A 71,802-nucleotide genomic window follows, 5' to 3' on the forward strand; every position below is an offset into this window, starting at 1 on the left:
AAGGTTGAAATGAGAACAAAGAGGCTGGCTGAGATCTCCCTTGGATTTGACCATGGGTCTCTTCTGAAGTAAAGATGTTAGGAAATTGACTGGGCCAGTTTCTCTCCTTTAAAGATAAACTATGCATAAAGGGCATGGTTGCTCTTGTGATTGACTGGGCAGTTCTATGGGGAAAAGAGGAAATGCAGCACTGGTATTTCACATGGACACACATGAACACATGAAGCTGCCTTATACTGAATCAGACCCTGGTCCATCAAAGTCAGTCTTGTCTACTCAGACCGGCAGCGATCTAGATGATCCTAAAGAATGATCTAACCCACAAACAAAGGCTTTTGGTCCTCAACAGGCTGTCACACTTTACAATGGAGAAGGAGCTCACCAGTTGCAGCAGGTTTAGCAACAGGTTCGGCATGTGGGGTGGCTCACTGTTCATAAGACAATATGGAAACATAAGAACTCTGCTGAATCTGAGCAAATGTTCATCAATTCCAGTATTGTTTCTCACAGTGGCCAATCAGACAAATGAGGGACACGGCTTTTCCAGTCTGGATCCCAGAAAACAGGGACCGTCCACGGTAAAAAGAGCGTGAAAGCAGAATCAGATTGAGTAGCATTAAAACCATCAACACATCATTACTTACGCAGTAAATTCAGTCGAGGGAGGCTTGGAGTAAACATGTGGCTTAAGCAAAGCCTTTGCTGCTGAAGTGATGCCATTGATGGCCAAGTCACCCAACCTGAAATAATTCAGTGGGCTTTTTTGATCACTGATCAAAGTGAAGGGGCACTTTGCCTTCCAAACCCTGCAGAAGAGATGGGGCAGCAGCCCAGAGAGCAGCAGCTGCAGCAGCAGGGTCATCTTAGGCGTGCCTGCTAAAGAAATTCCCCAAATTCATCAAACTAGAAGAAGCCCAAACCCTCTTACTACACCCAGCAGTGCCGAGTCTGCACTTATACCAAGGGAACCCAGTGCTGGATTCTGATGCAAGTGGATGATACTGAATCACACGACAGCACAGCTCCCTCCGCCCCGCCCAGCCCAGCTGCCCCAAATCTCAGCCCAGGTCCTCAGGAGATACTTATGCACCTGCTGTTTCAAACAATGTTCAACAAATTACCATGTGTTATTCTTGATTCTGATGTTTATACAATTATTTTCAAAGGTGATGTTAGGAATGGGCTCTGGAGTGTCGGTAAGAAGAACGAATTACCATGATTTTCATTATTGTCAGGGCAAGGGCCACCTCTGCAGCATCCTTGTGTACTGGTATACCGAAGGTCTCCAGGTGATGAAGTGTGGGCTGAGACATCAAGAACGAGTTTGATGTCTAACTTGTGATGAGGCTGCAAGAACATCTTCTAGGACGTTTATGAAGGTCTATGAGACACTTCCTTTATTGACTCAATAAAGGAAGCCACAGCCTTCAATTTGCAAGATCTGAGCAAGGCTGTCAAAGACAGGACATTTTGTAGGACTTTCATTCATAGGGTCGCCATGAGTTGGAAGCGACTTGACGGCACTTAACGCACACACACATGAGATACTTATCTCACCTGTGTGATCCCTCTCAATGTAGAGTTATTTCTCTGACTAGATTTAATGTTTTGCCATCTGCACTACATGAAGGCAGATTTCGGGAAACCCCTCTGTCTGCCAGGCTTTGCCCCTTTGACAACAATTGTAATGGAATAGTCGCTCATGTCTTATTTTATTGTAGTTTCTATACAGAATCTCACAATGAATTATTAAGCCCCCTGTTGATTGATAGACAGAATGTCCCAGATTCTTTTAATGTCCCCTATTTATTGGGCCCCTTGCCCATCTTCTGGTCCATTCTTGAACCATTTCAGCCAGTTTATGTCTGGTATAAAAAAAAAACCTGCAGTTTAAATCTGCAGGAAAATATGCTGGACATAAATGGGTGTAATATTGAATTGACCACAAGAGGGAGCAAAACACATATGGTAAGACCCCCCCCCCGCTGCCCAAAAAGAAAGAAAGAAAGAAAGAAAGAAAGAAAGAAAAAGAAAAGAAATAGGAAGTTTCCCAACCCATATAGAGCTTGGAAGTTCAAGACCAGCACCTTCCATAGTTTGGAAACTTTTGTAGGTAGGACAAGACTGGAGTGATATGTAGGGTTGGGAAATATCTGGAAATTTTTGGGGCAGAGCCTGAGGAGGCGCAGTTTGTGGAGGGACTTCAATGCCATAGAGTCCAATAGCCAAAGTGGCCATTTTCTTCAGCTGAACTGATCTCTATCAGCTGGAGATCAGTTGTATTAGCGGGAGATCTCCAATAAGCTAATTTCCCCCATCTAAATATTGGAGACCCCCAGCATTCCCTGTAACACAGTGGCCAAATCTTTTCTGCCCAGGAATGGCCACAGCTGGCTGATCAATTGAAGCTGGTAAAAGGCACTCTTGGCCTCAGCTGCCACCTGCTTATCCAGCAGTAGGACTGGGTCGAAGAGCACCCCCAGGCTACGAACCTGCATATTCATGTCTACATTATCGTGCTCATCCAGTGCCCTTGAAAAGACTGGGTGGGGGGCTGTTTAGTCTTGTTCAAGAGTTCCAAAAGCTCTTGTGAAATCTCATGCCAGTTCCAAACAGAAGAGGGCTTTTGGCATTGTCCCTGTAGCAAAACCTTTATCCGTTTTGTTAAACTTGGAAAATTACAAGAATTTCCTTTGTTTGTTTATTTAAAACATTTTAATGCCGCCTTTTGATCCTATCAGGGTCCCCAAGAGACCAATTGTAACGTTCTCAGTTTGGAAGATAACAGGATAGCAGTTGTAAGTTATTTGGAATCAGTTCCAATGTATGGGTTCTGTGCAGAGGCAATACCATCTAGCTAGGAAGAAGATTGTCGGTATGATTCACAGTTTGAATCTTTTATAAATAGGAAGGGTAACATAGTATATTATGGACACAATTTTCTGTCAAGTCACAGCTGACTTATAGCTACCCCATAGGGTTTTTAAGGAAACATTTAGAAGTGGCTTTCCCCTGTCTGCCTCTGTGTCACAAGGCTAGTATCCCTTGGAGGTCTCCCATCCAAATACTAACCAGGATTGATCCTGCTCAGAATTTTGAGATCTGACAAGGTAAGACTTGCCTGGGATATTCAGGTCAGGGCTATGGAGACACAGAAGAGTTTATTTACATGCTCCCAAACAAATGAACAGAAAAATCCAGGCATTGTGAAACTATTCAATTAAGACTTTTTCAATGACCGTGAAACCGTGAAGGAGACAGCTGCCAGGAAGCCCATGTAGCCGAGGGCAGCATAAAACATGGAGACAGACCCTTCGTTACTTTGCAGGATGATCTGTCCAGGCTGGGAGAGCGACTCTCCCAGCTAGTTCCCAAAATCAAAATCTAACACCGACCCTGCAGAGTAAGAGGCTCTGCCAGGAGAGGGCTACTCTTGCAAAATAACACACACTTGGTAGGTGGTCTAAAACACAAGAAAAGGCACTGTGGATTTAGCCTTGAGATCCCACAAACGTTACAAGACACGCCAATACAGGCTTAAGAATTTATTTAAAGACTGTGCTCGTTACAGAAAGAGAAATGTTCGTGGACAATTAGCAACAAAACAAGAAAACTTAGCATTCTCTAACTTCACAGTAAGTTCTTAGGTTCAGGCAACTGGCAAAGCTTTAAAGTAGGTTGCAAAAGACAAAGATTGCTGTTCACAAAGTTTACCAGAGTTTCCAAAGCATCGTTGCTTTCAGCATGTGGAGATTCAGTCTTGCAGAGTTTCCCCCTAGGGCAAAAGAATCACAAATTGGTGATGAAAGCTTAGGACACGCCAGCGCGTCCCAAACGCCATAGTTTTTGGATCAGCAAAGGTCCATTTTTATCCCCTCACTCTCAGAAGTCAATGGCCAATTAACCAATGAGAGTGCCATGAAATCAATAAACCTGTACATTAATTGTCATGTCATCTCTACCCCCTTGATGTCAGAGAAGATTTTGCATTTCTGCAGCAATGCAAAACACCTGGTCTTTCTCGGGGCTCTAGAGATAACAATTAGCTGACAAAGTTGTCACATTGGAAACAGATAGCCGTTTATGGCCCAACAATCAGGGAGTATGGGTTTGAAGTGGAGACAGCTGGATTTGGGGGGCCTACAGGTCCCATTCCCCAAATCGAAAGTAACTTCTCACTGAGATGAATTGTAGGAGGGCTGGGTTCTATCTTCAGCCCTGAGAGGTTGATATTAAAACATAGAAGGCCTCAGCCTGAACCAGTGTTTTGTAACAAAAGAAAAAGTATGGATACTTTTACTTTACACCCCCCTGTATAATTTTTCTAAACATTTAGATTGTCTGTGGAGCCTTTGCAGTTTCTTCTGACAGATGTGCACTTTCTATCTAATACAGTTGCTCCTGGATAATTCTGTTTTGTCATTTTAAATATTGTGTGAGTTTTCATTTTAGATTTATGTAAGCTGCTCTTTGGAGCCAATGGATTAAAATAAAATGCAGGATATAAATATTTTAAATAAATAAATATGATTGTTCCCAACTCCATTTTCCAGTTGCCAATGCCATAGTCCTCCACTTGGGAAGGGGCCGTGGCTCAGTGGTAGAGCATCTGCTTGGCATGCAGAAGGTCCCAGGTTCTATCCCCGGCATCTCCAGTTAAAGCACTGGTTCCCAACCAGGGGTCCGTGGACCCCCAGGGGTCCGCGAGAACTAAATTAAGGTCCCCGAAACAAAGTTATAAACCCATAATAAATTAATATTTTCAATTAAAAGTTCTCTATTATAAAAATATATATTCAAATATTATTCTAAGTTTAATGTTTAACTAACAGTCATGATTAAAGTTTATTTTCAAATTCTCAGAATTTTTCTTTTGAACCTTGGGGTTCCTGCACCGAACAAAAAAGTCCTAGTGGTCCCTGGTCAAAAAAGGTTGGGAACCACTGAGTTAAAGGGACTAGGCAGGTAGGTGATGTGAAGGACCTCTGCCTGAGACCCTGGAGAGACACTGCCGGTCTGACTTTGATGGACCTCGGGTCTGATTCAGTGTAAGGCAGCTTCATGTGTTCAACGGGCTGTATTAAAGAGAATGAAATGAATATTGAAAAAAGTAGACAAGCAAAATTTTACAAGCTGATTGAGAAGCATGAAAAAGAAATTAAAGCTGATAATGAGTAGCCTAGGAATTTTTTAATAACACACTTCAGGGCGTGTGTGTGTGCGTTGACCTGAAGTCTCTCCGATATTTCCCACAGACTCTACTGTTGATTCAGAAGGAAGCTGTCCAGCGGGGCACTGTCCATCAGCACTATCTGAAAGCACAGAGGGGAGAGAGGAAGGGGGAGAAGAGAGGAGCTGTTCCTCTGTAGAGGGTCATGATGCTGAAGCCCCCTTGTCTACCACTAACCCAGCATCCACCTTCTCCCCCTCCCCCCAGCCTGGTGTGTTTGTAGAACATGTGAAATTGTGGCACCCACTTTCTGTGACTTGTTAGTTTGCGGTTTGTCTAGACGTTCTAGGACTTCCGGCCTTGTTACCACTATTTACCCCTGTTTCTCATTTTCAACTGCCACAGTTGCTGGCGAAACGTCAGGAAAGAAAATTCCAAGACCACGGTTACACAGCCCGGATAACCTACAAGAACCAATATTCAATTAAGACTTTTTCAATGACTGACAAAGCAATACCGTCAACATATTAAACCATATTTAACCAACTCTGTTAAGAATCAGGTAGTGATATAAACATACATGTAAAGCATTAAAGCAAAATGGCCTATAGCTATCTAATGTCATTATACATTGCCATCGTTATGCTTAACTAGTTTCTTTCCTAATGTATGTGAAAGTAGGAAAGGTTTGATCTAATAAACAGTTAGGGGAGTAAATGCTCGAGACAAGAACATCGGATTCATAACGGTGCGGACACAGATTACATATGTTTAAAAGAATGTACTCAAAATCAGATCCCACCTTTCCCTTTCAGCATTAGGTGTTCCTTTGTATTCAGATGAGGCCTCAGTATAGGAATGTAGCATTTGGGAAGAAAGATGCAGCCCAGTAAGCCCAAACGTGAGGCCAAGATGGAGAAGACCAGCACAGCCACCATGTATTTCCCCTTGGTGCTCAGGTAGGTGGGCACAAAGGACACCCAAACACTGCAGAACACCAACATGCTGAAGGTGATCAGCTTGGCTTCATTGGACGCCTCAGGCAGCTTCCTAGCTAGGAAAGCCACCATGAAGGAGACAGCGGCCAGGAAGCCCATGTAGCCGAGGGCAGCATAAAACATGGAGACAGACCCTTCGTTACATTGCAGGACGATCTGTCCAGGCTAGGAGTGCATGTCAGGCTCTGGGAAAGGTGGAGAGATGCCCAGCCAGAGAGTGCAGATGCCCACTTGAATACTGGAAAAAGAATAGACTATGGAGTTGGCCAAGCTCTTCCCCAGACATTTCCTCATCCTGCTGCCTGGCTTTGAGGCCATAGTGATTTTTTTAAACACATCACCAGCCCCACGGTGGGATTCTTTCATTTTCACATAACTGAGTAGCCATTTTAGAACCACAGCGGAGAACCTGATTTCACATGCCTGCTCACACTGACCAGTGATTCCACCCAAAATGACCCAAACGGAAAGCATTCAGCCCTCAAACAAGAAGAGAAACCATACTCTTCTCTAGAAGCATGTATTTATTTAGGTTAATCACCCAGACTATCCCAAAGGCTGGGAGAAAGGGAGAAATTATAAATTTAAAACATCAGCAGTGCTACCCTAAGCCGACTTTCCCCATTGAATAGATTTGAGTCTATGAGCAAATCTGTTAAGGATTGCTCTGAAACTCTTGCTGAGGCACCCCCTGTAGAGGAGACCTGGTCTCGCCACCGCAAGGCCGGTTCTTCTTTTGGGTCACAAGTGCCAAAACAAACCACCCTCTGTGTTTAGGCGTCTTTCCTGAACCCAATGAAAGTAGGCTGCCACCAGCTCTCAGTTCAAAAGGCTAGCTTTCCCTGGGAAGAGTTGAGAGCGACTCTTCCCAGCTAGTTCCCAAAATCAAAAGGTAACACCGACCCTGCAGAGTAAGAGGCTCTGCCAGGGGAGGGCTACTCTTGCAAAAGAACACACACTTGGTAGGTGGCCTAAAACACAAGAAAAGGCACTGTGGATTTAGCCTTGAGATCCCACAAACGTTACAAGACACGCCAATACAGGCTTAAGAATTTATTTAAAGACTGTGCTCGTTACAGAAAGAGAAATGTTCGTGGACAATTAGCAACAAAACAAGAAAACTTAGCATCCTCTAACTTCACAGTAAGTTCTTAGGTTCAGGCAACTGGTAAAGCTTTAAAGTAGGTTGCAAAAGACAAAGATTGCTGTTCACAAAGTTTACCAGAGTTTCCAAAGCATCGTTGCTTTCAGCATGTGGAAATTCAGTCTTGCAGAGTTTCCCCCTAGGGCAAAAGAATCACAAATTGGTGATGAAAGCTTAGGACACGCCAGCGCGTCCCAAACGCCATAGTTTTTGGATCAGCAAAGGTCCATTTTTATCCCCTCACTCTCAGAAGTCAATGGCCAATTAACCAATGAGAGTGCCAGGAAATCAATAAACCTGTAAATTAATTGTCATGTCATCTCTACCCCCTCGATGTCAGAGAAGATTTTGCATTTCTGCAGCAATGCAAAACACCTGGTCTTTCTCGGGGCTCTAGAGATAACAATTAGCTGACAAAGTTGTCACCTTGGAAACAGATAGCCGTTTATGGCCCCACAATTAGGGAGTAGGAGTTTGAAGTGGAGACAGCTGGATTTGGGCGGCCCCCGGTCCCATTCCCCAAATCGAAAGTAACTTCTCACTGAGATGAATTGTAGGAGGCCTGGGTTCTATCTTCAGCCCTGAGAGGTTGATATTAAAACATAGAAGGCCACAGCCCGAACCAGTGTGTTGTAACAAAAGAAAAAGTATGGATACTTTAACTTTACACCCCCCTGTATAATTTTTCTAAACATTTAGATTGTCTGTGGAGCCTTTGCTGTTTCTTCTGGCAGATGTGCACTTTCTATCTAATATAGTTGCTCCTGGATAATTCTATTTTGTCATTTTAAATATTGTGTGAGTTTTCATTTTAGATTTATGTAAGCTGCTCTTTGGAGCCAATGGATTAAAATAAAATCCAGGATATAAATATTTTAAATAAATAAATATGATTGTTCCCAACTCCATTTTCCAGTTGCCAATGCCATAGTCCTCCACTTGGGAAGGGGCCGTGGCTCAGTGGTAGAGCATCTGCTTGGCATGCAGAAGGTCCCAGGTTCTATCCCCGGCATCTCCAGTTAAAGCAGTGGTTCCCAACCAGGGGTCCGTGGACCCCCAGGGGTCCGCGAGAACTAAATTAAGGTCCCCGAAACAAAGTTATAAACCCATAATAAATTAATATTTTCAATTAAAAGTTCTCTATTATAAAAATATATATTCAAATATTATTCTAAGTTTAATGTTTAACTAACAGTCATGATTAAAGTTTATTTTCAAATTCTCAGAATTTTTCTTTTGAACCTTGGGGTCCCTGCACCGAACAAAAAAGTCCTAGTGGTCCCTGGTCAAAAAAGGTTGGGAACCACTGAGTTAAAGGGACTAGGCAGGTAGGTGATGTGAAGGACCTCTGCCTGAGACCCTGGAGAGACACTGCCAGTCTGACTTTGATGGACCTCGGGTCTGATTCAGTATAAGGCAGCTTCATGTGTTCAACGGGCTGTATTAAAGAGAATGAAATGAATATTGAAAAAAGTAGACAAGCAAAATTTTACAAGCTGATTGAGAAGCATGAAAAAGAAATTAAAGCTGATAATCAGTAGCCTAGGAATTTTTTAATAACACACTTCAGGGTGTGTGTGTGTGCGTTGACCTGAAGTCTCTCCGATATTTCTCACAGACTCTACTGTTGATTCAGCAGGAAGCTGTCCAGCGGGGCACTGTCCGTCAGCACAATCTGAAAGCACAGAGGGGAGAGAGGAAGGGGGAGAAGAGAGGAGCTGTTCCTCTGTAGAGGGTCATGATGCTGAAGCCCCCTTGTCTACCACTAACCCAGCATCCACCTTCTCCCCCTCCCCCCAGCCTGGTGTGTTTGTAGAACATGTGAAATTGTGGCACCCACTTTCTGTGACTTGTTAGTTTGCAGTTTGTCTAGACGTTCTAGGACTTCCGGCCTTGTTACCACTATTTACCCCTGTTTCTCATTTTCCCCTCCCCAAAATATCTGTTCAGGAGAAGGAAGCTGCTGTCAGACTCCTCAAGAACAGCCAAGAGATTATGTTGTCCCCTGCAGCTCTAGTTTCAGCTGTGACTTGATGGAGCTTTCCACCACCAGAAGAATACCCATGAATACATATGAACACATGAAGTTGCCTTATCCTGAATCTGACCATTGGTCCATCAGGGTCAGTATTGCTTACTCAGACTGGCAACAAATTTCCATGGTCTGAGGCACAGGTCTTTCCCATTGTCTAGGACCTGATCCGTTAAACTGGAGGTGTTGGGGATTGAACCTGTGACATTCAACATTGCATGCAGATGCTCTACCACTGATCCACACCTCTCCTTAAAATAACAGAGTCTCATATTTGTAGATGTAAATTCACTTCTGCATTCACATGCTCATCCACTCCCTTTAAAGAAGCTATTATGTTTCATCATTAGGTATTCCTTTGTATTCAGATAAGGCCTCAGTATAAGAATGTAGCATTTGGGAAGAAAGATGCACCCCAGTAAGCCCAAACTGGAGGCCAAGATGGAGAAAACCTGCACAGCAACCGTGTATTTCCCCTTGGTGCTCAGGTAGGTGGGCACAAAGGACACCCAAACACTGCAGAACACCAACATGCTGAAGGTGATCAGCTTGGCTTCATTGAAGGCCCCAGGCAACTTTCTGGCCAGAAAAGCCACCGTGAAGGAGACTGCAGCCAGGAAGCCCATGTAGCCGAGGGCAGCATAAAACATGGTGACAGACCCTTCGTTACATTGCAGGATGATCTGTCCGGGCTGGGAGTGCATGTCAGCCTCTGGGAAGGGGGGAGAGATGCCCAGCCAGAAAGTGCAGATGCCCACTTGAATACCGGAACAGGAAAAGACAATGGAGTTTGCCAAGCTCTTCCCCAGCCATTTCCTAATCCTACTGCCTGGCTGTGAGGCCATGAAGGCCACCACCACAGTGACAGTCTTGGCCAACACAGAGGAAACGGCAACGGAGAAGATGATGCTGAAGGCAGTTTGTCGGAGAAGGCAGGTCACCTTCCCAGGCTGACCAATGAAGAGAAAAGAGGAGAGAAATGAAAGCAGGAGGGAGATGAGGAGAACGTAGGAGAGGTCCCGATTGTTGGCTTTGACAATTGGAGTTTCTAAGTATTTAATGAAGATTCCCAAAACAAAACTTGTGATTAGAGTGAAGGAAAGAATAAAGAAATTTAGGACAATCCCCAAAGGTTCTTCATAGGACAGGAAGGTTATGCGCTTGGGGACACATTGATCTCGGATCTTGTTTGGATGCTGATCTTCTGGACATTTATCGCAATGACTTGCATCTGAAAAGAACATATTAATTTCAGTATTATTGCATCTGCTTTACAACCATTAATTGACAATATGTATCTGGAAGTGCATGCTTACATACTTGGAAAGCAGGAGAAGTTGGAGACGAGGGAGAGGTCAGGCAGTAACAGCATGTAATAGGGATGGAGTTGAGCCACTTTCAGAGTCAGATTGCACTCCTTCATTGAGGAAGGTGCTGGGCTTAATGCTTAGCATTACCAGCCAAAACCATCTCAGACCTCTGGTAGAGCCCTCAGATTCTGGCCAATGAATGCCAAGCAAATTGTGGAAAGTTCTGGCCAATGGATTCAAAAGTCTCACTTGGCATAAGGCTCTTTGTACGTGGTCCTGACTGCAGTGAAATGACTGGTCAGGTGAGCCAAAGAGGAGGAAGAAGAAGAGTTGGTTTTTATATGCCGATTTTCTCTACCCTTTAAGGAGAATCAAACCGGCTTAGAATCTCCTTCCCTTCCTTTCCCCACAACAGACACCTTGTGAGGTAGGTGAGGCTGAGAGAGCTCTAAGCGACTTTGACTAGCCCAAGGTTACCCAGCTTGCTTCATGTGGAGGAGTGGGGAATCTAACCCGATTCTCCAGATTAGAGTCCACTGCTCCTAACTACTACACCATGCTGGCTGTAGAAGCTGAGGCTGTTAGGAGGCATCATTTTTGTCCCTCCCCCTCCCTCATATGAGGCTGTCATATATGACCAACCTTCCCAAGTGGAGACTGTCCCTTCCGCACATGGAAGACAATCATAGCAGCAGAGAGGCTCTCCTTCCTTAATCGCCTTGGCGTATCCAGGTGGACAGCTCTTGGTGCACCTAGAACAAGGCAGGGTCTAAGCATAAAGAAAATGAATGTCAAGGAAAATGCTTTGTTATGTGTGTGAGCTCTACAGAAAGGAGTTATCTGGTTGGACATGATTCAACAGGACCACCAGTGTAGTACGTACAACTGTATTGTCGATTCACAGTATCATGGCAGAGACACTTCTTTCCTGCATGTGCTCTGGCTGTTGTGAAGTAGCAGGGCAAAGGGTGGAGGCCTGATCAGAGAGGCCTGAAGGGCAAGATGCCAGAGACGTTAGAAGCAGTGGCTTAAAATGTTCACATTAGGAGCCCGTGCGGAGGGATTCGAGATGGTGTTGGAACACGGTTGGGAGAACCTGACCCCTTGTAGGGGAAGAAATCCTGGCAAAGTGCTGGGAGATGGGTCTGGACCTGCACGATATGCTTGCTTGCTCCTCAGACAGGCTGGGGCACTGGCCAGGGATGACAGACTGCCAACCTGCTCCAAGAAGAGAAGAACGGTGATCAACAGAAGGAAAAAGAGCCAGATGAAATAGATCCCTTTTGAGCTAAGATGCTATAGGACAACTCAGGGAAGCATCCAGGCAAAGATCAAAGTCTAACAAGGATGCGCAAGGGAAGGCTGACTGCACCATCCTGACAATCACCACAAATAAGACCTGCTGTTGACCACCCTCCCAATTTGTATTCCATCATGCTTTGCCCTGCCATTCTTATTCCTTGGGTTATTAGATGGTACACGTTGACAGAAAGAATCTCAATATTTGAGCAAATTTGAAACAGAACAAGAGCATGTTAAAGTATGCATGATTAAATGGATGGAAAATTTTAAGAGAGAGATAACAATGCAGCAATGGGAAAGACTATGGACCAAGTCAATTAAATTTACTGCCAGTAACAATTTGCGAAAAAACTGGTATTAACAATTCTTCAGATGGTATATCACACCAATGGACATTAAAAAGATAGCTAAAACATATGATTGCTGCTGCTGGAAATGTAAAGATAAAGACTTGTGGTGGACTTGTAAAAGGGTTAGGAAATTTTGGATACAGATTCATCAAGAAATGTAAAAAATACTTAAGATCAAATTCCCAATGGAGCCGGAAAATATGTTATTGGGGATAGCATCAGAGAATTTGGAAAACAACCATAGAGAAATTTATGGATATCTGACGACTGAGGAAGGATAGTACTGCAGCATCATGGAAACAAGAGACTGTTCTGGACTTAGAAAAGGGGCAACAAAAAATGGAAGAATTTGCAGTGATGGCTAGACTAACCAACATCCTGAAAGAAAGAATGACCGATGATTCACAGAAGAAATGGGAATGCTATTTCGAATATGCTATTTGGAAAGTGTAAAATAAAAATTCAATAGAGATAGAAAATAATAGATAAATTTTTCTATCAAGTTATAGATAAAGATAAATTTAAAGTATAAACATAGACTCAGTAATTTTTAAATAACTATCATAACAATAGAACAATGTTCATGTAAACTGACTCCTGAAGTAAGTGCAAAATGTAAGAATGGAAGTGTATGTATGTGTTTGTTTGTTATCTTTTCTTTTGAAAATGTCAATAAAATATCTTTTTTTCAAAAAGAAAGAATCTCAATATTGTATCACATGTAGGAACTGACATCTGATTGTGTATGTCTGTGTGTCTAACATGCCGTAAAGTCGCAGCTGACTCATGGCAACCCAGTAGGATTTTCAAGCCAAGAGGCTAACAGAGGGGGTTTGCCATTGCCTTCCTCTGCATAACAACCCTGGTATTCCTTAGTGTTCAATCCGAGTACTAATCAGGGCCGACCATGCTTAGCTTCTGAGATCTGATGAGGCTAGTCTGGGCCCATCCAAATGAGAGCGACAATTGATTGCAGCTATTAATGTCAATGAAATGAAAACCATTTTCTTCCCCACCTCATTAAACCATCTGGGCCACACAATGGCATCCTGATCGACAGTGAACTTGATCTCTGCTGATGTTTGTCTCTCTACTCTGCCAACGTTAATTCGAACAATCGACCGATTGGGTTTCACCATCCAGTTCACAATATCAAAGTTGATGGCCATGTCTCCATTCTTGTCAAAAGAGACGCCTTCCATGGAATGATTAAAAAACTGGAAGTTTCTGAGGAAAGGATGAAGCTAGAATTACATAGAAAACACCAGCATTTAGAAACACAGGAAGCTGTATTGGATATTTCAGCCTTCCTCATTCAGAGCCTCCCGTCTCCTGTGATCCTGGGCCAGTGTTTGGGGCCTCCAGAATCACAGTGGCCTTTTCACACTGACAATGTGAATCTGTAGAAATAGAAACTTGGTTTTGCATCATAAAGAGAATTGTTCAAGCAGGGGCCACTGTTAGCATGGGGCCAGGTGAGGCACAGTGCTTCTAGCCGAAGATTTGGGACAGCAACGAGAGGCAGCAAATAGTCATTTATAATGGTCACTGTAGTTCTACAGCATTTGGGATGGGAGGACCATTTTGAATTGTGTCTGGGAGAAAAATCTGCTGGACGTAGTCATAGCACTATTTTTCCTGGCATAAGTAAATGTGGTTGGGAGGGACGTTATGTGACTCTGGTGACAATGTAGAAGGCATATCGTTCCACAGCCTCCATTATACCCTATATGGATGATCTTGCTATCCTTATGCCTAAAGCACTTGGGTATGGCCTCCGTGCCTTCTTCTAAGGGTACTACCATTCTGAAAACCTCTCTAATCCTTGCAAACAAAGTGGACACATGTGCAGATGTGCCTATGTACTTGTTTATATGAAATATTCCTTGAATCCTAAGATGTTTAGGTCAGGAGCTGCTACCTCTGTATGTTCCCTGCACAGCTACAATTCCAATGCACCTCATCCAGTGGAGGGTGAGTCTCAGGGCATTCCTCAGGCTGAGCTGCATCAGGATCATTTGTGCCTTGGTAATGTGCTAAATTTCATTTTGCCTCTATATGTAAAATCTTCTCAGAGTATGAATATGTAATTGAACACTTGACAGAAAGTCTCAGAGACCACAAGAGATGAAATACCTGCCATGGCTTCAGCTTCTGAAGTCTCAGCCAGCCTCTACTCGACCTCCGATTAGATCTGGACAAGTAGGCCGCATTCAAGGCAAGTGCCACCACCTGGATCGAGTTGTAAATGCTGTAGCTGTCTTGAGACAGGATACTTTCTAGCTCATCCTGGGATGGTGGCTCCCATTCCTCTTTCTCTCTGCATCTTTCCCCACCTTTCACAGACAACCCATGATTTGAATATGAACAATGAAATGTTCCCTCCCCAATTTTATTGAGAGTCAAAAGAAAGGAATTCCAATTGTCATATTTGGTCTTTGTGTTTGCATGGATCAAAAAGGAAAAAGAACCATGGATGTGCTGGAGATCAAAATATTTGAAAAAGCACCTCAAGCTGAGGTCATGCAAGACTACTGTGATCCAAACTTTCCCCACAATGGATTTTTTTGTTCTTTCAGTATATTTGATCATAAATCCAAGCATGATCATGGTGTGGGAGTCCCCATAGTAAACAGCTACATTAGACTTTCTTTGCATGAAAAATGAAGACTTCCAGAAACTTAACATCTTGCATTTGTCATTCAATTCTGGAATGCTTTCCATGAAGGCAATGCAAATCCCATTCCTGATTATCAGAGGGGTCAAAGTCCTCAGGAACTGTTCTCCTTTGTCACTGTCTGGAGCAAGGAGACCGATCCATGTCCACCTGAAATGCAGCAGCATCTTCACAATCCCCATGAAATAGGAGTCATGCTTTCGATCCAACTGGTAGAAAAAAGGCACCTGAGTTTCATCTCTGAGCACATGATTAACAAAACCATAGCTGATCTACCAGGGAAAGGAAGAGACTGGTGTTGTTCTTGTAGTGAGGACAAAACTGACATTTTTGTTAATATACAATCATTAATAATGATCAAAATGCTCACCACTGTGATGTAAATGTGGACGTAGGTTCTGTCTCAGAGGCACATTACGGTTCTTGTGAAGTGTGTGTGTGTGTGTGTGTGTGTAGGAACTAGGCTACCTTATATCTCAAAAGTTAAAGGGGTTGACTTACGAACACTGCTGGAAGGGAGTGAAACCTAATCCACCTTCCCACTCGATCAGTCATAAAAGGCAGGACATGTTCACGGAGGAAAGGGGTATTCATGGCTACTAGTTGAAGTGGATACTAGTCATGATGCATACCTATTCTCTCCAGGATAAGAGGAACATGCCGAATATATTAGGTGCTGTGGAACGCAGGCAGGATAGTGCTGCTGCAGTCGACTCGTCTTGTTTGGGGGCTTCCTAGAGGTACCTGGTTGGCCACCGTGTGAACAGACTGCTGGACTTGATGGGCCTTGGTCTTATCCAGCAGGGCCTTTGTTATGTTCTTATGTTTAGATATGCAGATGGCACCACATTACTGGCAGAAAACAGTGAAGACTTGAAATGACAGATGGCCATCTAGAATCAGCATTGTTGACAGATGGCCATCTAGCCAAAATCATTTTCTGTCTCTAGAATCTCTCTGTGGTACTCAATACCTCTCTGGAGTGGAATTAGACTCACCCCACACATTCCTTTCAATTCATACCTGAGGTATTTTGTAGATGCTTACAATGGTTGAAATCTGGTAGGAGGTTACAGAATCGCCCCTCTCAAGAACAGCCAAGATATTATTTTGTCTTCCGCACCTGTAGTTTGGAACATGCATCTGTCCACCTGAGAGCAGGTCTACCACTCCATTATAAGTCACTCTTGCATTGGAATAGCTCTCATAGATGTTGTACCCCAGAGTGATGTTGGGTAGGAGCCTGGGTTGTTTACTGATTTTCTCAATAGCAAACATGAAGGGCAGAAGGTCTGAATACATCAGCTCCTGTATGCTGCAACATAATATATATAGTTACATTTAATCTGGTGTTCAGTGTTGACGTGCTTAAAACGTGTTTCTATCGCATTAAGGGCCTTTGCAGGGCCTTTACTTACTCTCCTTATGAGTAAGTAAAATAAGAAATAGATTTAACAATGGTTGCAACTTGTGAGGTTTTCTGATTATAGACAGTTTAGTCTTTCTTTGTATCAGTGTTGGAACATAGCAATGTACTTAATTTTTTTTGCTTTCAAGTAACAGCTGATTTAGGATTTACAGCTGACAGGGTTTTTAAGGCAAGGGGTGTTCAGAGGTGGTTTGCCATTACCTGCCTCTGCATCACGCCCCTGGTATTCCTTGGATACCCTCCAGGGGGCCAGTTGCTAAATCTTAGCACAGGAGTTCCAGTTTGCAATAATAATGGGGAGGGGCCATGGCTTAGTGTTAGAGCATCAGGTCCCAGATTCAGTCCCCGTCCTCTCTAGTTTAAAGGGTTCGGTAGTAGTTGGTATGAAAGACTTATGCCTGAGACTCTGGATGGACTAGTGGTCTTATTCGGCAGCTGCATATGTTCATATGAAAATATTATTTCAAACACCCATGGATCCCTGCAGAATAGGAAAGGCTTCCTTTCTGTAAGAGAACAGTGGGAAATATTTTCGGTGATTATTGCCTGAGCGTGCTGAAGGCTCTCCTCTGCCTACTTGACACTATATTCCTTGGATATTTATTTATATATGTATTGCACCAGTCCATCCTCCACTGGCTTCTATCCATGGATCTATCACACTTTTCATCCAGGGATCCCAGAGGGCATACTTTGCAGTCTCCCTCTGAGCTCTGTTTGCTTGGGGCCAACCATAAGGGGAGGCTTTGCTATTAGGTCTTCCAGAGCTTACGGTCAGGCATTGAGGGACACAAAAGGCTGAACCAGAGAAACCATTGGTATGATCCAACAGCACTCTTCTCCTTCTGTTCTTACGGTCCTCCATTTAGTCCTAACAACAAGCCTGTCAAGGGTGAAATGAGAACAAAGAGGCTGGCTGAGATCTCCCTTGGATTTGACTCTTCTGAAGTAAAGATGTTAGGAAATTGACTGGGACAGTTTCTCTCCTTTAAAGTTAAACAATGCATAAAATGATGTTTCTTTTTTTATAAAGGGCATGGTTGCTTTTGTGATTGACTGGGCAGTTCTATGGGGAAAAGAGGAAATGCAGCACTGGTATTTCACATGAACACATGAAGCTGCCTTATACTGAATCAGACCCTGGTCCATCAAAGTCAGTCTTGTCTACTCAGACCGGCAGCGATCTAGATGATCCTAAAGAATGATCTAACCCACAAACAAAGGCTTTTGGTCCTCAACAGGCTGTCACACTTTACAATTGAGAAGGAGCTCACCAGTTGCAGCAGGTTTAGCAACAGGTTCGGCATGTGGGTTGGCTCACTGTTCATAAGACAATATGGAAACATAAGAACTCTGCTGAATCTGACCAAATGTTCATCAATTCCAGTATTGTTTCTCACAGTGGCCAATCAGACAAATGAGGGACACGGTTTTTCCAGGCTGGATCCCAGAAAATAGGGACCGCACACGGTAAAAAGAGCGTGAAAGCAGAATCTGATTGAGTAGCATTAAATCCATCAACACATCATTACTTACACAGTAAATTCAGTCGAGGGAGGCTTGGAGTAAACATGTGGCTTAAGCAAAGCCTTTGCTGCTGAAGTGATGCCATTGATGGCCAAGTCACCCAACCTGAAATAATTCAGTGGGCTTTTTTGATCACTGATCAAAGTGAAGGGGCACTTTGCCTTCCAAACCCTGCAGAAGAGATGGGGCAGCAGCCCAGAGAGCAGCAGCTGCAGCAGCAGGGTCATCTTAGGCATGCCTGCTAAAGAAGTTCCCCAAATTCATCAAACTAGAAGAAGCCCAAACCCTCTTACTACACCCAGCAGTGCCGAGTCTGCACTTATACCAAGGGAACCCAGTGCTGGATTCTGATGCAAGTGGATGATACTGAATCACACGACAGCACAGCTCCCTCCGCCCTGCCCAGCCCAGCTGCCCCAAATCTCAGCCCAGGTCCTCAGGAGATACTTATGCACCCGCTGTTTCAAACAATGTTCAACAAATTACCATGTGTTATTCTTGATTCTGATGTTTATACAATTATTTTCAAAGGTGATGTTAGGAAAGGGCTCTGGAGTGTCGGTAAGAAGAACGAATTACCATGATTTTCATGATTGTCAGGGCAAGGGCCACCTCTGCAGCATCCTTGTGTACTGGTATACCGAAGGTCTCCAGGTGATGAAGTGTGGGCTGAGACATCAAGAACGAGTTTGATGTCTAACTTGTGATGAGGCTGCAAGAACATCTTCTAGGACGTTTATGAAGGTCTATGAGACACTTCCTTTATTGACTCAATAAAGGAAGCCACAGCCTTCAATTTGCAAGATCTGAGCAAGGCTGTCAAAGACAGGACATTTTGTAGGACTTTCATTCATAGGGTCACCATGAGTCGGAAGCGACTTGACAGCACTTAACACACACACACACATGAGATACTTATCTCACCTGTGTGATCCCTCTCAATGTAGAGTTATTTCTCTGACTAGATTTAATGTTTTGCCATCTGCACTACTTGAAGGCAGATTTCGGGAAACCCCTCTGTCTGCCAGGCTTTGCCCCTTTGACAACAATTGTATTGGAATAGTCGCTCATGTCTTATTTTATTGTAGTTTCTATACAGAATCTCACAATGAATTATTAAGCCCCCTGTTGATTGATAGACAGAATATCCCAGATTCTTTTAATTAGGGCTGTTGAATTAAAAAAAATTCGGTATAGTTCGGATTCGGCCGAATTTAGCCCGTTTACATTCGGGATATGCCGCAGTCCGAACTCCCCCACTTCGGATCCGTTCAATTCGGCGGGAATTCAAAGTTCGGAAAAAAATTCGGTTGAATAAAGCCATTAAAAACACAATCGCGCCTTTCTGCGGCTCTGGGGGGGGCATTTTTGGGGTTAGAGGTCCCAAACCTTCGGCAGAGCTTCAAAGGACGTTTATTGAAATACTCCCCAAGTTTTGTAAATATTGGGTCAGGGGGGGCTGAGATATGGGCCCTGAAAGGGGTCCCCCCACCCTTAATGTGCATCTCTCAGCAGAGCTTGCCGCCCACGCACAAAGCTCCCAGCCCCGACAACAGCCGAGAAATTTGCAAAGCAACTGCAAAATAACTGCAAAACAACACAACCTTGTTAAACAACACCTTTGCAACACACAACTGAAACCTCCCCCCTCAAACCAGGGAGCGAGAGACTCGAGGGGGAACATACACCCCAGGCAGAACCGATGAAAGCCCCCTTTGGCTTTCCCCCCACCCACAGAAACTGCTCCCTCCCCACACACACACAGACTCTGCTTCCCCCCCACACACACACACATACACAGGAGACAAATTATAGATTAAAGCCCCCAAAGGGGTCTTACTGTGGCTGTCTTCTGTTCCATCAAGAGGGGCTGAAGAGGACTTCTAATCCAAGATGATTCCAATTAGGCACGGGAGGTTTTTCCTCTGGAGAACATGCACAGGATCGGCTGATCCATTCATCCCAATAGGGAAAAGGGGAAAGGGGAAAGGGAACAGGGGAAAACCCATATCTCAGGACCCCCTGACCCAATGTTCACAAAACTTGGGGGGAATCTTAAGAACACTGGTCTGAAACTTTGCTCAAAGTTTGGGATCTGCACCCCCAAAAATGCGCCCCCTGCAGCCATGGAAAGAGAAAAGGGGGGAGGCGATATTTCTGCCCCCACTGAACCCATCTTTACGAAACTTGGGTAGTATCCTAAGAATAATTGTCTGAAGCTATGCTAAATGTTTGGGGGCTATATCCCCAAAAAAGCGCCCCCTGCAGCCACATAAATGGAAAAGGGGGGGAGGGAAAAGGGGGAGAGCCCATATCTCGAGACCCCCTGACCCAATGTTTACAAAACTTGGGGGGTACCTTAAGAAGCTTCATCTGAAACTCCAGTGAAAGTTTGGGGTCTGTACCCCCAAAAATGCACCCCCTGCAGCCATGGAAAGAAAAAGGGGGGAGCCCATATCTCGGGACCCCCTGACCCAATGTTTACAAAACTTGGGGGGTATCTTAAGAAGCTTCATCTGAAGCTCCAGAGAAAGTTTTGTGTCTGTACCCCCCAAAATACATTCCCTGCAGCCACAGAAAGGAGCGAATGTGCACAAGCACCCCCCCCCACACACACGAGGATTTCGCTCTCTCTCTCTCTCTCCCTGGCCGGGCTGCACATCAGCTGATTCCTCCAGTACTCAATCCTGATTGGCCAGAAGAAGACCCAGCTTGGCCACCGATTGGCCGGGGGAGGAGAATGCTGCTTACTGACGGTTATGCTGCTTACTGACGGCCCGAATTTGCAGAATTTATTCGCGAACTCCCGAACTCGCTAAATTCGCCCCCCCCGGTTGCCCGCCAGTTTTGAGTTTGGTTCCTCCCGAACTAAAAACCACCGAATCAGGGGAAATTCGGCTGATTTTCAGTTCGGGCCGAACCGAATTGACAGCCTTACTTTTAATGTCCCCTATTTATTGGGCCCCTTGCCCATCTTCTGGTCCATTCTTGAACCATTTCAGCCTGTTTATGTCTGGTATAAAAAAAACCCTGCAGTTTAAATATGCAGGAAAATATGCTGGACATAAACGGGTGTAATATTGAATTGACCACAAGAGGGAGCAAAACACAAATGGTAAGACCCCCCCTGCCGCCAAAAAGAAAGAAAGAAAGAAAGAAAGAAAGAAAGAAAGAAAGAAAGAAAGAAAGAAAGAAAGAAAGAAAGAAAAGAAATAGGAAGTTTCCCAACCCATATAGAGCTTGGAAGGTCAAGACCAGCACCTTCCATAGTTTGGAAGCTTTTGTAGGTAGGACAAGACTGGAGTGATATGTAGGGTTGGGAAATATCTGGAAATCTTTGGGGCAGAGCCTGAGGATGCGCAGTTTGTGGAGGGACTTCAATGCCATAGAGTCCAATAGCCAAAGTGGCCATTTTCTTCAGCTGAACTGATCTCTATCAGCTGGAGATCAGTTGTATTAGCGGGAGATCTCCAATAAGCTAATTTCCCCCATCTAAATATTGGAGACCCCCAGCATTCCCTGTAACACAGTGGCCAAATCTTTTCTGCCCAGGAATGGCCACAGCTGGCTGATCAATTGAAGCTGGTAAAAGGCACTCTTGGCCTCAGCTGCCACCTGCTTATCCAGCAGTAGGACTGGGTCGAAGAGCACCCCAGGCTACGAACCTGCATATTCATGTCTACATTATCGTGCTCATCCAGTGCCCTTGAAAAGACTGGGGGGGGGGGCTGTTTAGTCTTGTTCAAGAGTTCCAAAAGCTCTTGTGAAATCTCATGCCAGTTCCAAACAGAAGAGGGCTTATGGCATTGTCCGTGTAGCAAAACCTTTATACGTTTTGTTAAACGTGGAAAGTTACAAGCATTTCCTTTGTTTGTTTATTTAAAACATTTTAATGCCGCCTTTTGATATCCTATCAGGGTTCCCAAGAGACCAATTATAACGTTCTCTGTTTGGAATGTAACAGGATAGCAGTTGTAAGTTATTTGGAATCAGTTCCAATGTATGGGTTCTGTGCAGAGGCAATACCATCTAGCTAGGAAGAAGGTTGTCGGTATGATTCAGAGTTTGCATCTTTTATAAATAGGAAGGGTAACATAGTATATTATGGACACAATTTTCTGTCAAGTCACAGCTGACTTATAGCTACCCCATAGGGTTTTCAAGGAAACATTTAGAAGTGGCTTTCCCCTGTCTGCCTCTGTGTCACAAGGCTAGTATCCCTTGGAGGTCTCCCATCCAAATACTAACCAGGATTGATCCAGCTCAGAATTTTGAGATCTGACAAGGTAAGACTTGCCTGGGATATTCAGGTCAGGGCTATGGAGACACAGAAGAGTTTATTTACATGCTCCCAAACAAATGAACAGAAAAATCCAGGCATTGTGAAACTATTCAATTAAGACTTTTTCAATGACTGACAAAGCAATACCGTCAACATATTAAACCATATTTAACCAACTCTGTTAAGAATCAGGTAGTGATATAAACATACGTGTAAAGCATTAAAGCAAAATGGCCTATAGCTATCTAATGTCATTATACATTGCCATCATTATGCTTAACTAGTTTCTTTCCTAATGTATGTGAAAGTAGGAAGGGTTTGATCTAATAAAAAGTTAGGGGAGTAAATGCTCGAGACAAGAACATCGGATTCATAACGGTGTGGACACAGATTACATATGTTTAAAAGAATGTACTCAAAATCAGATCCCACCTTTCCCTTTCAGCATTAGGTGTTCCTTTGTATTCAGATGAGGCCTCAGTATAGGAATGTAGCATTTGGGAAGAAAGATGCAGCCCAGTAAGCCCAAACCTGAGGCCAAGATGGAGATGACCTGTACAGCCACCATGTATTTCCCCTTGGTGCTCAGGTAGGTGGGCACAAAGGACACCCAAACACTGCAGAACACCAACATGCTGAAGGTGATCAGCTTGGCTTCATTGAAGGTCCCAGGCAACTTCCTGGCTAGGAAAGCCACCATGAAGGAGACAGCGGCCAGGAAGCCCATGTAGCCGAGGGCAGCATAAAACATGGAGACAGACCCTTCGTTATATTGCAGGACGATCTGTCCAGGCTGGGAGTACATGTCAGGCTCTGGGAAAGGTGGAGAGATGCCCAGCCAGAGAGTGCAGATGCCCACTTGAATGCTGGAACAAGAATAGACTATGGAGTTGGCCAAGCTCTTCCCCAGCCATTTCCTCATCCTGCTGCCTGGCTTTGAGGCCATAGTGATTTTTTTAAACACATCACCAGCCCCACAGTGGGATTCTTTCATTTTCACATAACCGAGTAGCCATTTTAGAACCACAGCGGAGAACCTGATTTCACATGCCTGCTCACACTGACCAGTGATTCCACCCAAAATGACCCAAACGGAAAGCATTCAGCCCTCAAACAAGAAGAGAAACCATACTCTTCTCTAGAAGCATGTATTTATTTAGGTTAATCACCCAGACTATCCCAAAGGCTGGGAGAAAGGGAGAAATTATAAATTTAAAACATCAGCAGTGCTACTCTAAGCCGACTTTCCCCATTGAATAGATTTGAGTCTATGAGCAAATCTGTTAAGGATTGCTCTGAAACTCATGCTGAGGCACCCCCTGTAGAGGAGACCTGGTCTCGCCACCGCAAGGCCGGTTCTTCTTTTGGGTCACAAGTGCCAAAACAAACCACCCACTGTGTTTAGGCGTCTCTCCTGAACCCAGTGAAAGTAGGCTGCCACCAGCTCTCAGTTCCAAAGGCTAGCTTTCCCTGGTAAGAGTTGAGAGCGACTCTTCCCAGCTAGTTCCCAAAATCAAAAGGTAACACCGACCCTGCAGAGTAAGAGGCTCTGCCAGGAGAGGGCTACTCTTGCAAAATAACACATACTTGGTAGGTGGTCTAAAACACAAGAAAAGGCACTGTGGATTTAGCCTTGAGATCCCACAAACGTTACAAGACACGCCAATACAGGCTTAAGAATTTATTTAAAGACTGTGCTCGTTACAGAAAGAGAAATGTTCGTGGACAATTAGCAACAAAACAAGAAAACTTAGCATCCTCTAACTTCACAGTAAGTTCTTAGGTTCAGGCAACTGGTAAAGCTTTAAAGTAGGTTGCAAAAGACAAAGATTGCTGTTCACAAAGTTTACCAGAGTTTCCAAAGCATCGTTGCTTTCAGCATGTGGGGATTGTCTTGCAGAGTTTCCCCCTAGGGCAAAAGAATCACAAATTGGTGATGAAAGCTTAGGACACGCCAGCGCGTCCCAAACGCCATAGTTTTTGGATCAGCAAAGGTCCATTTTTATCCCCTCACTCTCAGAAGTCAATGGCCAATTAACCAATGAGAGTGCCAGGAAATCAATAAACCTGTACATTAATTGTCATGTCATCTCTACCCCCTCGATGTCAGAGATGATTTTGCATTTCTGCAGCAATGCAAAACACCTGGTCTTTCTTGGGGCTCTAGAGATAACAATTAGCTGACAAAGTTGTCACCTTGGAAACAGATAGCCGTTTATGGCCCAACAATCAGGGAGTATGGGTTTGAAGTGGAGACAGCTGGATTTGGGGGGCCTACAGGTCACATTCCCCAAATCGAAAGTAACTTCTCACTGAGATGAATTGTAGGAGGGCTGGGTTCTATCTTCAGCCCTGAGAGGTTGATATTAAAACATAGAAGGCCTCAGCCTGAACCAGTGTTTTGTAACAAAAGAAAAAGTATGGATACTTTTACTTTACACCCCCCTGTATAATTTTTCTAAACATTTAGATTGTCTGTGGAGCCTTTGCAGTTTCTTCTGACAGATGTGCACTTTCTATCTAATACAGTTGCTCCTGGATAATTCTGTTTTGTCATTTTAAATATTGTGTGAGTTTTCATTTTAGATTTATGTAAGCTGCTCTTTGGAGCCAATGGATTAAAATAAAATCCAGGATATAAATATTTTAAATAAATAAATATGATTGTTCCCAACTCCATTTTCCAGTTGCCAATGCCATAGTCCTCCACTTGGGAAGGGGCCGTGGCTCAGTGGTAGAGCATCTGCTTGGCATGCAGAAGGTCCCAGGTTCTATCCCCGGCATCTCCAGTTAAAGCACTGGTTCCCAACCAGGGGTCCGTGGACCCCCAGGGGTCCGCGAGAACTAAATTAAGGTCCCCGAAACAAAGTTATAAACCCATAATAAATTAATATTTTCAATTAAAAGTTCTCTATTATAAATATATATATTCAAATATTATTCTAAGTTTAATGTTTAACTAACAGTCATGATTAAAGTTTATTTTCAAATTCTCAGAATTTTTCTTTTGAACCTTGGGGTTCCTGCACCGAACAAAAAAGTCCTAGTGGTCCCTGGTCAAAAAAGGTTGGGAACCACTGAGTTAAAGGGACTAGGCAGGTAGGTGATGTGAAGGACCTCTGCCTGAGACCCTGGAGAGACACTGCCGGTCTGACTTTGATGGACCTCGGGTCTGATTCAGTATAAGGCAGCTTCATGTGTTCAACGGGCTGTATTAAAGAGAATGAAATGAATATTGAAAAAAGTAGACAAGCAAAATTTTACAAGCTGATTGAGAAGCATGAAAAAGAAATTAAAGCTGATAATCAGTAGCCTAGGAATTTTTTAATAACACACTTCAGGGTGTGTGTGTGTGCGTTGATCTGAAGTCTCTCCGATATTTCTCACAGACGCTACTGTTGATTCAGCAGGAAGCTGTCCAGCGGGGAACTGTCCATCAGCACTATCTGAAAGCACAGAGGGGAGAGGGGAAGGGGGAGAAGAGAGGAGCTGTTCCTCTGTAGAGGTTCATGATGCTGAAGCCCCTTTGTCTACCACTAACCCAGCATCCACCTTCTCCCCCTCCCCCCAGCCTGGTGTGTTTGTAGAACATGTGAGATTGTGGCACCCACTTTATGTGACTTGTTAGTTTGCAGTTTGTCTAGGTGTTCTAGGACTTCCGGCCTTGTTACCACTATTTGCCCCTGTTCCTCATTTTCCCCTCCCCAAAACATCTGTTCAGGAGAAGGAATCTGCTATCAGACTCCTCAAGAACAGCCAAGAGATTATGTTGTCCTCTACAGCTCTAGTTTCAGCTGTGACTTGATGGAGCTTTCTACCACCAGAAGAATACCCATGAATACATAAGAACACATGAAGTTGCCTTATCCTGAATCTGACCATTGGTCCATCAGGGTCAGTATTGCTTACTCAGACTGGCAACACATTTCTATGGTCTGAGGCACAGGTCTTTCCCATTGTCTAGGACCTGATCCCTTAAACTGGAGATGTTGGGGATTGAACCTGTGACATTCAACATTGCATGCAGATGCTCTACCACTGAGCCACACCTCCCCTCAAAATATCAGAGTCTCATATTTGTAGATGTAAATTCACTTCTGCATTCACATGCTCATCCACTCTCTTTAAAGAAGCTATTATGTTTCATCATTAGGTGTTCCTTTGTATTCAGATGAGGCCTCAGTATAAGAATGTAGCATTTGGGAAGAAAGATGCACCCCAGTAAGCCCAAACTGGAGGCCAAGATGGAGAAAACCTGCACAGCAACCGTGTATTTCCCCTTGGTGCTCAGGTAGGTGGGCACAAAGGACATCCAAACACTGCAGAACACCAACATGCTGAAGGTGATCAGCTTGGCTTCATTGAAGGCCCCAGGCAGCTTTCTGGCCAGAAAAGCCACCATGAAGGAGACAGCAGCCAGGAAGCCCATGTAGCCGAGGGCAGCGTAAAACATGGTGGCAGACCCTTCGTTACATTGCAGGATGATCTGTCCGAGCTGGGAGTGCATGTCAGCCTCTGGGAAGGGGGGAGAGATACCCAACCAGAAAGTGCAGATGCCCACTTGAATACCGGAACAGGAAAAGACAATGGAGTTTGCCAAGCTCTTCCCCAGCCATTTCCTCATCCTACTGCCTGGCTGTGAGGCCATGAAAGCCACCACCACAGTGACAGTCTTGGCCAACACAGAGGAGATGGCAACGGAGAAGATGATGCTGAAGACAGTTTGTCGGAGAAGGCAGGTCTCCTTCCCAGGCTGACCAATGAAGAGAAAAGAGGAGAGAAATGAAAGCAGGAGGGAGATGAGGAGAACGTAGGAGAGGTCCCGATTGTTGGCTTTGACAATTGGAGTTTCTAAGTATTTAATGAAGATTCCCAAAACAAAACTTGTGATTAGAGTGAAGGAAAGAATAAAGAAATTTAGGATGATCCCCAAAGGTTCTTCATAGGACAGGAAGGTTATGCGCTTGGGGACACATTGATCTCGGATCTTATTTGGATGCTGATCTTCTGGACATTTATCGCAATGACTTGCATCTGAAAAGAACATATTAATTTCAGTATTATTGCATCTGCTTTACAACCATTAATTGAGAATATGTATCTGGAAGTGCATGCTTACATATTTGGAAAGCAGGAGAAGATGGAGAGGAGGGAGAGATCAGGCAGTAACAGCACGGAATAGGGATGGAGTTGGGCCACTTTCAGAGTCAGATTGCACTCCTTCATTGAGGAAGGTGCTGGGCTTAATGCTTAGCATTACCAGCCAAAACTATCTCAGACCTCTGGTAGAGCCCTCAGATTCTGGCCAATGAATGCCCAGCAAATTGTGGAAAGTTCTGGCCAATGGATTCAAAAGTCTCCCTTGGCATAAGGCTCTTTGTACGTGGTCCTGACTGCAGTGAAATGACTGGTAAGGTGAGCCAAAGAGGAGGAAGAAGAAGAGTTGGTTTTTATATGCCGATTTTCTCTACCCTTTAAGGAGAATCAAACCGGCTTAGAATCTCCTTCCCTTCCTTTCCCCACAACAGACACCTTGTGAGGTAGGTGAGGCTGAGAGAGCTCTAAGAGACTTTGACTAGCCCAAGGTTACCCAGCTTGCTTCATGTGGAGGAGTGGGGAAACCAACCCGGTTCTCCAGATTAGAGTCCACTGCTCCTAACTACTACACCATGCTGGCTGTAGAAACTGAGGCTGGTAGGAGGCATCATTTTTTTCCCTCCCCCTCCCTCATATGAGGCTGTCATATATGACAAACCTTCCCGAGTGGAGACTGTCCCTTCCGCACATGGAAGACAATCATAGCAGCAGAGAGGCTCTCCTTCCTTAATCGCCTTGGCGTATCCAGGTGGACAGCTCTTGGTGCACCTAGAACGAGGCAGGGTCTAAGCATAAAGAAAATGAATGTCAAGGAAAATGCTTTGTTATGTGTGTGAGCTCTACAGAAAGGAGTTATCTGGTTGGACATGATTCAACAGGACCACCAGTGTAGTATGTACAACTGTATTGTCGATTCACAGTTTCATGACAGAGATACTCCTTTCCTGCATGTGCTCTGGCTGTTGTTCAGTAGCAGGGAAAAGGGTGGAGGCCTTATCAGAAAGGCCTGAAGGGCAAGATGCCAGAGACATTAGAAGTAGTGGCTTCAAATGTTCACATAAGGAGCCTGTGCGGAGGGATTTGAGATGGTGTTGGTACATGGTTGGGAGAACCTGACCCCTTGTAGGGGAAGAAATCCTGGCAAAGTGCTGGGAGATGGGTCTGGACCTGCACGATATGCTTGCTTGCTCCTCAGATGGGCTGGGGCACTGGCCAGGGATGACAGACTGCCAACCTGCTCCAAGAAGAACTGTGATCAACAGAAGGAAAAAGAGCCAGGTGAAATAGATCCCTTTTGAGCTAAGATGCTATAGGACAACTCAGGGAAGCATCCAGGCAACGACCAAAGTCTAACAAGGATGCGCAAGGGAAGGCTGACTGCACCATCCTGACAATCACCACAAATAAGACCTGCTGTTGACCACCCTCCCAATATGTATTCCATCATGCTTTGCCCTGCCATTCTTATTCCTTGGGTTATTAGATGGTACACGTTGACAGAAAGAATCTCAATATGTGAGCAAATTTGAAACAGAACAAGAGCAAGTTAAAGTATGCATGATTAAATGGATGAAAATTTTTAAGAGAGAGGTAACAATGCAGCAATGGGAAAGACTATGGACCAAGTCAATTAAATTTACTGCCAGTAATAATTTGCGAAAAAACTGGTATTAACAATTCTTCAGATGGTATATCACACCAATGGACATTAAAAAGATAGCTAAAACATATGATTGCTGCTGCTGGAAATGTAAAGATAAAGACAGAACTTAGTTTCATTTGTGGTGGACTTATAGATAAATGTGGTGGACTTATAGATAAAGATAAATTTAAAGTATAAACATAGACTCAGTAATGTTTAAATAACTATCATAACAATAGAACAATGTTCATGTAAACTGACTCCTGAAGTAAGTGCAAAATGTATGAATGGAAGTGTATGTATGTTTTTGTTTGTTATCTTTTCTTTTGAAAATGTCAATAAAATATCTTTAAAAAAGAAAGAATCTCAATAGTGTATCACATGTAGGAACTGACATCTGATTGTGTATGTTTGTGTGTCTAACATGCCATAAAGTCGCAGCTGACTCATGGCAACCCAGTAGGATTTTCAAGCCAAGAGGCTAACAGAGGGGGTTTGCCATTGCCTTCCTCTGCATAACAACCCTGGTATTCCTTAGTATTCAATCCGAGTACTAATCAGGGCCGACCATGCTTAGCTTCTGAGATCTGATGAGGCTAGTCTGGGCCCATCCAAATGAGAGCGACAATTGATTGCAGCTATTAATGTCAATGAAATGAAAACCATTTTCTTCCCCACCTCATTAAACCATCTGGGCCACACAATGACATCTTGATCGATGGTGAACGTGATCTCTGCAGATGTTTGTCTCTCTACTCTGCCAACGTTAATTCGAACAATTGACCGATTGGGTTTCACCATCCAGTTCACAATATCAAAGTTGACGGCCATGTCTCCATTCTTGTCAAAAGAGACTCCTTCCATGGAATGATTAAAAAACTGGAAGTTTCTGAGGAAAGGATGAAGCTAGAATTACATAGAAAACACCAGCATTTAGAAACACAGGAAGCCGTATTGGATATTTCAGCCTTCCTCATTCAGAGCCTCCCGTCTCCTGTGATCCTGGGCCAGTGTTTGGGGCCTCCAGAATCACAGTGGCCTTTTCACACTGACAATGTGAATCTGTAGAAATAGAAACTTGGTTTTGCATCATAAAGAGAATTGTTCAAGCAGGGGCCACTGTTAGCATGGGGCCAAGTGAGGCACAGTGCTTCTAGCCAAAGATTTGGGACAGCAACGAGAGGCAGCAAATAGTCATTTATAATGGTCACTGCAGTTCTACAGCATTTGGGATGGGAGGACCATTTTGAATTTTGTCTGTGAGAAAAATCTGCTGGATGTAGTCATAGTACTATTTGTCCTGGCATAAGTAAATGTGGTTGGGAGGGAAGGTATGTGACTCTGGTGACAATGTAGAACACATATCGTTCCACAGCCTCCATTATACCCTATATGGATGATCTTGCTATCCTTATGCCTAAAGCACTTGGGTATGGCCTCTGTGCCTTCTTCTAAGGGTACTACCATTCTGAAAACCTCTCTAATCCTTTGAAACAAAGTGGACACATGTGCAGATGTGCCTATGTACTTGTTTATATGAAATATTCCTTGAATCCTAAGATGTTTAGGTCAGGAGCTGCTACCTCTGTATGTTCCCTGCACACCTACAATTCCAATACACCTCATCCAGTGGAGGGTGGGTCTCAGGGCATTCCTCAGGCTGAGCTGCATCAGGATCATCTGTGCCTTGGTAATGTGCTAAATTTCATTTTGCCTCTATATGTAAAATCTTCCCAGAGTATGAATATGTAATTGAACACTTGACAGAAAGTCTCAGAGACCACAAGAGATGAAATACCTGCCATGGCTTCATCTTCTGAAGTCTCAGCCAGCCTCTACTCGACCTCCGATTAGATCTGGACAAGTAGGCCGCATTCAAGGCAAGTGCCACCACCTGGATCGAGTTGTAAATGCTGTAGCTGTCTTGAGACAGGATACTTTCTAGCTCATCCTGAGATGGTGGCTCCCATTCCTCTTTCTCTCTGCATCTTTCCCCACCTTTCACAGACAACCCATGATTTGAATATGAACAATGAAATGCTCCCTCCCCAATTTTATTGAGAGTCAAAAGAAAGGAATTCCAATTGTCATATTTGGTCTTTGTGTTTGCATGGATCAAAAAGGAAAAAGAACCATGGATGTGCTGGAGATCAAAATATTTGAAAAAGCCCCTCAAGCTGAGGTCATGCAAGACTACTGTGATCCAAACTTTCCCCACAATGGATTTTTTTGCTCTTTCAGTATATTTGATCATCAATCCCAGCATGATCATGGTGTGGGAGTCCCCATAGTAAACAGCTACATTTGACTTTCTTTGCATGAAAAATGAAGACTTCCGGAAACTTAACACCTTGCGTTTGTCATTCAATTCTGGAATGCTTTCCATGAAGGCAATGCAAATCCCACTCCTGATTATCAGAGGGGTCAAAGTCCTCAGGAATTGTTCTCCTTTGTCACTGTCTGGAGCAAGGAGACCGATCCAAGTCCACCTGAAATGCAGCAGCATCTTCACAATCCCCATGAAATAGGAGTCATGCTTTCGATCCAACTGGTAGAAAAAAGGCACCTGAGTTTCATCTCTGAGCACCTGATTAACAAAACCATAGCTGATCTACCAGGGAAAGGAAGAGACTGGTGTTGTTCTTGTAGTTGAGGACAAAACTGACATTTTTGTTAATATACAATCATTAATAATGATCAAAATGCTCATCACTGTGATGTAAATGTGGACGTTGGTTCTGCCTCAGAGGCACATTACGGTTCCTGTGAAGTGTGTGTGTGTGTGTGTGGGGGAGGAACTAGGCTACCTTATATCTCAAAAGTTAAAGGGGTTGACTTGCGGACACTGCTGGAAGGGAGTGAAACCTAATCCACCTTCCCACTCGATCAGTCATAAAAGGCAGGACATGTTCATGGAGGAAAGGGGTATTCATGGCTACTAGTTGAAGTGGATACTAGTCATGATGCATACCTATTCTCTCCAGGATAAGAGGAACATGTCGAATATATTAGGTGCTGTGGAACGCAGGCAGGATAGTGCTGCTGCAGTCGACTCGTCTTGTTTGGGGGCTTCCTAGAGATACCTGGTTGGCCACTGTGTGAACAGACTGCTGGAGTTGATGGGCCTTGGTCTGATCCAGCAGGGCCTTTGTTATGTTCTTATGTTGAGATATGCAGATGGCACCACATTACTGACAGAAAACAGTGAAGACTTGAAATGACAGATGGCCATCTAGAATCAGCATTGTTGACAGATGGCCATCTAGCCAAAATAATTTTCTGTGTCTAGAATCTCTCTGTGGTACTCAATACCTCTCTGGAATGGAAATAGACTCAGCCCACACATTCCTTTCAATTCATACCTGAGGTATTTTGTAGATGCTTACAATGGTTGAAATCTGGTGGGAGGTTACAGAATCGCCCCTCTCAAGAACAGCCAAGATATTATTTTGTCTTCCGCACCTGTAGTTTGGAACATGCATCTGTCCACCTGAGAGCAGGTCTACCACTCCATCATAAGTCATTTTTGCATTGGAATAGCTCTCATAGATGTTGTACCCCAGAGTGATGTTGGGTAGGAGCCTGGGTTGTTTACTGATTTTCTCAATAGCAAACATGAAGGGCAGAAGGTCTGAATACATCAGCTCCTGTATGCTGCAACATAATATATATAGTTACATTTAATCTGGTGTTCAGTGTTGACGTGCTTAAAACGTGTTTCTTTTGCATTAAGGGCCTTTGCAGGGCCTTTACTTATTCTGCTTATGAGTAAGTAAAATAAGAAATAGATTTAACAATGGTTGCAATTTGTGAGGTTTTCTGATTATAGACAGTTTAGTCTTTCTTTGTATCAATGTTGGAACATAGCAATGTACTTAATTTTTTTTGCTTTCAAGTAACAGCTGATTTAGGATTTACAGCTGACAGGGTTTTTAAGGCAAGGGGTGTTCAGTGGTGGTCTGCCATTACCTGCCTCTGCATCACGCCCCTGGTATTCCTTGGAGGTCTCCCATCCAAATACCGGCCAGGGCCGACCCTGCTTAGTTTCTGAGATTTGACGAGATCAGGCTAGCCTGGGGCTATCCACATCATGTTGGCAGCGTACTACACTGGGCCATATCCAGAGTGCAGCCAACGCATGCACACCTCATCTGGAGCACTGATTTATACCTCCAAAGGTGGTTGTTTTTTTAGGTACTAAATTTTATATCTGTGACACTGAGGCTTTTATTTTGAAAAACGAGAGCATATTTCTCATTAAACAGCAAAAATGTTTCATTAAAAATGGAGGATTGGAAGTTGGTGCCTTCTAAAAATAAAGGTGCCCCAAACGCCATTCATCTGATTTGCTCAGCTCTGCCCGCCCCATATCCCTCTAGCTTTTTCACTCTTTGTTATGGTCAAATTATCATGAGAACAAAACTCCCTTCATCTGCTAAGACAGGCCAGGTACTTCAAGGAGGCTAGAGACAGTTTGAGGAAGAGCTGTTATATTTTAGGAAGCTGCTCATTGTATGCAGACAAACGTTTTGCAAAACAGTATTCAGCTAGACGGTCACATAAAGCAAAATCCACACACACAAAAAGGTGCCTAGCAACTGGATGGAATAAGTTTCCATTTGTAATGAAAAAACCTTGATTTTCCATCTGTTTTAAACCCCACGGGGAAACGAGACAGTCCCACCCAGCAAAGAAGGTTGGTTATTGCCCTGACCCTACAATAATCTACTGTGGCTCTCACTTCCATCTTCAGCCGTACAAGAGACAGTTGAGGAGGTACTGAATAAGGGGTCTGGAGACAGATCAAACATCCCTGGTACCTCCAGGGGGCCAGTTGCTAAATCTTAGCACAGGAGTTCCAGTTTGCAATAATAATGGGGAGGGGCCATGGCTTAGTGTTAGAGCATCAGGTCCCAGATTCAGTCCCCGTCCTCTCTAGTTTAAAGGGTCCGGTAGTAGTTGGTATGAAAGACTTATGCCTGAGACCCTGGATGGACTAGTGGTCTTATTCGGCAGCTGCATATGTTCATATGAAAATATTATTTCAAACACCCATGGATCCCTGCAGAATAGGAAAGGCTTCCTTTCTGTAAGAGAACAGTGGGAAATATTTTCAGTGATCATTGCCTGAGCATTCTGAAGGCTGTCCTCTGCCTACTTGACACTATATTCCTTGGATATTTATTTATATATGTATTGCACCAGTCCACCCTCCACTGGCTTCTATCCATGGATCTATCACACTTTTCATCCAGGGATCCCAGAGGGCATACTTTGCAGTCTCCCTCTGAGCTCTGTTTGCTGGGGGCCAACCATAAGGGGAGGCTTTGCTATTAGTTCTTCCAGAGCTTATGGTCAGGCATTGAGGGACACAAAAGGCTGAACCAGAGAAACCATTGGTATGATCCACAGCACTCTTCTCCTTCTGTTCTTACGGTCCTCCATTTAGTCCTAACAACAAGCCTGTCATGGGTGAAATGAGAACAAAGAGGCTGGCTGAGATCTCCCTTGGATTTTTTTTTGAGGGGTATATCGGCCATATATACATCCCAACAGGCAAAAAGTTTGGTGAACAAATCGATGTCTGACAATTGTTCAATTAAGAAAGGAACTAGACAAGGATGTCCCCTGTCTCCATTATTATTTTTGTTGGTGTTGGAATCACTATGCTTTAAGCTAAGGAGTATGGAGGACATTCGCGGATTAAAAATAAAAAAACATGAATATAAATTGAGAGCATTCGCGGATGACCTTCTGTTAATTTTGGAGAACCCAACACAATCAATGAAGATATTGCTGGAAACTTTGGACAATTTTGGAAATGTATCGGGATTTAAAGTTAACCAAGAAAAAACAAAGACAATATTTAAGAATTTATCAGAAACAGAACAACAGGAATTTATATCATATACAGGTTGGGAGAAGGCTAATAAGGTCAAATATTTGGGAATATGGATCTCTGCAAAGAATAAAGAATTGATAACTAATAACTATCTTAAATTATGGGACAAAATAAAAACTGACATGATCATTTGGTCAAATAAAAAACTGTCACTTTTGGGACGTATATCAACAGTCCAAATGAATATTTTACCAAGGATGCTTTTCTTATTCCAAAATTTGCCTATAATATCACATGTTAAATACTTTGATACTTGGAGGAAAGATGTATTAAATTTCATCTGGCAAGGGAAAAAGCCGAGGATTGCTTATAAACATTTGGTGGACTCTAAAGTTAGAGGAGGTTTAGCATTACCCAACTTTCAACTCTATGCTGAAGCGGCCGCTTTAGTATGGCTAAAGGACTGGATGAACTTATCTAATCCGTGTTTGTTAGATCTTGAAGGTTTTAACAATATAAGTGGATGGCATGGCTATTTGTGGTATGGTAAAACTAAGATACAAGCATCATTTCGTAACCATATAATCAGGTCCTCCTTATTTCACATTTGGATGAGATATAAACATATTCTTGAACCAGTAACACCGATGTGGATATCACCCCAAGAAATGTTGACATTATGCCCACTTAGATTGGACAAATTTATTACCTACCAAGAGTTAATTAACTGGGAAGGGAAAAAAAGCTCACTAAAAGACTTTCAGTTACTTAAAGACGATTTACAATGGCTTCAATACCATCAAATTAAATCAGTATTTACACAAGATATGAAGAATGGATTTTCCAAAGAAAAATTGCCTTTTCACAGGTTGTTATTAGATAATAACAGTCAACTGATTTCTAAAATGTATAATCTTCTTTTAACAATTTATTGTGAGCAGGAAATAATCAAACCAACAATGATTAACTGGGCTCAAACTGTGGGACATGATATTGCCCTAAACAAATGGGAAAGACTATGGGTGAAAGACCTGAAAGGAATAAATGCGCAGTCAATTCGAGAAAATATCTACAAAATGATGTACAGATGGCATTTAACACCTAAGAAGATTGCAAGGATTTATAAAGTGACATCCCCCAAATGCTGGAAATGCAATAAAGAAGTCGGTTCTTTTTATCATATGTGGTGGACTTGTGACAAAGCTAAGGACTTTTGGGATATGATTTATAATGAATTAAGACTAATAGTACAAAAAAATATACCCAAAACACCAGAAATGATGCTATTAAGTATGATACCTGATGACTTGTTATTACAAAGGACTTTTTTGATTTATGCGACAACAGCTGCAAGACTGCTTTATGCAGCAAAATGGAAAGGGGCAGATACTCCTGGGAAAAAAGACTGGATTATGAAAATGTTTGAACTGGTGGAAATGGCAAAAGTTACAGCTACTCTAAATCAAAAAGACAATGTTCGATTTATGGGGGAATGGGAGGCTTGGATGAAATATTGTGAATATGAATTAGGACTGGGGGAAATGGAAGAGTACCTTTTAATCTGATCTAGATGACATTGTTAATATTAAGAAGTGTAATCAATTATATTAATAGCATATTGTGATTGAAACTTAATTGAGATATAAGAATAATTAAGATCAGACCATATCACGATGGGATAGAATACTTTATTAAGAGGCGGACGGAGGTGATGGGGAAGTTAGTAAATTTTCCTTTATTTTTTATTTTTATTTAGCACTTAAATAACTATAACAACATCACTTATGACTTACTTTTTTATATTACTTTTATTGTTGTTTGATAACATGGAAAATTTATATTATAAAAACCAATAAAATTTTCAAAAAAAAAAAAAAGATCTCCCTTGGATTTGACCATGGGTCTCTTCTGAAGTAAAGATGTTAGGAAATTGACTGGGCCAGTTTCTCTCCTTTAAAGATAAACCATGCATAAAATGATGTTTCTTTTTTTTATAAAGGGCATGGTTTTTTTATAAAGAGCATGGTTGCTCTTGTGATTGACTGGGCAGTTCTATGGGGAAAAGAGGAAATGCAGCACTGGTATTTCACATGAACACACATGAACACATGAAGCTGCCTTATACTGAATCAGACCCTGGTCCATCAAAGTCAGTCTTGTCTACTCAGACCGGCAGCGATCTAGATGATCCTAAAGAATGATCTAACCCACAAACAAAGGCTTTTGGTCCTCAACAGGCTGTCACAATTTACAATGGAGAAGGAGCTCACCAGTTGCAGCAGGTTTAGCAACAGGTTCGGCATGTGGGTTGGCTCACTGTTCATAAGACAATATGGAAACATTAGAACTCTGCTGAATCTGACCAAATGTTCATCAATTCCAGTATTGTTTCTCACAGTGGCCAATCAGACAAATGAGGGACACGGCTTTTCCAGGCTGGATCCCAGAAAACAGGGACCGTTCACGGTAAAAAGAGCATGAAAGCAGAATCAGATTGAGTAGTATTAAATCCATCAACACATCATTACTTACACAGTAAATTCAGTCGAGGGAGGCTTGGAGTAAACATGTGGCTTAAGCAAAACCTTTGCTGCTGAAGTGATGCCATTGATGGCCAAGTCACCCAACCTGAAATAATTCAGTGGGCTTTTTTGATCACTGATCAAAGTGAAGGGGCACTTTGCCTTCCAAACCCTGCAGAAGAGATGGGGCAGCAGCCCAGAGAGCAGCAGCTGCAGCAGCAGGGTCATCTTAGGCGTGCCTGCTAAAGAAGTTCCCAAATTCATCAAACTAGAAGAAGCCCAAACCCTCTTACTACACCCAGCAGTGCCGAGTCTGCACTTATACCAAGGGAACCCAGTGCTGGATTCTGATGCAAGTGGATGATACTGAATAACACGACAGCACAGCTCCCTCCACCCCGCCCAGCCCAGCTGCCCCAAATCTCAGCCCAGGTCCTCAGGAGATACTTATGCACCCGCTGTTTCAAACAATGTTCAACAAATTACCATGTGTTATTCTTGATTCTGATGTTTATACAATTGTTTTCCAAGGTGATGTTAGGAAAGGGCTCTGGAGTGTCGGTAAGAAGAGCGAATTACCATGATTTTCATGATTATCAGGGCAAGGGCCACCTCTGCAGCATCCTTGTGTACTGGTGTACCGAAGGTCTCCAGGTGATGAAGTGTGGGCTGAGACATCAAGAACGAGTTTGATGTCTAACTTGTGATGAGGCTGCAAGAACATCTTCTAGGACGTTTATGAAGGTCTATGAGACACTTCCTTTATTGACTCAATAAAGGAAGCCACAGCCTTCAATTTGCAAGATCTGAGCAAGGCTGTCAAAGACAGGACATTTTGTAGGACTTTCATTCATAGGGTCGCCATGAGTCAGAAACGACTTGACGGCCCTTAACACACACACACATGAGATACTTATCTCACCTGTGTGATCCCTCTCAATGTAGAGTTATTTCTCTGACTAGATTTAATGTTTTGCCATCTGCACTACTTGAAGGCAGATTTCGGGAAACCCCTCTGTCTGCCAGGCTTTGCCACTTTGACAAAAATTGTATTGGAATAGTCGCTCATGTCTTATTTTATTGTGGTTTCTATACAGAATCTCACAATGAATTATTAAGCCCCCTGTTGATTGATAAACAGAATGTCCCAGATTCTTTTAATGTCCCCTATTTATTGGGCCCCTTGCCCATCTTCTGGTCCATTCTTGAACCATTTCAGCCAGTTTATGTCTGGTATAAAAAAAACCCTGCAGTTTAAATCTGCAGGAAAATATGCTGGACATAAACGGGTGTAATATTGAATTGACCACAAGAGGGAGCAAAACACATATGGTAAGACCCCCCCCCCCCGCCAACAAAAAAAAGAAAGAAAGAAAGAAAGAAAGAGGAAGTTTCCCAACCCATATATGGAGACACAGAAGAGTTTATTTACATGCTCCCAAACAAATGAACAGAAAAATCCAGGCATTGTGAAACTATTCAATTAAGACTTTTTCAATGACTGACAAAGCAATACCGTCCACATATTAAACCATATTTAACCAACTCTGTTAAGAATCAGGTAGTGATATAAACATACGTGTAAAGCATTAAAGCAACATGGCCTATAGCTATCTAATGTCATTATACATTGCCATCGTTATGCTTAACTAGTTTCTTTCCTAATGTATGTGAAAGTAGGAAAGGTTTGATCTAATAAAAAGTTAGGGGAGTAAATGCTTGAGACAAGAACATCGGATTCATAACGTTGTGGACACAGATTACATATGTTTAAAAGAATGTACTCAAAATCAGATCCCACCTTTTCCTTTCAGCATTAGGTGTTCCTTTTTATTCAGATGAGGCCTCAGTATAGGAATGTAGCATTTGGGAAGAAAGATGCAGCCCAGTAAGCCCAAACGTGAGGCCAAGATGGAGAAGACCTGCACAGCAACCATGTATTTCCCCTTGGTGCTCAGGTAGGTGGGCACAAAGGACACCCAAACACTGCAAAACACCAACATGCTTAAGGTGATCAGCTTGCCTTCATTGGCCCCAGGCAGCTTCCTGGCTAGGAAAGCCACCATGAAGGAGACAGCTGCCAGGAAGCCCATGTAGCCGAGGGCAGCATAAAACATGGAGACAGACCCTTCGTTACTTTGCAGGATGATCTGTCCAGGCTGGGAGTGCATGTCAGGCTCTGGGAAAGGTGGAGAGATGTCCAGCCAGAGAGTGCAGATGCCCACTTGAATGCTGGAACAAGAATAGACTATGGAGTTGGCCAAGCTCTTCCCCAGCCATTTCCTCATCCTGCTGCCTGGCTTTGAGGCCATAGTGATTTTTTTAAACACATCACCAGCCCCACGGTGGGATTCTTTCATTTTCACATAACTGAGTAGCCATTTTAGAACCACAGCGGAGAACCTGATTTCACATGCCTGCTCACACTGACCAGTGATTCCACCCAAAATGACCCAAACGGAAAGCATTCAGCCCTCAAACAAGAAGAGAAACCATACTCTTCTCTAGAAGCATGTATTTATTTAGGTTAATCACCCAGACTATCCCAAAGGCTGGGAGAAAGGGAGAAATTATAAATTTAAAACCTCAGCAGTGCTACCCTAAGCTGACTTTCCCCATTGAATAGATTTGAGTCTATGAGCAAATCTGTTAAGGATTGCTCTGAAACTCTTGCTGAGGCACCCCCTTAGAGGAGACCTGGTCTCGCCACCGCAAGGCCGGTTCTTCTTTTGGGTCACAAGTGCCAAAACAAACCACCCACTGTGTTTAGGCGTCTCTCCTGAACCCAGTGAAAGTAGGCTGCCACCAGCTCTCAGTTCCAAAGGCTAGCTTTCCCTGGTAAGATTGAGAGCGACTCTTCCCAGCTAGTTCCCAAAATCAAAAGCTAACACCGACCCTGCAGAGTAAGAGGCTCTGCCAGGAGAGGGCTACTCTTGCAAAATAACACATACTTGGTAGGTGGCCTAAAACATAAGAAAAGGCACTGTGGATTTAACCTTGAGATCCCACAAACGTTACAAGACACGCCAATACAGGCTTCCGAATTTATTTAAAGACTGTGCTCGTTACAGAAAGAGAAATGTTCGTGGACAATTAGCAACAAAACAAGAAAACTTAGCATTCTCTAACTTCACAGTAAGTTCTTAGGTTCAGGCAACTGGCAAAGCTTTAAAGTAGGTTGCAAAAGACAAAGATTGCTGTTCACAAAGTTTACCAGAGTTTCCAAAGCATCGTTGCTTTCAGCATGTGGGGATTCAGTCTTGCAGAGTTTCACCCTAGGGCAAAAGAATCACAAATTGGTGATGAAAGCTTAGGACACGCCAGGGCGTCCCAAACGCCATAGTTTTTGGATCAGCAAAGGTCCATTTTTATCCACTCACTCTCAGAAGTCAATGGCCAATTAACCAATGAGAGTGCCAGGAAATCAATAAACCTGTAAATTAATTGTCATGTCATCTCTACCCCCTTGATGTCAGAGATGATTTTGCATTTCTGCAGCAATGCAAAACACCTGGTCTTTTTCGGGGCTCTAGAGATAACAATTAGCTGACAAAGTTGTCACCTTGGAAACAGATAGCCGTTTATGGCCCCACAATTAGGGAGTAGGAGTTTGAAGTGGAGACAGCTGGATTTGGGCGGCCCTCGGTCCCATTCCCCAAATCGAAAGTAACTTCTCACTGACATGAATTGTAGGAGGGCTGGGTTCTATCTTCAGCCCTGAGAGGTTGATATTAAAACATAGAAGGCCACAGCCCGAACCAGTGTTTTGTAACAAAAGAAAAAGTATGGATACTTTAACTTTACACCCCCCTGTATAATTTTTCTAAACATTTAGATTGTCTGTGGAGCCTTTGCAGTTTCTTCTGACAGATGTGCACTTTCTATCTAATACAGTTGCTCCTGGATAATTCTGTTTTGTCATTTTAAATATTGTGTGAGTTTTCATTTTAGATTTATGTAAGCTGCTCTTTGGAGCCAATGGATTAAAATAAAATCCAGGATATAAATATTTTAAATAAATAAATATGATTATTCCCAACTCCATTTTCCAGTTGCCAATGCCATAGTCCTCCACTTGGGGAGGGGCCGTGGCTCAGTCGTAGAGCATCTGCTTGGCATGCAGAAGGTCCCAGGTTCTATCCCCGGCATCTCCAGTTAAAGGGACTAGGCAGGTAGGTGATGTGAAGGATCTCTGCCTGAGACCTTGGAGAGACACTGCCGGTCTGACTTTGATGGACCTCGGGTCTGATTCAGTATAAGGCAGCTTCATGTGTTCAACGGGCTGGATGAAAGAGAATGAAATGAATATTGAAAAAAGTAGACAAGCAAAATTTTACAAGCTGATTGAGAAGCATGAAAAAGAAATTAAAGCTGATAATCAGTAGCCTAGGAATTTTTTTAATAACACACTTCAGGGTGTGTGTGTGTTCGTTGACCTGAAGTCTCTCCGATATTTCTCACAGATGCTACTGTTGATTCAGCAGGAAGCTGTCCAGCGGGGAACTGTCCATCAGCACTATCTGAAAGCACAGAGGGGAGAGGAGAAGGGGGAGAAGAGAGGAGCTGTTCCTCTGTAGAGGGTCATGATGCAGAAGCCCCCTTGTCTACCACTAACCCAGCATCCACCTTCTCCCCCTCCCCCCAGCCTGGTGTGTTTGTAGAACATGTGAGATTGTGGCACCCACTTTATGTGACTTGTTAGTTTGCAGTTTGTCTAGGCATTCTAGGACTTCCGGCCTTGTTACCACTATTTGCCCCTGTTCCTCATTTTCCCCTCCCCAAAACATCTGTTCAGGAGAAGGAATCTGCTGTCAGACTCCTCAAGAACAGCCAAGAGATTATGTTGTCCCCTGAAGCTCTAGTTTCAGCTGTGACTTGATGGAGCTTTCCACCACCGGAAGAATACCCATGAATACATATGAACACATGAAGTTGCCTTATCCTGAATCTGACCATTGGTCCATCAGGGTCCGTATTGCTTACTCAGACTGGCAACACATTTCCATAGTCTGAGGCACAGGTCTTTCCCATTGTCTAGGACCTGATCCCTTAAACTGGAGATGTTGGGGATTGAACCTGTGACATTCCACATTGCATGCAGATGCTCTACCACTGAGCCACACCTCCCCTCAAAATATCAGAGTCTCATATTTGTAGATGTAAATTCACTTCTGCATTCACATGCTCATCCACTCTCTTTAAAGAAGCTATTATGTTTCATCATTAGGTGTTCCTTTGTATTCAGATAAGGCCTCAGTATAAGAATGTAGCATTTGGGAAGAAAGATGCACCCCAGTAAGCCCAAACTGGAGGCCAAGATGGAGAAAACCTGCACAGCAACCATGTATTTCCCCTTGGTGCTCAGGTAGGTGGGCACAAAGGACACCCAAACACTGCAGAACACCAACATGCTGAAGGTGATCAGCTTGGCTTCATTGAAAGCCCCAGGCAGCTTTCTGGCCAGAAAAGCCACCATGAAGGAGACTGCAGCCAGGAAGCCCATGTAGCCGAGGGCAGCATAAAACATGGTGACAGACCCTTCATTACATTGCAGGATGATCTGTCCGGGCTGGGAGTGCATGTCAGAGTCTGGGAAGGGGGGAGAGATGCCCAGCCAGAAAGTGCAGATGCCCACTTGAATACCGGAACAGGAAAAGACAATGGAGTTTGCCAAGCTCTTCCCCAGCCATTTCCTCATCCTACTGCCTGGCTGTGAGGCCATGAAGGCCACCACCACAGTGACAGTCTTGGCCAACACAGAGGAAACGGCAACGGAGAAGATGATGCTGAAGGCAGTTTGTCGGAGAAGGCAGGTCACCTTCTGGGGCTGACCAATGAAGATAAAAGAGGAGAGAAATGAAAGCAGGAGGGAGATGAGGAGAACGTAGGAGAGGTCCCGATTGTTGGCTTTGACAATTGGAGTTTCTAAGTATTTAATGAAGATTCCCAAAACAAAACTTGTGATTAGAGTGAAGGAAAGAATAAAGAAATTTAGGATGATCCCCAAAGGTTCTTCATAGGACAGGAAGGTTATGCGCTTGGGAACACATTGATCTCGGATCTTGGTTGGATGCTGATTTTCTGGACATTTATCGCAATGACTTGCATCTGAAAAGAACATATTAATTTCAGTATTATTGCATCTGCTTTACAACCATTAATTGACAATATGTATCAGCAAGTTCATGCTTACATACTTGGAAAGCAGGAGACGTTGGAGAGGAGGGAGAGGTCAGGCAGTAACAGCACATAATAGGGATGGAGTTGCGCCACTTTCAGAGTCAGATTGCACTCCTTCATTGAGGAAGGTGCTGGGCTTAATGCTTAGCATTACCAGCCAAAACCATCTCAGACCTCTGGTAGAGCCCTCAGATTCTGGCCAATGAATGCCAAGCAAATTGTGGAAAGTTCTGGCCAATGGATTCAAAAGTCTCACTTGGCATAAGGCTCTTTGTACATGGTCCTGACTGCAGTGAAATGACTGGTCAGGTGAGCCAAAGAGGAGGAAGAAGAAGAGCTGGTTTTTATATGCCGATTTTCTCTACCCTTTAAGGAGAATCAAACCGGCTTAGAATCTCCTTCCCTTCCTTTCCCCACAACAGACACCTTGTGAGGTAGGTGAGGCTGAGAGAGCTCTAAGCGACTTTGACTAGCCCAAGGTTACCCAGCTTGCTTCATGTGGAGGAGTGGGGAATCTAACCCGGTTCTCCAGATTAGAGTCCACTGCTCCTAATTACTACACCATGCTGGCTGTAGAAGCTGAGGCTGGTAGGAGACATCATTTTTGTCCCTCCCCCTCCCTCATATGAGGCTGTCATATATGACCAACCTTCCCAAGTGGAGACTGTCCCTTCCGCACATGGAAGACAATCATAGCAGCAGAGAGGCTCTCCTTCCTTAATCGCCTTGGCGTATCCAGGTGGACAGCTCTTGGTGCACCTAGAACGAGGCAGGGTCTAAGCATAAAGAAAATGAATGTCAAGGAAAATGCTTTGTTATGTGTGTGAGCTCTACAGAAAGGAGTTATCTGGTTGGACATGATTCAACAGGACCACCAGTGTAGTATGTACAACTCTATTGTCGATTCACAGTATCATGGCAGAGACACTCCTTTCCTGCATGTGCTCTGGCTGTTGTGCAATAGCAGGGCAAAGGGTGGAGGCCTGATCAGAGAGGCCTGAAGGGCAAGATGCCAGAGACATTAGAAGCAGTGGCCTCAAATGTTCACATTAGGAGCCCGTGTGGAGGGATTTGAGATGGTGTTGGAACACGGTTGGGAGAACCTGACCCCTTGTAGGGGAAGAAATCCTGGCAAAGTGCTGGGAGATGGGTCTGGACCTGCACGATATGCTTGCTTGCTCCTCAGATGGGCTGGGGCACTGGCCAGGGATGACAGACTGCCAACCTGCTCCAAGAAGAGAAGAATGGTGATCAACAGAAGAAAAAAGAGCCTGATGAAATAGATCCCTTTTGAGCTAAGATGCTATAGGACAACTCAGGGAAGCATCCAGGCAAAGATCAAAGTCTAACAAGGATGCGCAAGGGAAGGCTGACTGCACCATCCTGACAATCACCACAAATAAGACCTGCAGTTGACCACCCTCCCAATTTGTATTCCATCATGCTTTGCCCTGCCATTCTTATTCCTTGGGTTATTAGATGGTACATGTTGACAGAAAGAATCTCAATATTTGAGCAAATTTGAAACAGAACAAGAGCAAGTTAAAGTATGCATGATTAAATGGATGGAAAATTTTAAGAGAGAGATAACAATGCAGCAATGGGAAAGACTATGGACCAAGTCAATTAAATTTACTGCCAGTAACAATTTGCGAAAAAACTGGTATTAACAATTCTTCAGATGGTATACCACACCAATGGACATTAAAAAGATAGATAAAACATATGATTGCTGCTGCTGGAAATGTAAAGATAAAGACTTGTGGTGGACTTGTAAAAGGGTTAGGAAATTTTGGATACAGATTCATCAAGAAATGTAAAAAATACTTAAGATCAAATTCCCAATGGAGCCGGAAAATATGTTATTGGGGATAGCATCAGAGAATTTGGAAAACAACCATAGAGAAATTTATGGATATCTGACGACTGAGGAAGGATAGTACTGCAGCATCATGGAAACAAGAGACTGTTCTGGACTTAGAAAAGGGGCAACAAAAAATGGAAGAATTTGCAGTGATGGCTAGACTAACCAACATCCTGAAAGAAAGAATGACCGATGATTCACAGAAGAAATGGGAATGCTATTTCGAATATGCTATTTGGAAAGTGTAAAATAAAAATTCAATAGAGATAGAAAATAATAGATAAATTTTTCTATCAAGTTATAGATAAAGATAAATTTAAAGTATAAACATAGACTCAGTAATGTTTAAATAACTATCATAACAATAGAACAATGTTCATGTACACTGACTCCTGAAGTAAGTGCAAAATGTATGAATGGAAGTGTATGTATGTGTTTGTTTGTTATCTTTTCTTTTGAAAATGTCAATAAAATATCTTTTTTCAAAAAGAAAGAATCTCAATATTGTATCACATGTAGGAACTGACATCTGATTGTGTATGTCTGTGTGTCTAACATGCCGTAAAGTCGCAGCTGACTCATGGCAACCCAGTAGGATTTTCAAGCCAAGAGGCTAACAGAGGGGGTTTGCCATTGCCTTCCTCTGCATAACAACCCTGGTATTCCTTAGTATTCAATCCGAGTACTAATCAGGGCCGACCATGCTTAGCTTCTGAGATCTGATGAGGCTAGTCTGGGCCCATCCAAATGAGAGCGACAATTGATTGCAGCTATTAATGTCAATGAAATGAAAACCATTTTCTTCCCCACCTCATTAAACCATCTGGGCCACACAATGGCATCCTGATCGATGGTGAACGTGATCTCTGCTGATGTTTGTCTCTCTACTCTGCCAACGTTAATTCGAACAATCGACCGATTGGGTTTCACCATCCAGTTCACAATATCAAAGTTGACGGCCACGTCTCCATTCTTGTCAAAAGAGACTCCTTCCATGGAATGATTAAAAAACTGGAAGTTTCTGAGGAAAGGATGAAGCTAGAATTACATAGAAAACACCAGCATTTAGAAACACAGGAAGCCGTATTGGATATTTCAGCCTTCCTCATTCAGAGCCTCCCGTCTCCTGTGATCCTGGGCCAGTGTTTGGGGCCTCCAGAATCACAGTGGCCTTTTCACACTGACAATGTGAATCTGTAGAAATAGAAACTTGGTTTTGCATCATAAAGAGAATTGTTCAAGCAGGGGCCACTGTTAGCATGGGGCCAAGTGAGGCACAGTGCTTCTAGCCGAAGATTTGGGACAGCAACGAGAGGCAGCAAATAGTCATTTATAATGGTCACTGTAGTTCTACAGCATTTGGGATGGGAGGACCATTTTGAATTGTGTCTGTGAGAAAAATCTGCTGGACGTAGTCATAGCACTATTTTTCCTGGCATAAGTAAATGTGGTTGGGAGGGACGTTATGTGACTCTGGTGACAATGTAGAACACATATCATTCCACAGCCTCCATTATACCCTATATGGATGATTTTGCTATCCTTATGCCTAAAGCTTTTGGGTATGGCCTCCGTGCCTTCTTCTAAGGGTACTACCATTCTGAAAACCTCTCTAATCCTTGCAAACAAAGTGGACACATGTGCAGACGTGCCTATGTACTTGTTTATATGAAATATTCCTTGAATCCTAAGATGTTTAGGTCAGGAGCTGCTACCTCTGTATGTTCCCTGCACACCTACAATTCCAATACACCTCATCCAGTGGAGGGTGGGTCTCAGGGCATTCCTCAGGCTGAGCTGCATCAGAATCATCTGTGCCTTGGTAATGTGCTAAATTTCATTTTGCCTCTATATGTAAAATCTTCTCAGAGTATGAATATGTAATTGAACACTTGACAGAAAGTCTCAAAGACCACAAGAGATGAAATACCTGCCATGGCTTCAACTTCTGAAGTCTCAGCCAGCCTCTACTCGACCTCCGATTAGATCTGGACAAGTAGGCCGCATTCAAGGCATGTGCCACCACCTGGATCGAGTTGTAAATGCTGTAGCTGTCTTGAGACAGGATACTTTCTAGCTCATCCTGGGATGGTGGCTCCCATTCCTCTTTCTCTCTGCATCTTTCCCCACCTTTCACAGACAACCCATGATTTGAATATGAACAATGAAATGCTCCCTCCCCAATTTTATTGAGAGTCAAAAGAAAGGAATTCCAATTGTCATATTTGGTCTTTGTGTTTGCATGGATCAAAAAGGAAAAAGAACCATGGATGTGCTGGAGATCAAAATATTTGAAAAAGCACCTCAAGCTGAGGTCATGCAAGACTACTGTGATCCAAACTTTCCCCACAATGGATTTTTTTGCTCTTTCAGTATATTTGATCATCAATCCCAGCATGATCATGGTGTGGGAGTCCCCATAGTAAACAGCTACATTAGACTTTCTTTGCATGAAAAATGAAGACTTCTGGAAACTTAACATCTTGCGTTCGTCATTCAATTCTGGAATGCTTTCCATGAAGGCAATGCAAATCCCACTCATGATGATCAGAGGGGTCAAAGTCCTCAGGAATTGTTCTCCTTTGTCACTGTCTGGAGCAAGGAGACCGATCCATGTCCACCTGAAATGCAGCAGCATCTTCACAATCCCCATGAAATAGGAGTCATACTTTCGATCCAACCGGTAGAAAAAAGGCACCTGAGTTTCATCTCTGAGCACATGATTAACAAAACCATAGCTGATCTACCAGGGAAAGGAAGAGACTGGTGTTGTTCTCGTAGTGAGGACAAAACTGACATTTTTGTTAATATACAATCATTAATAATGATCAAAATGGTCACCATTGTGATGTAAATGTGGGCGTAGGTTCTGTCTCAGAGGCACATTACGGTTCCTGTGAAGTGTGAGTGCGCAGGGGGTGGGGGAGGAACTAGGCTACCTTATATCTCAAAAGTTAAAGGGGTTGACTTGCGGACACTGCTGGAAGGGAGTGAAACCTAATCCACCTTCCCACTCGATCAGTGATAAAAGGCAGGACATGTTCATGGAGGAAAGGGGTATTCATGGCTACTAGTTGAAGTGGATACTAGTCATGATGCATACCTATTCTCTCCAGGATAAGAGGAACATGCCGAATATATTAGGTGCTGTGGAACGCAGGCAGGATAGTGCTGCTGCAGTCGACTCGTCTTGTTTGGGGGCTTCCTAGAGGCACCTGGTTGGCCACTGTGTGAACAGACTGCTGGACTTGATGGGCCTTGGTCTGATCCAGCAGGGCCTTTGTTATGTTCTTATGTTGAGATATGCAGATGGCACCACATTACTGGCAGAAAACAGGGAAGACTTGAAATGACAGATGGCCATCTAGAATCAGCATTGTTGACAGATGGCCATCTAGCCAAAATAATTTTCTGTGTCTAGAATCTCTCTGTGGTACTCAATAACTCTCTGGAGTGGAATTAGACTCAGCCCACACATTCCTTTCAATTCATACCTGAGGTATTTTGTAGATGCTTAAGATGGTTGAAATCTGGTGGGAGGTTACAGAATCGCCCCCCTCAAGAACAGCCAAAATATTATTTTGTCTTCCGCATCTGTAGTTTGGAACATGCATCTGTCCACCTGAGAGCAGGTCTACCACTCCGTCATAAGTAATTCTTGCATTGAAATAGCTCTCATAGATGTTGTACCCCAGAGTGATGTTGGGTAGGAGCCTGGGTTGTTTACTGATTTTCTCAATAGCAAACATGAAGGGCAGAAGGTCTGAATACATCAGCTCCTGTATGCTGCAACATAATATATATGGTTACATTTAATCTGGTGTTCAATGTTGATGTGCTTAAAATGTGCTTCTTTCGCATTAAGGGCCTTTGCAGGCACTCTGCTTATGAGTAAGTAAAATAAGAAATAGATTTAACAATGGTTCCAACTTGTGAGGTTTTCTGATTATAGACAGTTTAGTCTTTCTTTGTATCAATGTTGGAACATAGCAATGTACTTAATTTTTTTTTTGCTTTCAAGTAACAGCTGATTTAGGATTTACAGCTGACAGGGTTTTTAAGGCAAGGGGTGTTCAGAGGTGGTTTGCCATTACCTGCCTCCGCATCACGCCCCTGGTATTCCTTGGAGGTCTCCCATCCAAATACCGGCCAGGGCGGAGCCTGCTTAGCTTCTGAGATTTGACGAGATCAGGCTAGCCTGGGGCTATCCACATCATGTTGGCAGCGTACTACACTGGGCCATATCCAGAGTGCAGCCAACGCATGCACACCTCATCTGGAGCACTGATTTATACCTCCAAAGGTTTTTTTTTTTTAAGGTACTAAATTTTATATCTGTGACACTGAGGCTTTTATTTTGAAAAACGAGAGCATATTTCTCATTAAACAGGAAAAATGTTTCATTAAAAATGGAGGATTGGAAGTTGGTGCCTTCTAAAAATAAAGGTGCCCCAAACTCCATTCATCTGATTTGCTCAGCTCTGCCCGCCCCATATCCCTCTAGCTCTTTCACTCTTTGTTATGGTCAAATTATCATGAGAACAAAACTCCCTTCATCTGCTAAGACAGGCCAGGTACTTCAAGGAGGCTAGAGACAGTTTGAGGAAGAGCTGTTATATTTTAGGAAGCTGCTCATTGTATGCAGACAAACATTTTGCAAAACAGTATTCAGCTAGAAGGTCACATAAAGCAAAATCCACACACACACAAAAGTGCCTAGCAACTGGATGGAATAAGTTTCCATTTGTAATGAAAAAACCTTGATTTTCCATCTGTTTTAAACCCCACGGGGAAACGAGACAGTCCCACCCAGCAAAGAAGGTTGGTTATTGCCCTGACCCTACAATAATCTACTGTGGCTCTCACTTCCATCTTCAGCCGTACAAGAGACAGTTGAGGAGGTACTGAATAAGGGATCTGGAGACAGATCAAACATCCCTGGTACCTCCAGGGGGCCAGTTGCTAAATCTTAGCACAGGAGTTCCAGTTTGCAATAATAATGGGGAGGGGCCATGGCTTAGTGTTAGAGCATCAGGTCCCAGGTTCAGTCCCCGTCCTCTCTAGTTTAAAGGGTGCGGTAGTAGTTGTTATGAAAGACTTATGCCTGAGACCCTGGATGGACTAGTGGTCTTATTCAGTGTAAGGCAGCTTCATATGTTCATATGAAAATATTATTTCAAACACCCATGGATCCCTGCAGAATAGGAAAGGCTTCCTTTCTGTAAGAGAACAGTGGGAAATATTTTCAGTGATTATTGCCTGAGCGTGCTGAAGGCTCTCCTCTGCCTACTTGACACTATATTCCTTGGATATTTATTTATATATGTATTGCACCAGTCCATCCTCCACTGGCTTCTATCCATGGATCTATCACACTTTTCATCCAGGGATCCCAGAGGACATACTTTGCAGTCTCCCTCTGAGCTCTGTTTGCTGGGGGCCAACCATAAGGGGAGGCTTTGCTATTAGGTCTTCCAGAGCTTACGGTCAGGCATTGAGGGACACAAAAGGCTGAACCAGAGAAACCATTGGTATGATCCAACAGCACTCTTCTCCTTCTGTTCTTACAGTCCTCCATTTAGTCCTAACAACAAGCCTGTCAAGGTTGAAATGAGAACAAAGAGGCTGGCTGAGATCTCCCTTGGATTTGACCATGGGTCTCTTCTCAAGTAAAGTTGTTAAGTAATTGACTGGGCCAGTTTCTCTCCTTTAAAGATAAACAATGCATAAAATGATGTTTCTTTTTTTATAAAGGCATGGTTGCTCTTGTGATTGACTGGGCAGTTCTATGGGGAAAAGAGGAAATGCAGCACTGGTATTTCACATGAACACACATGAACAGATGAAGCTACCTTATACTGAGCCAGACCCTGTTCCATCAAAGTCAGTCTTGTCTACTCAGACCGGCAGTGATCTAGATGATCCTAAAGAATGATCTAACCCACAAACAAAGGCTTTTGGTCCTCAACAGGCTGTCACACTTTACAATTGAGAAGGAGCTCACCAGTTGCAGCAGGTTTAGCAACAGGTTCGGCATGTGGGGTGGCTCACTGTTCATAAGACAATATGGAAACATAAGAACTCTGCTGAATCTGACCAAATGTTCATCAATTCCAGTATTGTTTCTCACAGTGGCCAATCAGACAAATGAGGGACACGGTTTTTCCAGGCTGGATTCCAGAAAATAGGGACCGCACATGGTAAAAAGAGCATGAAAGCAGAATCAGATTGAGTAGCATTAAATCCATCAACACATCATTACTTACGGAGTAAATTCAGTCGAGGGAGGCTTGGAGTAAACATGTGGCTCAAGCAAAGCCTTTGCTGCTGAAGTGATGCCATTGATGGCCAAGTCAGCCAACCTGAAATAATTCAGTGGGCCTTTTTGATCACTGATCAAAGTGAAGGGGCACTTTGCCTTCCAAACCCTGCAGAAGAGATGGGGCAGCAGCCCAGAGAGCAGCAGCTGCAGCAGCAGGGTCATCTTAGGCATGCCTGCTAAAGAAGTTCCCCAAATTCATCAAACTAGAAGAAGCCCAAACCCTCTTACTACACCCAGCAGTGCCGAGTCTGCACTTATACCAAGGGAACACAGTGCTGGATTCTGATGCAAGTGGATGATACTGAATCACACGACAGCACAGCTCCCTCCCCCTCACCCATCCCAGCTGCCCCAAATCTCAGCCCAGGTCCTCAGGAGATACTTATGCACCCGCTGTTTCAAACAATGTTCAACAAATTACCATGTATTATTCTTGATTCTGATGTTTATACAATTATTTTTAAAAGTGATGTTAGGAAAGGGCTCTGGAGTGTCGGTAAGAAGAGCGAATTACCATGATTTTCATGATTGTCAGGGCAAGGGCCACCTCTGCAGCATCCTTGTGTACTGGTATACCGAAGGTCTCCAGGTGATGAAGTGTGGGCTGAGACATCAAGAACGAGTTTGATGTCTAACTTGTGATGAGGCTGCAAGAACATCTTCTAGGACGTTTATGAAGGTCTATGAGACACTTCCTTTATTGACTCAATAAAGGAAGCCACAGCCTTCAATTTGCAAGATCTGAGCAAGGCTGTCAAAGACAGGACATTTTGTAGGACTTTCATTCATAGGGTCGCCATGAGTCGGAAGCGACTTGACGGCACTTAACGCACACACACATGAGATACTTATCTCACCTGTGTGATCCCTCTCAATGTATAGTTATTTCTCTGACTAGATTTAATGTTTTTCCATCTGCGCTACTTGAAGGCAGATTTCAGGAAACCCCTCTGTCTGCCAGGCTTTGCCCCTTTGACAACAATTGTATTGGAATAGTCGCTCATGTCTTATTTTATTGTAGTTTCTATACAGAATCTCACAATGAATTATTAAGCCCCCTGTTGATTGATAGACAGAATGTCCCAGATTCTTTTAATGTCCCCTATTTATTGGGCCCCTTGCCCATCTTCTGGTCCATTCTTGAACCATTTCAGCCAGTTTATGTCTGGTATAAAAAAACCCTCTGCAGTTTAAATCTGCAGGAAAATATGCTGGACATAAACGAGTGTAATATTGAATTGACCACAAGAGGGAGCAAAACACATATGATAAGACCCCCACCCCACCCACGCCGCCACGAAAGAAAGAAAGAAAGAAAGAAAGAAAGAAAGAGAGAAAGAGAGAAAGAAAGAAAAGAAATAGGAAGTTTCCCAACCCATATAGGGCTTGGAAGGTCAAGACCAGCACCTTCCATAGTTTGGAAGCTTTTGTAGGTAGGACAAGACTGGAGTGATATGTAGGGTTGGGAAATATCTGGAAATTTTTGGGGTAGAGCCTGAGGAGGCACAGTTTGGGAAGGGACTTCAATGCCATAGAGTCCAATTGCCAAAGTGGCCATTTTCTTCAGCTGAACTGATCTCTTTCAACTGGAAATCAGTTGTATTAGCGGGAGATCTCCAATAAGCTAATTTTCCCCATCTAAATATTGGAGACCCCCAGCATTCCCTGTAACAAAGTGGCCAAATCTTTTCTTCCCAGGAATGGCCACAGCTGGCTGATCAATTGAGCTGGTAAAAGGCACTCTTGGCCTCAGCTGCCACCTGCTTATCCAGCAGTAGGACTGGGTCGAAGAGCACCCCCAGGCTACGAACCTGCATATTCATGTCTACATTATCGTGCTCAGGGGGGCCCCTGTTTAGTCTTGTTCAAGGGTTCCAAAACCTCAGACATCACAAAGCTCTTGTGAAATCTCATGCCAGTTCCAAACAGAAGAGGGCTTATGGCATTGTCCCTGTAGCAAAACCTTTATACATTTGTTAAACTTAGAAAGTTACAAGCATTTCCTTTGTTTCATCCTATCAGGGTCCCCAAGAGACCAATTGTAACGTTCTCTGTTTGGAAGATAACAGAATAGCAGTTGTAAGTTATTTGGAATCAGTTCCAATGTATGGGTTCTGTGCAGAGGCAATACCATCTAGTTAGGAAGAAGGTTGTCGGTATGATTCACAGTTTGAATCTTTTATAAATAGGAAGGGTAACATACATTATGGACACAATTTTCTGTCAAGTCACAGCTGACTTATAGTCAGAAAAGGCACTGTGGATTTAGCCTTGAGATCCCACAAACATTACAAGACACGCCAATACAGGCTTAAGAATTTATTTAAAGACTGTGCTCGTTATAGGAAATGTTCGTGGAGCAATTAGCAACAAAACAAGAAAACTTAGCATTCTCTAACTACACAGTAAGTTCTTAGGTTCAGGCAACTGGCAAAGCTTTAAAGTAAGTTACAAAAGACAAAGATTGCTGTTCACAAAGTTTACCAGAGTTTCCAAAGCATTGTTGCTTTCAGCATGTGGGGATTCAGTCTTGCAGAGTTTCCCCCTAGGGCAAATAATCACAAATTGGTGATGAAAGCTTAGGACACGCCAGCGCGTCCCAAACGCCATAGTTTTTGGATCAGCAAAGGTCCATTTTTATCCCCTCACTCTCAGTAGTCAATGGCCAATTAACCAATGAGAGTGCCAGGAAATCAATAAACCTGTAAATTAATTGTCATGTCATCTCTACCCCCTTGATGTCAGAGATGATTTTGCATTTCTGCAGCAATGCAAAACACCTGGTCTTTTTCGGGGCTCTAGAGATAACAATTAGCTGACAAAGTTGTCACCTTGGAAATAGATAGCTGTTTATGGCCCCACAATTAGGGAGTAGGAGTTTGAAGTGGAGACAGCTGGATTTGGGTGGCCTCTGGTCCCATTCCCCAAATCAAAAGTAACTTCTCACTGAGATGAATTATAGGAAGGCTGGGTTTTATCTTCAGCCCTCAGAGGTTGATATTAAAACATAGACGGCCTCAGCCTGAACCAATGTTTTGTAACAAAAGAAAAAGTATATATACTTTTACTTTACACCCCCCTGTATAATTTTTCTAAACATTTAGATTGTCTATGGAGCCTTTGCTGTTTCTTCTGACATGATCAGATGTGCACTTTCTATCTAATATAGTTGCTCCTGGATAATTCTATTTTGTCATTTTAAATATTGTGTGAGTTTTCATTTTAGATTTATGTAAGTTGCTCTTTGGAGCCAATGGATTAAAATAAAACCCAGGATATAAATATTTTAAATAAATAAATATGATTGTTCCCAACTCCATTTGCCAGTTGCCAATGCCATAGTCCTCCACTTGGGGAGGGGCTGTGGCTCAGTGGTAGAGTATCAGCTTGGCATGCAGAAGGTCCCAGGTTCTATCCCCGGCCTCTCCAGTTAAAGGGACTAGGCCCCCTTGTCTACCACTAACCCAGCATCCACCTTCTCCCCCCTCCACCCAGCCTGGTGTGTTTGTAGAACATGTGAGATTGTGGCACCCACTTTATGTGACTTGTTAGTTTGCAGTTTGTCTAGACGTTCTAGGACATCCGGCCTTGTTACCACTATTTGCCCCTGTTCCTCATTTTCCCCTCCCCAAAACATCTGTTCAGGAGAAGGAATCTGCTGTCAGTCTCCTCAAGAACAGCCAAGAGATTATGTTGTCCTCTGCAGCTCTAGTTTCAGCTGTGACTTGATGGCGTTTTCCACCACCAGAAGAATACCCATGAATACACATACACATGAAGTTGCCTTATCCTGCATCTGACCATTGGTCCATCAGGGTCAGTATTGCTTACTCAGACTGGCAACACATTTCCATGGTCTGAGGCACAGGTTTTTCACATCATCTAGGACCTGATCCCTTAAACTGGAGATGTTGGGGATTGAATCTGTGACAATCAACATTACATGCCGAGGCTCTACCACTGAGCCACACCTCCTCTCAAAATATCAGGGTCTCATATTTGTAGATGTAAATTCACTTCTGCATTCACATGCTCATCCACTCCCTTTAAAGAAGCTATTATGTTTCATCATTAGGTGTTCCTTTGTATTCAGATGAGGCCTCAGTATAAGAATGTAGCATTTGGGAAGAAAGATGCACATCAGTAAGCCCAAACTGGAGGCCAAGATGGAGAAGACCTGCACAGCCACCATATATTTCCCCTTGGTGCTCAGGTAGGTGGGCACAAAGGACACCCAAACACTGCAGAACACCAACATGCTGAAGGTGATCAGCTTGGCTTCATTGAATGCCCCAGGCAGCTTCCTGGCTAGGAAAGCCACCATGAAGGAGACTGCGGCCAGAAAGCCCATGTAGCCGAGGGCAGCATAAAACATGGTGACAGACCCTTCGTTACATTGCAGGACAATCTGTCCAGGCTGGGAGTGCATGTCAGCCTCTGGGAAGGGGGGAGAGATGCCCAGCCAGAGAGTGCAGATGCCCACTTGAATACCGGAACAGGAAAAGACAATGGAGTTGGCCAAACTCTTCCCCAGCCATTTCCTCATCCTGCTGCCTGGCTGTGAGGCCATGAAGGCCACCACCACAGTGACAGTCTTGGCTAATACAGAGGAGAGGGAAATGGAGAAGATGATACTGAAGACAGTTTGTCGGAGAAGGCAGGTCAGCTTCTGGGGCTGACCCATGAAGAGAAAAGAGGAGAGGAATGAAAGCAGGAGGGAGATGAGGAGAACGTAGGAGAGGTTGCGATTGTTGGCTTTCACAACTGGTGTTTCAAAGTATTTAATAAAGATTCCCAACACAAAAATTATGATTAGGCTGAAGAAAAGAGTAAGGAACTTCAGGACAATCCCCAAAGGTTCTTCATAGGACAGGAAGGTTATGCGCTTGGGGACACATTGACCTCGGATCTTGTTTGGATGCTTATCTTCTGAACATTTATCGCAATGGTTTGCATCTGGAAAGAACACATTCATTTCAGTATCACCGCATTTAATTTACATCAATTATACTCTTTGTTCTTTTACTTTAATTGAGAGTATATATTCAGAGGCACATACTTACATGCCAGGAAAGCAGGCCAAAATAGGGATGAGGGATAGGTCAAGAAGTGAGAATGCATAATAGGGACGGAGTCGGGACACTTTCAGAGTCAGATTGCATTCCTTCATTGCAGAACATCCTGTATTTAATCCTTAACATCACAAACCAAAGCAATCTCTGAGAGTAGTGCTGATATAGCCCTCAGACCCAGGACAATGAATGCCAATCAAAGGAGGGAAAGTGCTGGCAAAATGATCCAAAAATCTGACTTGGTATAAGGCACTTTGTACATAGTCCTGATTGCAGTAGAATGACTGGTAACTTGGTAAGGTGAGCAAAAGAGGACAGGCTGAGATGGAAGCATCATTTTTGCCCCACCTCTCCTTCCAACTGGGGCTCTCATGCATGACCTACCTTCCAGTATGGAGATTGTCCCTTCCAGACATGGAACACAGTCATAGCAGCAGAGAGGTTCTCCTTCCTTTATCACCTTGGTGTATCCAGGTGGACAGCTCTCGGTGCACCTAGAATGAGGCAGGGCCTAAACATAAAGATGAGGCGTTTCAGGGCAAAATGTGTTAGGAGTTTTGGTTTTTGTGTGTGAGAGAACTCTCTCTATAGAACTCTCTCAATGAGATCTCTAGTCCCAACTTAAATTTTATAATCATGTGAACCAGGCCTTCCAGTAGGACAGCAATTTTGATTCACAGCTGCATGGGCGGGACTCTGCTTTGGTCCGCATGCTTCTGCTGCTCTCTCGTTTACAACTCCTACAGACATCTTCAACTTGGCCCCCGAATGATTATTATGCTTCTGCTGCTCTGCAATGTCAGGACAAGGCTCAAAGGAAGGACTAGAGGCCTGATGCCAGAGCTAGGATAGAAAACAATGGGTGAATGAACTTCAAATGGGGGAACTTAAGGGTTATTCATTGATCTAATCCATTTTTTTACTATTATTAGGGATGTTTTTATAATTAAAATAGTCATTATAATAAGGTTGATTTGAAGAATGATATTAATTATGTATGATTTGGTATAATATGAATATATATTATACTTGATTTTTGATAAAGAACTACATTTATATATATACAGCGATATCAGGATTAGAATTTTATACAAAAGAGTATACAAATTTATAATGAGACAGAGGGAGATGAAGGGGAAGTCTTTTTATTTTATTTCAATATATTTGTATTTCCAACAATAAGTCATTTTTTTATTTTCCTTTGATGATTTATATCAATTTTTTTATAAATATTTTTATTAGTTTTCAGTATTGAATAGGGTTACAGGAAAAAAGAAAGGGAAATCATCAGTTAAACAATATTTAACATTAAAAAAATGCATGGTTCTACCCCCTTGTAAGGTTCAATATTATGATCATTTATTAGCATAATACATTTAATTGCCCATTTTAGTTTTCATATACCTCCTAGGATTTTGTTGTTATTTTTTGATTTTGATATATTCATAGAAGCAATTCCATTTGTCTTTATTTGGTCTTGGAATATCTTTTTGTAATATTTCTGTTAAGTGTGCCATTGTTATATATTCATAGGCTTTATCTATCCAAGTTTCAATTTTCAGTATTTTATCTGTTTTCCACAGTGATGCTAAAACTGTTCTTGCCGCTGTGATTAAGTATTTTAGTATGATCTGTTGGTCTTTACTGTATTCGTCTGGTGTTTTACTCAAGAGGAATAGTTTAGGATCGTATATTATAGATTGACCGATGATAATTTCTATATTCTTATGTATTTTCTTCCAAAATTTTTGGACTGATGTACATGTCCACCAACAGTGATAAAAGGTGCCTCTAGCTTTACGGCACTTCCAGCACAAACCGGATGTCGAACTATTCATGTTGTGGATATCGCTCGGCGTGATGTACCACCTATGTAACATTTTCAACCGGTTTTCTTGAATCCCTTGGCAATGGGTGAATTTAAGATTTCTACGAAATAGCTGTTCCCACTCATCTGTTGTTATAATCTCATTAAAATTTTCCATCCATTTAATTTGACATGACTTTATTTGTTCATCTTCTGTGTAGTATGTCAGCAATAGCTTATATATTTTACCTAGTAAATGTTCTGTTAGCTTACTTATCATCTGTTCAAACTCTGTTTTTCCTTTTAATACTCCTCGGGTCCAGCAGTCCTCTTTAAATCTTGAAATTAGTTGGTGGTAAGTTAGCCAGGGCATCTGCGGGTAGGTAACTTGTATCTCTAATAGTGTCTTGAGAGTGCCATCTGTTTTTACCAAATCCTGATACTGTATTGTCCCATATTTTTTCCTGTCTGTTATAGAACCATAAGCATTAAAGGGTGCCATCAGTAATGACCCCTCAAAACTTAATCTTGATTTCATTTTCCGCCAAACTGCCACCATATTTTCTACAGTTGGATGGCCTCCCATTCCTTCTAAACTTTTCCTCCAATTTTCCCCCCACACTAAATAATGCACTCCACCTTGTAAATTTGCCAGCTCTAGTTTAGTAGTCCTATCATTAATCTGCATGATCCAATCTTTAAACCATACCAAGGTTGCCGCTTGATGGTATATTGTTAGATTCGGAAGTGACATACCCCCTCTTTTCTTTTCATCAGTCATAATTTTAAATTTTATTCGGGGACGTTTTTTGTCCCATACAAAACTGTTGATTTTTCGTTGCCAGGATTTTAAGATCTTTGAAATAAGAAGTTGAATCTTGGAAGTATGTTCATTTTGACTATAGCTATTCTGCCCAACCAGGAAACCTTCAGCTTGGTCCAAGTTTGGAGATCACGTTCAATCTTACTCCAGACCATTTGATAGTTGTGGATAAATAAATCCTGATTTTTTTGGGGAAAAGTTATTCCCAAATATTTTATCGGTTTAGTTGAAATTGTACATCCTGAGATAGTCGTTATTTCTGATTCTTCTTTTGCCGTTGAATGTTCTAAAAAGATTTTGGTTTTGGTTTTATTAAGTTTGTAACCTGCCAATTCTCCATATATTTGAATATCCTTCATAAGTTCTTTAATACTTGTTTTACTTGTTTCCGGTTGTGTAATTGTTAACAAGACATCATCTGCATAGGCTCTTATTTTAAATTCTTCTCCTTGTACACGTAGACCTGTTATTTTCTGGTTTGTTCTAATTTTGTTTGCTAATATTTCTAGTGTTAAGTTAAATAACAATGGGGACAATGGGCATCCTTGCCTGGTTCCTTTTTCTATTTTAATATCTTTTGTCAGAGTACCGTTTATTATGAGCTTTGCCTGTTGTTCTGTGTATATACTGGATATCCAATGAGATAGTTTACCTTCATTGCTTATGCTATAAATTACTTGTCTTATAAAGTTCCACGAGATGTTATCAAAGGCTTTCACTGCATCGACAAAGATAAAGGCCATTTTTTCTTTTCTGAATTTTACTAGTTCTCTCGCGTTGATCAAAAATCTGATATTATCTGCCATATGTTGTTTGGGTATAAAGCCTGTCTGGTCTAGATTGATCAGCATATCTGCTTCAGCTAGTAATTGCTGTGCAATTATTGTTGTGAATATTTTATAATCTGTATTGAGTAGAGATATTGGCCTATACGAGGAGGGTAATGTTGGATCTGTTCCTCCTTTGGGGATAAGCGTTATATATGCCTCTTTCCAGGTATCTGGCACCTTATTTTTCTTATGTATTTCATTCATCACTTTCACGAGCGTTGGGGCCACTTCTTCTATAAGCGATTTATAGTACATAGCTGTAAGACCAGGAGTCTTCCCACTCTTTAATTTCTTAATTGCCTGTTTTACTTCATCTATTGTAATTTCTTGATTTAAGAACGTTATATCTTCCTTGGAAAGATGATTTAGATGATTCTGTTGTATAAAGCTTTTTATTTCCTCCATTTGTTCATTTTGTGTCTTCTTTTTGTAAAGGTCTTGAAAATATTCTAGGAAGCACTGTGGTATTTCATCTTCTTTATGTGTTACCTGCCCTTTTATTTTTGCTGCAGTTATTGTTCTTTTCTGTTTTTCTGTTTTGATCATAGATGCCAAGTACTTGCCTGGCTTATTTGCATGTGCAAAGTGCCTCTGTTTTATAAATTTTAATTTTTTTGCCATCTCGTCTGTAAAAAGTAAATCGATTTCATGTCTTGTCTTTTTAAGTTCTTTTAAAGTTTTCTTGCAAGCTGTTTGTTGATAGCTCTTTTCTAATTGTGCAAGATTCGTTTGGAGATCTGTCAGACATTTCTCCTTCTTTTTTATTTTTTGAGTTTAGTGAAATAAAGATACCTCTCATATAGGCCTTTGAGCAGTCCCAGATCATTGCATGACTCATCCCTGGTGTTTCATTTCTCTGCAGAAATTCCTTAAGTTCTTCACAACCCATATTGAGGTCCGTCTCTTTATTAAGAAGAGCATCATTTAGTCTCCATCTAAATATTGCCTTTTTCTGTTTTTGCCATTTTATTACTATAGGATTATGATCTGACAAAATCCGAGGTAGTATTTTAACATATTCTAAACTTTTCACCAGAGCAGTCAAAATCCAACACATGTCAATTCTTGAGAAGGTCTTATGCCTGTTCAAAAAGAATGTATAATCTTTAACATTTGGATTTTTAATTCTCCAGATATCCTGCAAATTAAGACGCTGCATATCCAGTTTTACAATTTTGGTAGTTTGCTACTTTTTTGGTTTTTGGATCTGTCCAATTTGGCATCCAGAACTGCGTTCATGTCCCCAATAATAATAATCTCATATTCCAGTTGTTCTTCTAATGTTGTAAAGAGCTCTGTGAAGAATTTTTCTTTTGATGTCAATGGTGCATATATGGAGGTTAATATTTTTATTTCTCCTGTTGGGAGTTGTAGTTTAAGAGTTAGTTGTCTGTCTTTTGTATCTTTCATAACTTCCATGACTTTGATGGTAGGATCCCTGATGTATATTGCTATACCCCTTTTTTTTTTCAGACGCTGAAGATGTATACACTGTTCCAAGTCGTTTATTATTTAATAGATAATTGTATTTTCTTTTTATGTGTGTTTCTTGAAGACATATTATATTTGCTTTATATTTAGAAAGCACATAAAAGGTCTTCTTTCTTTTTTGTGCTGTGTTCAGGCCATTTATATTAATAGATAATATATCTAGGCCTTCCATCATGTTATTTTTTATTTTTAGGCTGCTGCCTCATCCATTAGACCTTCTTGGTCTGTAGCAGAGTTCTTGTCCATGTTCCGTGTTGAGCCTGATATACCAGCTCTAGCATCTCTTGTCCTGTTCCTCATTTTGAGTTCTTCTTCTAGATCATATGCTTCTTCTATAGTTCGTATTAGTATTCTACCAGAGAGGAGTTGGACACTTAGAAAATATGGTCCAACCCATCTATACCTTATCTCACGTTCACGTAATAGCTTGCGTAGAGAGTCAAAGTCACGCCTTTTTTTTCTAACTGAGAAAGGCAAGTCCGGGAAGATCTGTACTTCTTTTCCTTTGTATATTAATGGTTCTTCTCTTTGCTTATTCAGAATATCCTCCTTTATTCTTTTATCCGCAAATTTTATTAGAATTTCTCTTGGTAGTTTTTTTGAAGTCACATATTTGGAATTGACCTGGTAAATTTCTCTGATGTCAATAGCTTCCTCTTCAATCTCCAGGTACGTAGCCAGCAACTGAGTCATGTCTTCTTCTTGGCTTTCATGGGGCATGTCTTCTGAAATTTTTTGGAAGCGGAGGTTGTTCTCTCTTACTTGCATTTCCGTTGTAGCTAATCAGTTCTCCGTTTCGTCTTTCCAGGCATTATGATCTAGTTGTGTTCTCTCTGTCTTCATTTGTCTTTCTTTAATTCTCTTTATATCTTCTCTGTTGTCCAAAATGTCCTTGGTGTTCTCCTCTATTTTGGGTTTGATGTCCTGGAGTCCTGTGACCAGTTCTTGTTTGACTGTCTTCATTTCCATCTGTACGGTAAGCACATCCGTTCTGACCGAGTTGCATTCTTTGGTCAGCCATTCTAACTCTTTATTTACCTTGTCCATCTTGTTATTTATTTGATCCACTTTTGCCTCTAGCCTTTGTTCTGTTCCCGTTAATTGAGTTGTTAGGGTGTAGCAGTCTCTGACATGATCATGGTATCTTGTGAACATGTGCAGAATTAATTCCATATAGAGCTTAAACACATCATACACATACAGAGGTTTGTGTAATGTATAATGAAAGTCTGTGTCATGCTGACAGGCAACTCTGTGTCATGCTGACAGGCTAGCTCAAGGTTAGCTCTAATCAAAGCTAACTACTAAAGTTACTCTGGCTTGCCCTTGAAGGGGCAGCGTAAAAGTCATCTTTCTGACTTAGCTGCCAGATGTCAGAATCTTAAATGGCCTTTTCAAGGTCTTAAGATATCTTAATGTACTAAGAGTGCATTAATAGTTGGAATTGTGCTTAAAATATAGCCTAAAGGCATTATAAGTTCTCTCAAGATAAGAGTAATATGCTTCCTTGTTCTACTGTAATCTTGCCAGATGCAAACCTGCTAACTAATGTAAACAAAACACTTTGCAAAGTGACAATGTCAGCTATAATTGTGTTTCATGAGTTATATAGTTAAATGTTGTGCTACAGATTTCTAAGTAGTCTCATTTAATGCGTATAGTCCTAACGAAGAGGATGGTATAGAAATTAAATATGTAACTTGATCATGTTACTCAGAAATGAGTATTTATACTTTAGGCACAGAGGACTGAAAGAATAGGAAATCCATATAAGGACATAAGACAGGAGCAGAAGCCACTAAGCTCCTGGTATCGGATAAGAAAGGGGAATAAAGGTACCCTTTTGAAGACTAAGGAAGAGGGGATAAAGGAACATTCTTCACTCTTAATGGGTCTAGAAATAGTATAAATAACAGCCACAGTCCAGCTGGCACTTTAGAGTTCTATGGCTGGCAGACTGCAGCTGTCTGGTGTAGGACCTCCATCTCAAAAGGCTTGAGATGTAAAACATTGAAACTCTGTTCTTGCGTGGACAGTAGTTCTGAGATATCTTGAATTATCAAGATCTGGATATTTCAACATATCTTACTTACAGTCTTCTTGTGAGACTGCTCTATTCCTAGAAGAGGATAGAGACCCTTAGAATTCCTATTCTTTGAATAGGAATCTAAGTGCAGTGATCTTTCCATCACATCCAGCACAATGCACATACACAGATTGGCACAGTCAAAGAGACTGTAAACAGCTTTAAGCTAACACATAGTATTTATACATTCAGCATTGCTGTCTAAAACTAGAAAGAGCATGCATAGCATGTACATACACAATGCCTGATCTTAATGATGATCAGTTAAGAATATTAATAGAAGTCTTTAAAGGACTCCAGGTGACACAGATGACACAGCAAGGTATAGTGTGTCTTCTGTACAGAAATGTTATGATGTTTTGAATGATTTAAGTTAGGATGCTTCTAACCAAATCTTTCTCCAAAGAATTAACCATATTTTGACAGGATTTCTGTAACCTTATATTCTGAATGAAGGTGCATTGCACTAAGGATACTTTATGAGTATATTCTGACTAAATACTCCTTTATGGAGGCATAGAGAATGTGAATGATTACTTGCTACATAAACATGTTTAAGACTAATGATGTCTATCCTTATATGATATTTTAAGGCTTTGCAACCAAAAAGCATATATTGTATAATGTAAATAAATGTGTTTTTTATATATACTTCTACTCTTGTCCATTATTATAAATTTATTGGCGTGTTCAAGAGATGTCCTAGAAGCAATAACAAGTTTCTAGGAACCGTTGATTCCGGTCTAGTGGTGTCTCGCTGAATAGATAACTCCATTTCTCAGTAAATGGTACATTCTAAGAGTGTAGGCACTTAACGGCCCGAACCGCGACAAGGGCTGTCAGTTGGGTGGCCAATTTTTCCAAAGCTTTTTCCATCTTAACTTGTGTTTTGCTAGATCTCTTTTGTTGCGGTGGATAGCTTGCAGTCTCTTCAGAGCTGTCTATTTCTTCCTCCTTCTCTTCTTCTTCTAAGTTTTTCTTTAAGGTTGAATTGCTAGTTTTATCTGTTTTTCTTCATTAAATTATATCTATATGTTTTCCTTCTGGTTTGAAATTCTTTATAAGTACCGGACATGCACAACTGCTATACATAATATATAATATTTAGTATTTTTTTAGTTTAGGTGTTAAATAATCTTATTGTTTATATCAAATAACTTATATTAGTTATGGCAGTTAATTCGATAGAACCAGTTTAATTCTTACACAAAAAGAAAATTATATAAATCATTTAATTTCAATAGATACCCTTTAAAAATATTCACCACTTTTTTCTAAATAAGTTACTATCATAGGCACACTTAGTTATTATAGCATCCCTTCTATACAATTCATCTGTATTCTGTTGTAGTTGGGTTCCTTAATTCCCCAGAGCTCTGTATTGGGCTTGGCAAGAGTACTCGCAAAGACTCTTGGGAGTTGTAGTTTGAGTAGTACTGGTTGATGTCACCGGAGCTACTCACAGTCCAAGAGGTTAGGTTGTGCAGGCTGTAATCGTTGCCTGCACCCGTGTGCTTGCTTGCCTGCTACACCTCAGCTGGTTGGTGGGCAGCTGGGTGGATCAGCAGGGTTTTGCCTGCCACCTCCATGCACTTGGCAAGCCTACTACCAACCAATGTGACATTCAACACTGAAGGCACATTATACAGCAATCCTGGTCAAGCTAAACAAGTCTTGCACTGAGTAGAGGGTTGGACTCAATGACCTCCCAGATCCATGACCTTCAAATATGAATACTACCTGAAAAAATTGTTAGAGAGTTGTTAACGGGAATAAAATGAAATAAATGATTACCGACCTCATTAAACCATTTGGGCCACACAATGGCATCTTGGTCAATGGAAAACTTTATCTCTGTGGCAGCCTGTCTCTCTACACTCCCAACTTTCTCGCCAAAAACAGATTGATTCGGTGTTGTCACCCAGTTCACAATATCAAAGTCCACCGCCATGTCCCTGTTCTCATCAAAATGAACGCCGTCCATGGAATTATTGTAAGGATGGAAATTTCTCAGGAAAGAGTGAAGCTAGAATAACATACAAAGCAGCAGTATTTAGAAATACAGGGAGCCATATTGGATGGTTGGGGAATGGACATGATGTGGTTCTGCTGGCAACAAGAATTTCTGTCACGGCACTCAGCTTCCATCTCATCATATAAGTATGATCTTAGTCACTTATGAACCTATAGGTGCTATGAGATGGATTCTATGACTTCTTTCCTAGGACCCAGAAACAGCTAATTTCATAAGAGCAGGATGGTTGTCTTGAATCCTCCCAGCATTTTGTGATTTGCCACGTACCCCAAGACAGCCTTGAGAAATCAAATACCTGCCATGGCTGCACCTTCTGAAGTCCCAGCCAGCCTCCACTCAACATCCGATTAGATCTGGATAAGTAGGCAGCATTCAAGACACGTGCCACCACCTGGATTGAGTAGTAAATACTGTGGCTATCTCGAGACAGGATACTTTCAAGCTCATCCTGGGATGGGTTCTCCAGTTCCTCTTTCTCGCTGCATCTTGTACCACCTTTCGCAGACTGTACATGATTTGAATATGAACAATGAAATGCCCCCTCTCCAATTTTACGGAGAGTTAACAAAAAGGAATTAAAATTGGCATATTTGTTCATTTTCTTGGTCTGGATCAAAAAGGAAAAAGAACCATGGATGTGCTGGGTATCAAACATTGCGAAAAACCACCTCAAGCTGAGATTATGCAAGACTGCTGTGATCCAAACTTTCCCCGCAAGACGTTTTTGGTGTTCTCCGGGGACTTTGAACATAATTCCCAGGGTAATGATGGAGTGGGAGTCCCCATAGTAGACAACTACATTACATCTTGTCTGCATGAAAAGTGAATATGTGTGGAAGCTGAACTCAATGACACCTTTATTCCATTCTGCGATGCTTTCTGTGAAGGCAATGCAAATCCCACCCCTTACAAGTAAAGGGGTCAAAGTCATCAGGAATCTTTCTCCTCTGGCATTGTCTGGACCAAAGAGACCAATCCACGTCCATCTGAAATGCAGCAGCATCTTGACAATCCCCATGAAATAGGAATCTTGCTTTGGGCCCATCCGGTAGAAAAAAGGCAACCGAGTTTCATCTTTGAGCACATGATTAACAAAACCATAGCTGATCTAGACAGGAAAGGAAGAGACTGGTGTTGGCCTTGTAGTAAGGGCAAAAACAAATTGTTAACCTATAATTATGAATAATTTTCAAAATGCTCACCATTGTGATAGTCAATGTGGATGTAGACGCTGTCTCAGAGGCACAGTACGGTTCCTGCAAAGTGGGGAACCAGGCTACCTTACATTTCAAACATTAAGGGGGTAGACTAGGGGACATCACTGGAACCTAATCTCTCTCCCCACTGAGTCCAGGGTTAAAGGGCATGTTTAGAAACTTGTCCACTCTATCAGCAACAGTATTTCTTGATCCATTCTTAATTATGGTCTTTGAAAATAGCGCTCTTCTTGCTTTTGCTTGCAACCCCTGCAGTGCCTGGGGGCAGGGGGCCAAATGCCATTTCCCTCCAATCTATCCTAGTGAGATTAAGCCTAAGCATGTGCAACTGGAATGAACACATATTCTTCCCAAGTCTGCCACTAACTCGATGATCTCCCTTCGCCATCGTTTGGTGTCAAAGTTAAGACTGTAAGCCCTTTGGAGCAGGGACCTATTTTCTTGTACTCAGTAAAATGCCAAGTTTGGTGCAGGGTCATCATTAGGGTTGCCAGGTGCCTCTTAACCACTGGCGGGAGGTTTTTGGGGTGGAGCCTGAGGAGGGTGGGGTTTGGGGAGGGGAGGGACTTCTATGCCATAAGAGTCCAATGGCCAAATCGGCCATTTTCTCCAGGTGAACTGATCTCTGTTGCCTGGAGATCAGTTGTAATAGCAGGACATCCCCAGCTAGTACCTGGTGGTTGGCAACCCTGGTTATCATTGTGATTATTATCAACATCAATAATAGCTGCACTTCCCAGCACAACCTTTCCTTTTATTTCAAGCTCATCCGACCAAAGATCTTGAGCGCAACATACATAAGACAAAAACAAAATTTACAACGTCATAGAATGTTAAAATATTAAAAAGGTACATAAGATAAAAACAAAATTTACAGCATCACAGAGTGATAAAATATTATAAACCATATGGCTTTAAAATCTTGGAATTCATAAATTATTTTAAAATTACAAATATAAGAATAGACAAATGGCTTTATAGGGATAGCAATATAAACAGTACATTGATAATATTTCCCAGCACAACTGTGTGCTGCCACATCCCTCACTGCCCTGAGATTCCTCAAAATTCCCCCTAATCTGTTAACCCAGCCCTTAAAGATAAGGAGCTGTTTCTCCTCACCTGCACTTCCTTCACTTCCCTTTGTGTGAAATTTTAAACTGAGCACTCCTTGGGGCAGAGACCTTTGATCTTGCCAAGTGTGCTTCACATTGAACTGTGCACCACCAACAATAGTACTTTTTCTGCTGATTGCGAAGCATTCCTTCAGGGCAAGGAACCTTCCACAGAAGACCATTTCTCTCCTTATTCTGGAGGAATTCTCTGCACTTTGCTGAGCACAGTGAAAGGATCACACACAGTAACAAACCACAGCAACTTCGCCTTTAATCTCTATGAAGATACGCATATTTTTCCTCTGCATTATTAACCCATTGAATGTCGTACAGAGCGAGGTTCCTAATCCTTGAGCTAAAGCCAATCCCATGATATAATTATGGCAAGTGGAATTTTGTCTGGAAATGGAGTGAAATAAGAGGGGTACCCACAAGGACTCACGGTGTGACAGGAAATCCTATAATTTCCTCCCCGTTTGTTCTGCCTCTGATTCCACCCTGACTGCCATGCCCAATTATTGAATTGCTTCCTTCTTTTCCCACAACTCCTCAACCTGCTCAACTGCTGGGGTTCTTTTCCGTTCTAGGATCTACCCAGTGGCTGGTTCCCCACCCCCACCAATCCCCCTGGCGCTTCCACCCCAGTGGCAGCCAACGTATACCTTTTAAAAATATCACAAGGCATGAATTTCATCTCTCTAACATCTATCCATGTGTTCCTTTTTACTTGTTTGAGGGTGGAAAGGCTAGTACTGCTAGGTTTGCTTTTTTTCCCCTCCTGCAAATCCAGGGTTTACCATCATTAGGAGGTCCACGATGCTGGCATTTCCTTTGACTCCGTGCATGGGCTAGCTTAGTGATTCTGGAGTCCCCTCCCTGACTTTTGCCCAAGGACCCAGAATGGATGGGTCCACTGGGTGGTCAGATTCAAGGCAGCAGCTGGCAATCAGCTGTAGGGAGGCGGGGGGGGGGGGAGACTGCCCTACAGCTGATTTCCAGATGCTGCCTGATTGCTGCCGCCATGGTTCGAGAGGCAATGATGGCATGGAAGGGCAGGACTGCCTTGCAGTCACAGCCTCAGGTAGCAGCTGGGGCATGCAGGTGTAGAGTGGTGGGAAGGCCTCCTGATCCCCTCCCTCCTCGACCACCCTACCGCTGATTGGATTCGCCAGCCATTGGTTGAGGCTCAGCCATGGGCCTGAGAATGCAGTGCCAAAAAAGGGATACCTGCATAGAGTGGCAAATCAGGTGCCCTGCCCCCCCATAGCTGAGACCACCATGTTCTGTTTGTTTCTTCTCTGCAGTTATGCTTTGAGTTGAACTCTTTGTTGAGTGATCTTATCAAGGTAGCTAGAGTCTTCTTACTTATTTTTATCTAAATATTGGGAAACCCCCAGTATGAAGAAATCCTTACATAGTCAGTGGCCAACCCTAATTTACTTCCATGCAGCAAATGAAACATAGAATAGAATTATAGAATCATAGAGTTGGAAGGGACCACCAGAGTCATCTAGTCCAACCCCCTGCACAATGCAGGAAATTCTGAACTACCTCCCCCCCTCACACCCCCAGTGACCCACACCCCATGCCCAGAAGATGGCCAAGGTGCCCTTCCTCTCATGATCCGCTCAAGGTCATAGAATCAGCATTGCAGACAGATGGCCATCTAGCCTCTGCTTAAAAACCTCCAGGGAAGGAGTTTACTGTGGGTATGCAGTGATTCTTGCATGTATTAAAAACCTTTGATAGGAGATCATAGTGGAAAAACTGAATGCCTGGGTACACCCAAAGAAGAAAAGCCTCTTCTCAAATCATGTTCAACTTAGTTCAAAATAATTTTCTGTCTCTAGAGTCTCTTTATGGTGCTCAGCACCTCTCTTTTGACCTCTCTGGAGTGGAATTAGACTCACCTCACACATTCATTTCAGTTCATACCTGAGGCATTTTGTAGATGCTTAAGATGGTTGAAATCTGGTGGGAGGTTTCAGAGTCGGCCCCCTCAAGAACAGCCAAGAGATTGTTTTGCCGTCCACAGCTGTAGTTTGGGACATTCGTCAGTCCACCAGAGAGCAGGTCTACCACTGCGTCCGAAGTCATTCTGGCATTGAAATAGTTCTCATAGACGTTGTAACCCAGAGTGAGGTTGGGTAGGAGCCTGGGTTGTTTATTGATTTTCTCAGTGGCAAACAAGAAGGGAAGGAGATCTGAATATATCAGCCCATGTGCACTGCAATATAATATGTATTGGTTACATTTCACCTGTACTTCAATGCTGACATGCTAAAATCCTGCTTCTTTCCCATTAAGGGTCTTTGCGGGCACTTAGTTTGTGAGTAAGTAAAGAATAGGTTTTACAATGGTTGCAACTTTGGGGGCTTGGTACTTCTTTGTGTTGCAAACTAGCAGTGTAATACACAGGGCCATTTCCAGAGTGTAACTAACACACACACCACCTCATTTGGAGGAATGGTTTACCCTGCTGAATGGGGTTTTTTTAGGTACTAAATTTTAAATATGTGGCGATGTGACTTTTATTTTGAAAAAAATTAGATCATATTTTTTCACTGAACAGGAACGTTTTCCATTAAAAATAGAGGATGGGAGGTTGTACCTTTTAAAAATAAGGGCCTTCCAAACCCCATTCATCTGATTAGCTCAGCTCTGCCTGCCCAATATCCCTCTGTCTAGCTCTTTCACTCTTTGTTATGGCCAGATTATTAAGAGAAAAAACTCCTTTCATCTCCTAAGACAGTAAATATGGCCAGGTACTTCACGGAGGCTGGAAATAGCTTGAAGAAGAGCTGATATATTTTAGAAAGCTGTTTATCATACCTAGACAAACAATTTGCACAACATTATTCAGCTAGAAGGTCACATACAGCAAAATGCACACAAAAATTTCCCTAGCACCTGGTTGGCTTATGTTTCTGTTGGTAATGAGAAAACCCTGATTTTCCATGAATTTTATACCCCACTGGGAAAGGCGGCACCCCCACCAAGTGAGGAAAACTGGCTATAACCCCGACCCTGCAATAATCTGCTGTAACTCTCACTCAAGAGTTACAAGAGAAAGCTGAGGAGGTATCGAATAAGGGGTCTGAAGCAGATGAAACATCCCTGGGACCTCCAGGGTGCCAGTTGTTTAATTTTAGCACAGAGTTCCAGTTTGCAATAATAACAGGGAGGGGGCCTTAGCGGTAGAGCATCAGAAGGTCCCAGGTTCAATCCCTGGCATCTCCAGTTAAAATAATAAGGTAGTAGGTGGTATGAAGCCCTGACCTGGATGGCCCAGGCTAGCCTGATCTCGTCAGATCTCAGACGCTAAGCAGGGTCGGCCCTGGTTAGTATTTGGATGGGAGACCACCAAGGAATACCAGGGCTGCTGTGCAGAGGAAGGCACTAACCTCTGTTAGTCTCTTGCCATGAAAACCCCAAAAGGGGTCGCCATAAGTCGGCTGCGACTTGACTGCACTTTACACGTGCACACACACACACACACACACACACACAGGTGGTATGAAAGACCTCTGCCAGGGACCATTGGAGAGCCACTGCCAGTCTGAGTAGACAATAACGACCCTGAGAGACCAATGGTCTGACTCAGTATAAGGCAGCTTCCTATGTTCCCATGTATCA

The 71,802-nt window shown here is 42.6% G+C and overlaps 3 protein-coding genes across 3 annotated transcripts; all 3 read right to left on the reverse strand.

Annotated features, from left to right (window-relative positions):
- Nucleotides 1-5,961: 5,961 nt before the first annotated feature.
- Nucleotides 5,962-16,285, reverse strand: LOC130473252 (vomeronasal type-2 receptor 26-like). The gene is made up of 6 exons (XM_056844780.1): nt 16,007-16,285; nt 14,443-15,255; nt 13,323-13,550; nt 11,297-11,423; nt 9,967-10,575; nt 5,962-6,302 (listed from the first exon to the last, which is right to left on the reverse strand). The coding sequence occupies exons 1-6, from the start codon at nt 16,283-16,285 to the stop codon at nt 5,962-5,964; spliced, it is 2,397 nt and encodes a 798-aa protein (XP_056700758.1).
- Nucleotides 16,286-22,642: 6,357 nt separating this feature from the next.
- On the reverse strand, nt 22,643-39,636 carry LOC130473263 (vomeronasal type-2 receptor 26-like). Its single transcript, XM_056844790.1, has 7 exons — nt 39,326-39,636; nt 32,323-32,614; nt 30,759-31,571; nt 29,639-29,866; nt 27,977-28,103; nt 26,647-27,255; nt 22,643-22,983 (listed from the first exon to the last, which is right to left on the reverse strand). Exons 1-7 carry the CDS (start codon nt 39,634-39,636, stop codon nt 22,643-22,645), a joined length of 2,721 nt encoding a protein of 906 aa, XP_056700768.1.
- A 2,873-nt stretch (nt 39,637-42,509) lies between these two features.
- On the reverse strand, nt 42,510-51,861 carry LOC130473275 (vomeronasal type-2 receptor 26-like). The gene is made up of 6 exons (XM_056844801.1): nt 51,635-51,861; nt 48,863-49,154; nt 47,299-48,111; nt 46,179-46,406; nt 44,154-44,280; nt 42,510-43,432 (listed from the first exon to the last, which is right to left on the reverse strand). The coding sequence occupies exons 1-6, from the start codon at nt 51,859-51,861 to the stop codon at nt 42,510-42,512; spliced, it is 2,610 nt and encodes an 869-aa protein (XP_056700779.1).
- Nucleotides 51,862-71,802: the final 19,941 nt, after the last annotated feature.

Source organism: Euleptes europaea, chromosome 1 (genome assembly GCF_029931775.1).
Source record: "Euleptes europaea isolate rEulEur1 chromosome 1, rEulEur1.hap1, whole genome shotgun sequence".
NCBI lineage: Eukaryota > Metazoa > Chordata > Lepidosauria > Squamata > Sphaerodactylidae > Euleptes > Euleptes europaea.

Bases quoted from the DNA above. Each gene is read 5' to 3' on its own strand.
- LOC130473252 (XM_056844780.1), bottom strand. From the start codon at position 16,285: ATGTATTCAGACCTTCTGCCCTTCATGTTTGCTATTGAGAAAATCAGT. The intron at 15,256-16,006 runs GTATGAATTGAA...TTTCCCTGGTAG, and splicing joins GCATCTACAAAATACCTCAG to ATCAGCTATGGTTTTGTTAA. The intron at 10,576-11,296 runs GTTGGTCATATA...TGTTCTTTTCAG, and splicing joins GACAGTCTCCACTTGGGAAG to ATGCAAGTCATTGCGATAAA.
- LOC130473275 (XM_056844801.1), bottom strand. From the start codon at position 51,861: ATGCCTAAGATGACCCTGCTGCTGCAGCTGCTGCTCTCTGGGCTGCTG. The intron at 48,112-48,862 runs GTATGAATTGAA...TTTCCCTGGTAG, and splicing joins GCATCTACAAAATACCTCAG to ATCAGCTATGGTTTTGTTAA. The intron at 46,407-47,298 runs GTATTTCATCTC...ATGTAATTCTAG, and splicing joins AGAAGTTGAAGCCATGGCAG to CTTCATCCTTTCCTCAGAAA.
- LOC130473263 (XM_056844790.1), bottom strand. From the start codon at position 39,636: ATGGCCTCAAAGCCAGGCAGCAGGATGAGGAAATGGCTGGGGAAGAGC. The intron at 32,615-39,325 runs GTTGGTGTTTTG...ATTATGTTGCAG, and splicing joins AAGCTGATCACCTTAAGCAT to CATACAGGAGCTGATGTATT. The intron at 28,104-29,638 runs GTGGGGAAGAAA...CTTTATGCTTAG, and splicing joins GGCCCAGATGGTTTAATGAG to ACCCTGCCTCGTTCTAGGTG.